Here is a 68,367-nt window from a genome sequence, read left to right on the forward strand (position 1 = left end):
AGTTAAAAAGATTTGTAAATTACTTCTATTTAAAAATCTTAATCCTCCCAGTACTTATCAGCTGCTGTATGCTCTGCAGAAAATGATATTGTTCTTTTCTGTCCGACCACAGTGCTCTCTGCTGACACCTCTGTCCATGTCAGGAACTGTCCATAGCAGGATAGGTTTGCTATGAGGATTTGCTCCTGTTCTGGACAGTTCCTGACATAAACAGAAGTGTCAGCAGAGAGCACTGTGGTCAGACAAAAAAGAAATTCAAGAAGAAAAGAACTTCCTCTGGAGCTTTTTTTTTTTTTTTTTTTTTACATTTTATGCTTATTTGTATTTGTTTTATAGTGCTAAGTCTCCTTGGACAATGTACGCTGCTCAAAAAAAGGGGTACCCCGGTGGAAAACTTTTTTTTTTTTATCAACTGGTGCCAGAAAGTTAAACAGATTTGTATATTATACAATGAAAAAAGGTAGCGTGCACTCACCGCGGGTAAACAGCTGCAGGCCCGAGGTCCGGGATCACCACGGCATAGACAGAGACGGTAAGGTGCGCTCAGAGGCTACGCCGGCTGTTTCGGACGTAGGAACATCCTTCTTCCGGCCTCAACGTTCACGTCATAGCGTTGCCCTTTTATGGAAATCTGTTGATAACGTGAGTAACCATAGAAACGTATAAACTATGGGTCAGTGTATGGATCAAAAAGAAGGTCCAAAAAGGCGAAGGTGAATCGAAGGTAAAAGAAGTAAACTCCATTGCCAAATAATAAAGAATAGAGCTATTAGTGGGAACTATACATAAATAGTGATAACTATAATAAAAGTATAGACCATAATAGCAGAGAGTAGATAGACCCGAAAAGTGAACAAAATAATGAATAAATAGTGTTGAGAAAAAATAATAAAAGAGTGTATATAATTGAATATCTTAATATTATAAGGTGCAAAAAGAGACTAGTACATTTAACTTAAGAAGGGGGACATGTCAAGCCGCTCATTCAGCCCAGCCGGGCCCTGAGCGCTACATCTGAGAATGTAACGTGTTTCACATTGAAGAAGGATATTCTCCCTATCTCCTCCTTGGTTAAGGACTGGATTTTTTTCTATTCCTCCGAAACGCAAAACATCTACATCGTTATTATGCATTTCGTGTAGATGTTTCGCTAAACGTGGGGGACCTGTTCCTCTGGAGACCGTGTATTTATGTTCGCGGAACCTAGCACAGAGTTTCTCTTGGTTTTGCCTATGTAGTATCTGTGACAAGGGCAGACTATGTAATAGACGACGAAGGTAGTTTTACATGTTATTAATTGTTTGACGGTAATAGAATAACCACCAAGGGTAAGGTGTTTAGCTCCTGTGTTAAATCTGCAAAATTTGCAGGACCCACAGCGATGATTGCCCACTGGGGAAAGATTCTGTAGCCAAGATTCGTTAAGGGATGAGGTATGTTGCTTAAGTTTGTCACCAATAGTATGGTTCTTCCGGTAGGTAATTAGAGGACATAGAGCTGTAACTTGTCTTAAGTCTTCATCAGTAGATAATATATGCCAATGGCGTCTGATGGTGGAATTTATGATATCGTTCATTTGAGTATTCTTAAATGAAAATGTAAACCTACGTTCTGTATCCTGGTTATTGTTTTTTTTTGGGTCTATTATATTGTATTAAATCATTTCTGTTCATTTTTTCAACTTTATTGAACGCTGTCTGAATGATATTGATAGGGTATCCGCGAGCTAGCAAATGCTTTTGTAGATCTTCTGCTTGCGCTAGATATGAAACATGCTCACTGTTTAGCCTTTTTAGACGCATGAATTGACTCAGGGGAATGGCACGCTTGGTGTGTGCAGGATGCGAACTCTTGAAATGAAGTAAGCTATTACGGGCTATTTCTTTCCTATAGCCCTCCGTGTGTAGGCCTTGCGGTGTTTTGATGATCCTAATGTCAAGGAAATCCAGATGACTCTGACAGAAGACAGATGTAAACCGCATGTTCATAGTGTTAGTATTCAAATAACTGACAAAACCATTAAAACGCTCTTCAGATCCTTCCCAAAGGAGTAACACGTCGTCTATGTAACGCTTGTATCCTTTAATATTACTGACATAGATGTTGTTAGTCGAGAATATATAATTATATTCAAATACTGCAAGAAAGATATTTGCGAAGGTAAAGGAGACCGATGTACCCATTGCAGTTCCTGTCCTTTGGCGGAACCACTGGTTCTCGTACTGGAAGTAATTATTCCCTAGGATGATGGTTATTGCTTCGGATATGAAGTTGATAAAAGTTGAGGATTTCCCTGCTTGTCTGAGGAAGAACCTGACAGCCTGTACACCCGCACAAATAGGGATGCGAGTGTACAGGCTCTCAACGTCTATACTGGTAAGATGGTAATGATTAGTCCAGGTGACATTCTGTAGATATTGAAGGACGGCGCCGGAGTCTTTTAAATATGAAGGAATGGAGGGTAGAAGGGGCCGTAATAACCACTCTATATATTTTGACAGATGCTCCATCGCGGAACCGATCCCCGCGACGATAGGTTGCCCGGGGGGATCGGTCCGCGACTTGTGGACCTTCGGCAAAATATACCATTTAGGTTTCTTAGGTGCGACGGGTATCAACCGTTCTGCAGTGGAGTGATTTAAGACCCCCATTTCAACGGCTCGACGAAGAAAAGATCGGAGCGTGTCCGATCCCTATTGGTGCGGGTGTACAGGCTGTCAGGTTCTTCCTCAGACAAGCAGGGAAATCCTTAACTTTTATCAACTTCATATCCGAAGCAATAACCATCATCCTAGAGAATAATTACTTCCAGTACGAGAACCAGTGGTTCCGCCAAAGGACGGGAACTGCAATGGGTACATCGGTCTCCTTTACCTTCGCAAATATCTTTCTTGCAGTATTTGAATATAATTATATATTCTCGACTAACAACATCTATGTCAGTAATATTAAAGGATACAAGTGTTACATAGACGACGTGTTACTCCTTTGGGAAGGATCTGAAGAGCGTTTTAATGGTTTTGTCAGTTATTTGAATACTAACACTATGAACATGCGGTTTACATCTGTCTTTTGTCAGAGTCATCTGGATTTCCTTGACATTAGGATCATCAAAACACCTCAAGGCCTACACACGGAGGGCTATAGGAAAGAAATAGCCCGTAATAGCTTACTTCATTTCAAGAGTTCGCATCCTGCACACACCAAGCGTGCCATTCCCCTGAGTCAATTCATGCATCTAAAAAGGCTAAACAGTGAGCATGTTTCCTATCTAGCGCAAGCAGAAGATCTACAAAAGCATTTGCTAGCTCGCGGATACCCTATCAATATCATTCAGACAGCGTTCAATAAAGTTGAAAAAATGAACAGAAATGATTTACTACAATATAATAGACCAAAAAAAAAAAACAATAACCAGGATACAGAACGTAGGTTTACATTTTCATTTAAGAATACTCAAATGAACGATATCATAAATTCCACCATCAGACGCCATTGGCATATATTATCTACTGATGAAGACTTAAGACAAGTTACAGCTCCATGTCCTCTAATTACCTAACGGAAGAACCATACTATTGGTGACAAACTTAAGCAACATACCTCATCCCTTAACGAATCTTGGCTACAGAATCTTTCCCCAGTGGGCAATCATCGCTGTGGGTCCTGCAAATTTTGCAGATTTAACACAAGAGCTAAACACCATACCCTTGGTGGTTATTCTATTACCGTCAAACAATTAATTACATGTAAAACTACCTTCGTCGTCTATTACATAGTCTGCCCTTGTCACAGATACTACATAGGCAAAACCAAGAGACAACTCTGTGCTAGGTTCCGCGAACATAAATACACGGTCTCCAGAGGAACAGGTCCCCCACGTTTAGCGAAACATCTACACGAAATGCATAATAACGATGTAGATGTTTTGCGTTTCGGAGGAATAGAACAAATTCCAGTCCTTAACCAAGGAGGAGATAGGGAGAATATCCTTCTTCAATGTGAAACACGTTACATTCTCAGATGTAGTGCTCAGGGCCCGGCTGGGCTGAATGAGCGGCTTGACATGTCCCCCTTCTTAAGTTAAATGTACTAGTCTCTTTTTGCACCTTATAATATTAAGATATTCAATTATATACACTCTTTTATTATTTTTCTCAACACTATTTATTAATTATTTTGCTCACTTTTCGGGTCTAACTACTCTCTGCTATTATGGTCTATACTTTTATTATAGTTATCACTATTTATGCATAGTTCCCACTAATAGCTCTATTCTTTATTATTTGGCAATGGAGTTTACTTCTTTTACCTTCGATTCACCTTCGCCTTTTTGGACCTTCTTTTTGATCCATACACTGACCCATAGTTTATACGTTTCTATGGTTACTCACGTTATCCACGGATTTCCATAAAAGGGCAACGCTATGACGTGTACGTTGAGGCCGGAAGAAGGACGTTCCTACGTCCGAAACAGGCGGTGTAGCCTCTGAGAGCCCTTACCGTCTCTGTCTATGCCGTGGTGATCCCGGACCTCGGGCCTGCAGCTGTTTACCCGCGGTGAGTGCACGCTACCTTTTTTCATTGTATTGTTTGATACTTTATCTAGTGTGTGCACCCCGCAGGTGCTGCGTTGTTACTTATCGGGTCCGGAGGCTGCCAGTGTACACCAGCGGTATTGTATATCTGCATGCTTAGCTGCACAGTGTGCTCTCTCCTCTTCCAGTGGCTTTAGATTTGTAAATTACTTCTATTAAAAAATCCAAATCCTTCCAGGACTTATTAGCTGCTAAATACTACAGAAGAAATTATTTTCTTTTTGGAACACAGAGGTCTCTGCTGACATCTCTGTCCATTTTATGAACTGACCAGACCAGCATATGTTTGCTATGGGGATTTTCTCCTACTCTGGACAGTTCTTAAAATGGACAGAGATGTCAGCAGAGCGCACTGTGCTCGTGATTCAGCAGAGAGCTCTGTGTTCCGAAAACAATTTCTTCTGTAGTGTTCAGCAGCTAGTAAGTCCTGGAAGGATTAAGATTTTTTAATAGAAGTAATTTACAAATCTGTTTCACTTTCTGGCACCAGTTGATAAAAAAATAAATAAAAATAAAGTTTTCCACCGGAGTACCCCTTTAACCCCTTAAGGACCCGGGCTTTTTCCGTTCTTTCATTTTCAATTTTTCCTCCTTAACTTTAAAAAATCATAACTCTTAAAAATTTTCACCTAAAATGATATATAATGGCTTATGTTTTGCATCACTAATTCTACTTTGTAATGACATTAGTCATTTTACCCAAAAATCTACGGTGAAAAGGGAAAAAAAATCAATGTGTGACAAAATTGATGAAAAAACACTATTTTGTAAGTTTTGGGGGCTTCTGTTTTTACGCAGTACATTTTTTGTCAAAAATGATACCTTATGTTTATTCTGTAGGTCCATACGGTTAAAATGATACCCTACTTGTATAGGTTTGAATTTGTATCACTTCCGAAAAAAATCATGAATACATGCAGGAAAATTTATACGTTTAAAATGGTCATCTTTTGACCCTTATAACTTTTTTATTTTTCTGTGTTCAGGGCGCTTTGAGGACTCATTTTTTGGGCCGTCATCTGAAGTTTTTAGCGGTACCATTTTTGTTCTGATTAGACTTTTTGATCACTTTTTATTCACTTTTTTGTGGTATAAAAAGTGATCAAAAATGCGCTATTTTGGACTTTGGAATTTTTTTGCGCGTACGCCATTGAACGAGCGGTTTAAAAAGCGGTATATTTTTATAATTCGGACATTTCCACACGCGGCGATACCACATATGTTTATTTTTATTATTATTTACATAATGTTTTTTTTATTTTTGGAAATGCCGGGTGATTCAAACTTTTATTAGGGGAAGGGATAATTGAAAGGGTTAATGATTTTTTTTACACTTTTCTTATGCAATATTATAGCTCCTATAGGGGGCTATAACATTGCATGTACTGATCTTTTACACTGATTGATCCATCTCCATAGGAATGGATCAATCAGTGTTTTCGGCGATTGAATGCTCAAGCCTGGATCTCAGGCTTGAAGCATTCATTCGGCGATCGGACAGCGCAGGAGAAGGTAAGAAGACTTCCTCCTGTGCTACAGCTGTTCGGGATGCCGCGATTATACCGCGGCGATCCCGAACAGCTCCCTGAGCTAACCGGCAACTTTCACTTTCGTTTTTAGCCACGCGGCTCAGCTTTGAGCGCACGGCTAAAGGGTTAATAGCGCGCGGCACAGCGATTCACTATGACGCCGGGCCCGCCGCGATATGATGCGGGGTCACCGTGTGACCCCGCGTTATATCGCAGGACCGGGACCCAGGACGTACCCATACGTCCTGGGTCCTTAAGAGGTTAAACAACACAATGTAACTCCAAGTGAATCACACTGTCCACTCAGGAAGCAACACTAATTGACAATCATTTTCACATGTTGTTGTGCAAATGGAACAGACAACAGGTGGAAATTATAGGCAATTAGCAAGACACCCCCAATAAAGGAGTGGTTCTGCAGGTGGTAACCACAGACCACTTCTCAGTTCCTATGCTTCTTGGCTGACGTTTTGGTCACTTTTGAATGCTGGCGGTGCTTTCACTCTAGTGGTAGCATGAGACGGAGTCTACAACCAACACAAGTGGCTCATGTAGTGCAGCTCATCCAGGATGACACATCAATGAGAGCTGTAGCAAGAAGGTTTGCTGTGTCTGTCAGCGTAGTGTCCAGAGCATGGAGGCACTACCAGGAGACAGGCCAGTACATCAGGAGACGTGGAGTAGGCTGTAGGAGGGCAACAACCCAGCGGCAGGACCGCTATCTCCACCTTTGTGCAAGGAGGAGCACTGCCAGAGCACTGCAAAATGACCACCAGCAGGCCACAAATGTGCATGTGTCCACTCAAACGGTCAGAAACAGACTCCGCACCGGCCGCACCGGGCGCAACATCTGGGGGGGGGCACACTCGCACTCGCAGCTCTCTGCCCCTGCCTGGCTCACTCACTCTCTCTGCAGTGCTGGCTGTGCGAATCCGATCCGAGCCGCCGGGTCGCCGCCCACTGTGGAGGCAGTGGCGGATCCAGGGGGGGGGGGCAACGGGGCAATTGCCCCCCCCCCCCCCCCCCCCCCCCCGAGATTGCTGCCCCTCTTCCTGAACTATCGCATGGTGGAGCGGGAGCTGTCCCGCTCCACCACCCCTTTCTCACGCCCGTCACCTTGCTATCACACGCCACGGCTGCTCCATTCCTGCAGTCAGTGAGAGCCAATCACGGCAGGCCGGCGCGATGATATCACATCATCGTGCTGGCGCCCGGAGATCACGTCCCCGCGGCTCTCACTGACTGCAGGAATGGAGCAGCTGCAGCGTGGGAGAAAGGTGACGGGCGTAAGAAAGGGGAGGGGGGAGCAAATTATAAGTGAGAGGGGCAAATGATGAGTAAGGGGCACATGTCAGGGGGGCATTATATGTGGGGGCACATGACAGGACCCCCCCTGTCATATGCCCCTCATATATAATACCCCATGTCCTGTGCCCCTCACAGAGAATGTCCCCCCTGACATGTGCCCTTCACATATAATTCCCCCTGTCCTGCCCCCTCAGGGGGCATTATATGTGAGGGGCACATGTCAGGGGGGCATTATATGTGAGGGGCACAGGACATGGGACATTATATGTGAGGGGCACAGTACAGGGGACATTATAAATCAGGGTCACATGTCAGGGGAGCATTATATGTGGGGGCACATGACAGGGGCCCATATAATGCACATATAATGCCCCCCTGACATTTGCCGCTTACTTATAATACCCAAAGTCATGTGCCTTGGATCATCTCCAGGGTATGGTTCCATTTTGATGTTTAGTTTTTGTTCTTGATATTTTTTGTTGTTTACGATGGTTGTGAGACGACATATAATAGCATGGCCCATGCTAGGTTACTACATTTGTAGATTTGTATTCATAGTCCTGCTGAAAATGTGGAGAATGTGTAATGCATGTTCGCACTCAATAAAGTGTTTGAAAATAAACTTGTATTTAGATGCATTTTACTTAATTACATCAGTATTTTCATAACAAACAATACATGTGCTTAGAGAGTAAGGGCTTCTTTAACTAATCTAGTGGAAGAGACTCGAGTGCTAAAATCCACGGGTTAGGGGGCGCAAATTACTTTCCTTGCCCTGGGTGCTGACAACCCACGCTACACCACTGCTCACAAGGGGTCTGAGGACCTCATCTTGGAAATGCCACCCCACACCATTACTGACCCACCACCAAACAGGTCATGCTGGAGGATGTGACAGGCAGCAGAACTTTCTCCACGGCATCTCCAGACTCTGTCATGTCTGTCACATGTGCTCAGTGTGAACCTGTTTTCATCTGTGAAGAGCACAGGGCGCCAGTGGCGAATTTGCCAATCTTGGTGTTCTCTGGCAAATTGCCAAACGTCCTGCATGATGTTGGGCTGTAAGCACAACCCCAACCTGAGGACGTCAGGCCCTCATGGTGTCTGTTTCTGACCGGTTGAGTGGACACATGCACATTTGAGGCCTGCTGGAGGTCATTTTGCAGGACTCTGTCAGTGCTCCTTCTGCTCCTCCTTGTACAAAGGCGGAGGTAGCTGGGTTGTTGCCCTCCTATGGCCTCCTCCATGTCTCCTGATGTACTGGTAGCACCTCCATGCTCTGGACACTACGCTGATGGACACAGCAAACCTTCTTGCCACAGCTCGTATTGATGTGCCATCCAGGATAAGCTGCACTACCTGAGCCACTTGTGTGGGTTGTAGACTCCGTCTCATACTACCACTAGAGTGAAAGCACCGCCAGCATTCAAAAGTGACCAAAACATCAGCCAGAAAGCAAAGGAACTGAGAAGTGTGGTCTGTGGTCACCACCTGCAGAGCCATTCCTTTATTGGGGGGTGTCTTGCTAATTCCCTATAATTTCCACCTGTTGTCTGTTCCATTTGCACAACATCATGTGAAATTGATTGTCAATCAGTGTTGCTTCCTGAGTGGACAGTGGGATTTCACAGAAGTGTGATTGACTTGCAGTTACATTGTGTTGTTTAAGGGTTCCCTTTATGTTTTTTGAGCAGTGTACATGGCCATTCTTAGGTTTGGCCTAGAAAGGAGCAGTGGAGCCATCTCTGTCATCAGATTGGGGCAGGCTGAGGTCATAACGATGAGCCACGTGGCTCTGGGATTGGTACACAAAGAGCACGTTGTAGGCCCACAAGTGCGGGCTTTAACTTCTCCAGAGCAGAACGCTTTAGATCTCGCTAGGACACACCCCCTGATAGGACACATGGACAGTCTCCGCCCCGCCCTTTATTAGCAGCGTTCTAGGCGCTGCTCGGTAATTACACGACGATTCCGGAGAACGCTCCGTGTAGATCTATATAAACACTGCGTCCTGACAGTCCACGCCCCCTTCTTCTCTGACGTAACATTGCAGGCCAGAGGCGACGTATAATACGGGGACCAATCAGAGCCGTTCTCTGCAGCCGAGCCTCCCTGATGCTGGCCAATGGCCGTGCACGGCTGCTGCTCGAGCCTTCCCTAGTCATGTGAGTGCTGAATGCCAGCATGGAAGACAGGAGCTGCGGCAGCGCCATGCGGGCCCGGGGGTAACACGGGGGACCGCGCTGTAGGACAGGTGAGACGCTCTCCCTTAGTCCTCGTTCACATGCACTGCGGCTGCGGACGGGACTTGGCTTCAGCTTTGTGTGTTTTGCAAAGTTTCCTTGTGTGTGCAAAGTTGACGTGTTGACATGTTGTGCGGGGCGTGCATGCATGTGCGCGTCCACGACCACCATACGTAAGTGTACATGAGGGCGTGTGCACTCGGGCAGTGTGTATGAGGGGCAGAGCTATGGCGCGCACATGTATTCCTAGTGCGGGTCAGTCACGGCACCGAGGCTGTCATGGCTTCTGCCTTGTGCTGACCTTCCTGTAGTGCTGGCCGCAGCTCCGGGCTGTCACACCCGAGCAGGAGGTGGGTGTGTCCCCACAGCTCGCACGCTACTCCTCGGAGACGGATCCAGCCTGATCACGGACCAAACTAGAACCCCAAGACCTGGAACAGCAACAGAAGTAGTTCCAATGGAAGGTGTGCAGAATATAGCTGACGATCCATCCGCATAGTAGTCACCAACTCCTTTCTTACACTTGGGCGAACCCCTCCGCCTCCTGTTAGATCCTTCTCTTCATTTTAAGACCAGGTTAACTTTTGCATACGATGATAAAGTTTAATTACCCCTGACCATTTCCATGATTTACACTTATAAATAATTCCATGTTTTGCAATTTAATTTTGAGCTGTCAGACATGTGAAATACACAGTAATATTTTAGTAGTGAAATGATTTATGGTTTATTGCAAGTGCATCAAAACAATCGTAGACAGGTGCATACATTCGGGCACCCTTGTCATTTTGTAGATTTGAATACCTGTAACTACCAAGCACTGATTCATTGCCACACACAATTGGTTTGGTGAGTTCATGAAGCCTTGAACTTCATAGACAGGTGCATCTAGTCATGAGAAAAGGGATTTAAAAGGGGTACTCTGGCCCTAAGACACCTTATCCCCTATCCCTTGGGACCCCCGCAATCTCGCATGCAGCACCCACCTGTGGGAGCTGCATGCAGTGCTGCAGCCTTCGAGTCTGCCGTGTTATGACTTCGGGGCCGGAGTATCGTGATGTCACGCCCCACCCCTGTAATGCAAGTCTATGGGAGGGGGTGTGACAATGTGATGGGATGCTCCTTTAAACTCACCTGAGACAAGTAACAGTTGTGGGCAATATAAAAATCACACATGAAAGCAAACAAAAAGAAGAGAAGTTCACTTAGTCTTTGCATTGTGTGTGCCACACTAAGTATGGACAACAGAAGGAGGAGAAGAGAACTGTCTGAGGACTTGTGAACCAAAATTGTGGAAAAATATCAACAATCTCAGGGTTACAAGTCCATCTCCAGAGATCTAGATTTGCCTTTGCCCACATTGCACAACATTCTCAAGAGGTTTGCAACCCATGGCACTGTAGCTAATCTCCCTAGTCGTGGACTGAAGAGGAAAATTTATGAAAGGTGTCAACGCAGGATAATCCGGATGGTGGATAAACATCCCCAAACAAGTTCCAAAGATAGTCAAGCTGTCCTGCAGGATCAGGGAGCATCAGTGTCAGTGCGAACTGTCAACATTTAAATGAAATGAAATGCTATGGCAGGAGACCCAGGAGGAACCCACTGCTAACATAGAGACATAAAAAAAGCAAGACTACATTTTGCCAAAATGAACTTGAGTAAGCCAAAATCATTCTGGGAAAACGTCTTGTGGACAGATGAGACCAAGATGGAGCTTTTTGGTAAAGCACATCATTCTACTGTTTACCGAAAATGGAATGATGCCTACAAAGAAAAGAACACAGTACCTACAGTGACATATGGTGGAGGTTCAATGATGTTTTGGGGTTGTTTTTCTGCCTCTGGCACTGGGTGCCTTAAATGTGTGAAAGGAATCATGAAATCTGAGGATTACCAGTGGATTTTGGGTCGCACTGTACAGTCCAGTGTCAGAAAGCTGGGTTTGCGCCAAGATCTTGGGTCTTCCAGCAGGTCAATGACCCCAAACATACCTCAAAAACCACCAAGAAATTGATGGCAACAAAGCGCTGGAGAGTTCTGAAGTGGCCAGCAATGAGTCCAGATCCAAATCCCATTGAACACCTGTGGAGAGATCTTAAAATTGCTGTTGGGAAAAGGCGCCCTTCCAATAAGAGAGACCTGGAGCAGTTTGCAAAGGAAGAGTGGTCCAACATTCCGGCTGAGAGGTGTAAGAAGCTTATTGATGGTTATAGGAAGGGACTGATTTCAGTTATTTTTCCAAAGAGTGTGCAACCAAATATGAAGTTAAGGGGGCCAATAATTTTGTCCAGCCCAATTTTGGAGTTCGGTGTGACATTATGTCCAATTTGTATATTTTTTATTTTATTTTATTTTTTGTTCCAATACACACAAAGGGAATACACATGTGTATAACAGAATGTGTTACTGCAATCCTTTTCTGTGAGAAATACTTCATTTTCTTGAAGACCACCGATGAAGGGATTGACAGGCGGTGATGATGAAGGGGGGGGGGATGATGTATTTCCCACCCTAGGCTTATAGTCGAGTCAAAACCATTTTATTTATTTATTTTTTTTGGGGGGGGGGGAAATATTAGGGGCCTCGGCTTATATTCGGTTCGGCTTATACTCAATTATATACAGTGAATGACAGAAATGAATAATTGTTTGACTTTTATATTTTCTTAATACCTGTTTTGTTGAGTCACATCTAGTCTGTTACCCTGGCTATGCCAATAATAGAACAGAGCTGTGTCATGTAGTATATAGCATACAGTAAGCAGCTGGTATGAATGAGGGCATGTTTGGACTCTAGTCACATGACAGAGTTACAAGAAACTTGCTTATGCCAAAATTGGCAGCCAGATCCAGTCTGTGCACGTATCCCTTGTACACACCATAGGCTGCACTAGAGAAATATCAGTTACCGGACTTGAATGTTTATTCCTTTTGCTGGGTTATGTTAAAGGGGTATTCCCTTATCATAACGTAATGACATAATATGAGACCCATACTGATCCTATAAAAGAAAGTATTTCTTCACAATCTTCCCTTTCACAGCAGATCCTGGTTACCCAAGGAATGAGGCCAGCTTTGGTTGTTGGGAGCACAGCTGGAGGCACACTGGTTGTGAAACCCTGATCTAGGTAGATACAGCATGTGTGCTCATAGCATCTGTATATCAGCTTATATTAGTAATTGCTACTCTTCTACCTGTTCACCGGTACTAACTGGTGTAAGGACTATTTTTACAAGACAGATTTTAGAATCCAGCAGAAAAATTCAACACTGCTGCACAGAATTTCTGCAGTGGAAACTCTGCTGTGGAAACCCAAATGCTGGACTCCACAGAAAGGATAGCTTGCAGCGGGATCTGCTCGGAAATGCATTGCCGTCTATGAAGACGGTGCATTTCCAAGCTGTACTGGCGACAACTGATGTTGGTGCCTGCCGCACATGAAATGTCTGCCTGGAACTGTTCTGAGCGGCCGTTCCACTGTGTGAAAGGGCCCTTAGTCTTACCCAGTTCCCAGATCTGAGTTCTAACTGTTTAAAAAGTAGTGGCCTGTGTTTTAGTAAGATGAAAATGCTCATAAGGTAATTCTTAGACAGCAGGGCAGTGATGAGGTTTTCTTCCCATCACCATTTATAGGATCGGTATTCCATCATAGAAGAGGGAAAAAGATTGTTTGTTTGGGTTGATGCTAATCACAAAAGCCCAAATCCTATACATACAGAAAACATGCACCCTAAGGGTACATTCCCACACAGCGTATTTGCTGCTGCATATTTTATTTTCTCTGAAGTCAATGGCTAGGAAAATACGCAGCAAAATACGCCATGTGGTAATGCACCCTAAAACTGTCTAGGTAGAGAATTGGATGCTCTTCACCTATTATCTGCACAGGGATTCTTCACCTTTTTGTTTCTTGGTCCACAAGACATATTTATATTTTCCTTTCGGTTGTGGATCTCTCCCCTATCACAGTTCTAATAATATTGCTACTTTTGGGATGAATATTTAAAGAAAAGTTGTGAAGGAGCTGAACATTCTTCACCAGGTGGGTCCCAGCAGCTAATGCCGTACATCACAATCAGGCTGATGTTCAGCATTAACAGAAGGAAAGGGGAGTGAATAAAACTTAAAAGGGGTATTCCGCTGCTCAGAGCCGGCGACGGGAGCTCGTGACGTCATAGCCCCTCGTGATATCATGCCCCCACCCCCTCAATGCAAGTCCATGGGAGGGGGTGTGGCAGATGTCATGCCCCCTACCATAGACTTGCATTGAGGAGGCGGGGCATGATGTCTCGAGCTCTCGGGACTAAGCATTCGGAACATTTTTGTTCGAAACGCTGAGCAGCAGAGTACCCCTTTTTAATATAGTGCTTTTAAAAAATACTAATACTACAAGTGAATGTGCCGTGGAATCATTGATGTGGGTTTCCCACCTATAAAGAGACTCTAAATGATATAGGACTCACTGTTAAATGCAAAAAACTGTGCCTGGTTACACCATATATCACTAGCTTTCCCATAAAGTAATCCCTAGTCTTGCCCTATGTCTGGCATTAACCCTTTTAGATGCTGTGATCAAGGTTTGTTGCGGCATCTAAAAGCATTAAAGGCAGTCCAGACATTCTGAGAGTTGTAGTTTTGCTATAGCTTGATGAACAAAGGTTGGAAAACACTGTCCTAAGTAATACTAGGGGGTGGGAGGAGGAAAGTATAATTTAAAAAAAAAAAAAAAAAACTGTTGCTCACCCAGCCCTGGTCCCGTAGGTCTGCCGCAGATTCCGTGCATTCTGGGTATCTTCTCTGTGCTCTGGCCAATCAGCTGGTTCCAGGACCTTTTTTGTAGCTCAGCCAATCAGTGGCTGCAGCGATGTCATGCCAGTGATTTGCTGAGCAGGAAGGTCCTGTAAGTCCCATAAGACAGTGGACTGCATGGAGGAGAACATGACATATGGGGGAGAGATGTGACATTGGGGGATGTAAAAAGGTGATGTGTAATGGGGATGCGGACATGAAATGGGGGGGGGGGGTGAACATAAAAATTGGTGTACAGAAATGAAGTGGGGAATGGACATGCAATGGGATAGACATGAAATGGGTGAATATTGGACTTGAGGAATTTTACCTTTTTTTTTTTTTTTTTTTTTTTTTTTTTTTTTTTTTAATATATGGCAATTGGAAGTGATGCTGTCATTTGACATGTCCTCTGCTGGTTGAATTTACAGCCTTGTAGCCTATCTCAGCTGTTGGATGGAGGAATAGCGAGCTGTATCCTCATCTCTATCAAATGGATCCAAATGACCTGCTGCCATAGTGTTTAGCTGTATTGGCTGAGTAGTATTAGCTTTATGGTACACTAGCAGTGCTGCAGCCAAATCAAATGTTAGAGACCTACCAGTAAAAAAATATGAAAGAGCAGCATTCTGTTTTGCATTGTATACGGTAGTTCTAAAAAAACTTTGCTACAAGTAGAAACTGGGGACACTAAAGAACTTTTTTTATTTTTATTGTGGTTTTGGAAATTCCTGTGGCTTTTACTGTTCGCTTTTTTTTTTTTTTTTTTTTTTCCCCCCTTTAGGAAGCAGTGTTAAGAAATATTTCTAACACAGCTTCTATGAATTATCACAACTTCTTAAAAAAATAAAAAAAAATAAAAATAAAAAAATATGCAGCAGCTTTTCCTTTTTTATTGTACTCCTGTTCACTTCAAATAGCAGTTGAAACACACAAAACAATGATAGATGTAGAAGTTCCCTTCTAGGCATTAAGGGGTCCATCATAAGGTGATTTTAGTATGTATCTGCCAGACAGTAATGGGCATGCTTAGAAATGATCTTGTCTTGGGGTTAAATGGCTATGTTGTGAGATTACCATAACTCCTTGGCTATCTTTTTGTAAACTAGGTACTTCCCGTTGCAGTTTGTTCTCTCAAACTACACATCCAATAGTTCCTGGTTTGTAAATGTGAGGTCACTTTCCTTCCTCCCACCCATGGAAGCACAAATGAGTTGCAATCCATTCAAAAGACCAGTGTTTTCTAAATAATTTATTTCCCACCCAGCAAGTGTTCCATCCATTGAAGCAGTACAAGCTCCCTTTGTACACCTGACTAGTGATGTCATGTCTCGACGCACTGCAACCTGGGAAAACCTGATACCTGAGTAATTTTGTATGCTTTTAAAAATAAATATTGGGGCGAAAATCACAGAAGTGCAAGACCACCATCACACACAGGTACAGACACTATATTATGAACTACACTAACTTTACAGCCCCTGTAGCATAGTCCAAAAAAAAATCCTGGAATACCCCATTTAAAGAGAATCTGACGTGATTGGTAGGTGTGATAACACATTTCCTCAGTATCATAAGGGTTAATTGGTTGTGGTTATTTGAGCACACATTTATGGAGCCACTTCCTGAGGTTCCAGGATGTTAGATATAATAACTCTTGACATGCTGCAGCCATGCAGGTGGACGATGATTCTTACATGTGATCCTTCAGAACTTTCAATTTCAGGGTTATTTCAGTTCAGGCAAATAATGTTCCTTATATGTGCATGATGCAACAAGTTTGCTCCTGTAGTTATGCAGCACATTGCTGAACATGGGGGAGATTTATCAAAACCTGTGTAGAGGAAGTGGTGCAGTTGCCCATAGCAACCAATCAGATGAATTTTCAGAGCCTTTTTTTTTTTTTTAAATGAAAGCAATCTGAGGGGAGGAGGAGAGGTAGTAGGGGAGGTTTGGTAAATAATGTGGGAGAGGAGAGGGGGTTTAGGGCAAAATATAATGACATGGGGGTATAATGACACGGGGCATAGGGGGGAGAGAGAATATGACACAGAAGTCATCAAAGGGGGTATAATGGCACGGGCATCAGAAGGGGGAATATAATTGCACAAGGGGGCCCTACTTGATCCCTACCTGATAAAGGAACATACTTACCTGAAGGAGGGGGGGGGGGGACTACTTAAAGGAATACTGTAGTGCAAAATAACTTATCCTCATAAGTGATAGATCACGGGGGTCTGACCACTGGGACCCCCCCCCTCCCCATCTCTTGTATGAGGCCCCAGCAATCAGCATGAAGGGAATGTTCCGTCCCCACATGACAGGGCGACTGAAATGCCCCCTCCATGTATCTCTACGGGATACATGTGGGGGGGTGGTGGAGGCCGCGTCGGCCGCCGTGTCATGCGTACAAGCCCCCTTCCTGCCGGGGCATCTTACAAGAGATCAGGGGGTGGGTTTCCCAGTGGTCGTGATAAGTTATTTTGCACTGCAGTATTCCTTTAATGGGGCGGACTTGCTTATCAGGAACCCTATCCATCTAATGGGGTGACATACTGGTCTGCCTATCAAGTTTTTATTAATAAAGACATGATTTACATACTAGTTTGGTTAAAATTATTTTGCACCATGACAAGTGGATCGTTATGAGGGACAAGTAGATTCTGCTCCGTTTTGGTCCCTTGGACATTTATTAAATTTTTATTTTTTTTTACAATTTCCACACCCCTGTATACTAACAAATTGAAGCAAACTGATGCAAAAGGATGTCATTAAGGCTAGGTTCAGACTACGGAATTTCCGGCAGAATTTTCGCTTTGAAATTTCCGGCAGAAATTCCACTTACTATAATGCATAGTGTAGTGAATGGTTTTCCGTTCACAAATTTACACTTTGGAATTTGTGAAGCGGAAAATCCGGATGAAAAATCCGCTAGAAAATTTCTGCCTGAAGAAAGGGGTTGCTCTTTCTTCAGGCTGAAATCCTAGCGGAACACATAGCAGTCTATAGGAGACTGCAGTGTCCGTGCGGTCCTAGCGCCGACTAATTCAGTCGGTGCAGGCGGAACTCTGAATCTCCGGGCGGAAATCTTCTGCCCGGAGATTCCGTAGTCTGAACCTAGCCTAAGTGGCATCCTGTTGCACCAGTTTTTAATCCGTTTATTTTCTATATTGTCTGGCTACTTCCTGGCTCCTCACACCTCTTCTGAGCTTGCTCAGAAGTAAAAACTGATCAATAATGGATTGGAAAAAATGTTGCAAATGGAGACATCAATTCGTTACCCATAGACTTCAATGTTAAACTTATATTCATTTCTATTCCCTTATTTTTGATGTGAGAAAAAATATTGCGTTCAATGTCGTGTTTTTGTTTTACCTGTCAAAAAAAAAAACTGAACAGGAAGCAAATAGGTGCTAACTGGTGATAAAGGATTGTAACAAAAAATGTAAATCTTATTGACATCAATGGGATTCTTTTACAGCAGTTTGCAAGGGATTGATAGTGTGCAATTATTAATGGGGGCAGACGGTAATGTAAACGAGCCCAAAGTCCAAATGCTGTCTGCAATTGTGGAGAACCTGTCACCAGTAGAGATGAGCGAACTTACAGTAAATTCGATTCGTCACGAACTTCTCGGCTCGGCAGTTGATGACTTATCCTGCATAAATTAGTTCAGATTTCAGGTGCTCCCGTGGGCTGGAAAAGGTGGATACAGTCCTAGGAGACTCTTTCCTAGGACTGTATCCACCTTTTCCAGCCCACTGGAGCACCTGAAAGCTGAACTAATTTATGCAGGATAAGTCATCAACTGCCGAGCCGAGAAGTTCGTGACGAATCGAATTTATTGTAAGTTTGCTTGTCTCTAGTCACCAGCATCATGTTATAGAGCATGAAGAGCTGAGCAGAATGTTATATATCATTGTGGGAGAAGATTGTTTAACTTTTTGTTTGAAATCTTTGTTCGTTGTATTAGGAGCCCAGTGGGCAGAAATGGGACCACCCATTGGACTCAAGAATAGAAGGATCAGAGCTATTAATAAATAAGTTAAAAGTCTTTTGCAAGAAATATATAATATATATCTCAATCTGCTTAGCTCTTCCTGCTCTATAAAATGTTGTTGGAAGACCAGACAACGTACAATTTGACAGGTTCCCTTCAAGGAAAACATGCAGCAGCCAAAGCTGATAGTGCCAGGTGTAACAGTGCTCTTCAGGCCCATATTCAATAACTAATTTCTGCAAGTATTCCACTTGCAGCAGGCTCCCATTAATTCCAGTGGTATTTTGCTACTCAGTTAACACCTATGGAAGTTCTGTATCTGAGCTTCTGTTGGAATAAATTGGAGAAGTCCTTACACTGTGCTGTAGTGAATGGGACAATTTAAATTAAAAAAAGACCGATATATGGAGGGTTATATTAAGCTAATACTTATAGATCACCATTTGGTGATCCAAAAATATCCCCTTTCCCATATATCAACATATATACAGTGTAAATCTTTGTTTCTGAGACACACAAGGTTAAAACATAGTGCTATCTATCCAATGCTACATTGTAATGACCTGATTCAATTTTTTTTTAACCACCTTAAGGACCACGGGCGTATGGGTACACCCTTGCTCGCTGGTACTTAAGGACCAAGGGTGTACCTGTACGCCCGTGGGAATTTCTGTCCCCACCGGGCGGGGACTGGACCAGGATGCCTGCTAAAATCATTCCAATGCCAACCGGGCGATCGCAGCAAATCGGCGGTGAATTCACACCGGCAATTTGCGGCGATTCTGGGTCATACGTGTCTCCGGTGACCCGGAAAATAAGGGGAATCATGGGTGTCTAAGACACCCCCGATCGCCCTGAAGGGATAGGAGTTAGGTGGCAGAGGTGCCACCCCTCCTATCCCTGCTATTGGTCAGTCAGAAGCGAGGGACCGATAGGGGGGGGAGGAGGGGTGTTTAAAATTTGGTTCCCCTGCTCTGCCCACCTACTGTAGTCCGGGCAGAGCAGGGGAACCGTCGGTGACTGTCGCGTGGGCGGCGACATGCGGCTGGCTCACTGGTGTAGACTACGGAAGCCGGTGAGTTGCCTACCAACATCTGGAGGGCTACAGTTTGGAGATCACTATGCAGTGGTCTCTAAACTGTGGCCCTCTAGATCTTGCAAAACTACAACTCCCAGCATGCCCAAACAGCTGTCTTGGCATGCTGGGAGTTATAGTTGCGTACCTCCAGCTGATGCATAACTACATCTCTTCGGCAATCAGTACATGCTGGGAGTTGTAGTTTTGCAACAGTTGGAGGCACACTGGTTGGGAAATACTGAGTTAGGTAACAGAACTTAACTGAAGGTTTTCCAACCAGTGTGCCTCCAGCTGTTGCAAAAGTACAACTCCCAGCATGCATGGTCTGTCAGTGCATGCTGGTAGTTGTTTTGCAACAGAGGGGTACATTCACACAGGCGGGTTTACAGTGAGTTTCCTGCTTAAAGTTTGAGCTGCGGCAAATTCTTAGCGAAACTCACCGTAACCCCCCGACCATGTGAATGTACCCAAAAAACACTACACTACACTTATCACATAATAACGGGTAAAACACTACATATATATCCCTCCCCCCAATAAAAATGAAAAACGTATCGTACGGCAGTGTTTCCAAAACACTGTTGTTGCAAAACAACAACTCCCAGCATTTCCGGACAGCCACTGACTGTCCAGGCATGCTGGGAGTTCAGCAACAGCTGGTGGCACCCTGTTCGGGAATCACTGGCGTAGAATATCCCTATATCCACCCCTATGCAATCCCTAATTTAGTCCTCAAATGCGCATTGCACTCTCTCACTTCGGAGCCCTGTCGTATTTCAAGTAAACAGTTAAGGGCCACATATGGGGTATTTCCGTACTCAGGAGGAATTGTACTACACATTTTGGGGGTCTTTTTCTCCTTTTACCCCTTATGAAAAGGAAAAGTTGGGGTCTACACTAGCCTGTTAGTGTAAAAAATGAAGACCCCCAAAATTTGTAACTCAATTTCTCCTGAGTATGGAAATACCCCATATGTGGGCGTAAAATGCTCTGCGGACGCACAACGAGGCTCAGGAGTGAGAGCGCACTATGTTCATTTGAGGCCTAAATTGGTGATTTGCAGAGGGGTGGCTGATTTTTTTTCACAAAAATGCTGGTCTTACCCTAAATTTTTCATTTTCACAAGAGAAAATAGGAAAAAAAAGCCCCCCAAAATTTGGAACCCCATTTCTTCTGAGTAAGAACATACCCCATATGTGGATGTAAAGTGCTCTGCAGGTGAACTACAATGCTCAGAAGAGAAGGAGCGTCATTGGGCTTTTGGAGAGAAAATGTGTCCGGAATTGAAGGCCACGTGTGTTTACAAAGCCCCCATAGTGCCAAAACAATGGATCCCCCCTCCCACATGTGACCCCATTTTGGAAACTACACCCCTCACATAATGTAATAAGGGGTGCAGTGAGCATTTACGCCCCACAGGTGTCTGACAGATTTTTGGAACAGTGGGTATTTACACGCCAGTGGGGTGTAAATGCTCACTGCGCCAGTTATTAAATTCTGTAAGGGGTGCAGTTTTCAAAATGGGGTCACGTGTGTGTGTGTGTGTGTGTGTGTGTGGGGGGGGGGGGGGGTCACTGTTCTGGCACCATGGGGGCTTTGTAAACGCACATGGCCCCCGACTTCCATTCCAAACAGATCCTCTCTCCAGAAGCTCAATGGCTCTCCTCCTCTTCTGAGCATTGTAGTTCGCCCGCAGAGCACTTGATGTCCACACATGGGCTATTTCCATACAAATTTTGGGGGGCATTTTCTCCTATTACCCCTTGTAAAAATTTAACATTTTGGGGAAAAACTGCATTTTAGTGACTTTTTTTTTATTTTTTTTCATTTATATATCAGACTTTAACAAAAAGTCGTCAAACACATGTGGGGTGTTAAGGCTCACTGTACCCCTTGTTACGTTCCTTGAGGGGTGTAGTTTACAAAATAGGCCATGTGGTGTGTTTTTTTTTTTTTTTTTTTTTCTGTTCTGGCACCATAGGGGCTTCTTTAACCCCTTAAGGACTCAGGGTTTTTCCGTTTTTGCACTTTCGTTTTTTCCTCCTTACCTTTTAAAAATCATAACCCTTTCAATTTTCCACCTAAAAATCCATATTATGGCTTATTTTTTGCGTCGCCAATTCTACTTTGCAGTGACATTAGTCATTTTACCCAAAAATGCACAGCGAAACGGAAAAAAAAATCATTGTGCGACAAAATCGAAAAAAAAACGCCATTTTGTAACTTTTGGGGGCTTTCGTTTCTACGCAGTGCATATTTCGGTAAAAATTACACCTTATCATTATTCTGTAGGTCCATACGGTTAAAATGATACCCTACTTATATAGGTTTGATTTTGTCGCACTTCTGGAAAAAATCATAACTACATGCAGGAAAATTTATACGTTTAAAAATGTCATCTTCTGACCCCTATAACTTTTTTATTTTTCCACGTATGGGGTGGTATGAGGACTCATTTTTTGCGCCGTGATCTGAAGTTTTTATCGGTATGATTTTTGTTTTGATCGGACTTTTTGATCACTTTTTATTCATTTTTTAATGATATAAAAAGTGACCAAAATACGCTTTTTTGGACTTTGGAATTTTTTTGCGCGTACGCCATTGACCGTACGGCTTAATTAATGATATATTTTTATAGTTCGGACATTTACGCACGCGGCGATACCACATATGTTTATTTTTTATTTTTTTTACACTGTTTTATTTTTTTATGGGAAAAGGGGGGTGATTCAAACTTTTATTAGGGAAGGGATTAAATGACCTTTATTAACACTTTTTTTTTTAACATTTTTTTTGCAGTGTTATAGGTCCCATAGGGACCTATAACACTGCACACACTGATCTCCTATGCTGATCACTGGCGTGCATTAACACGCCTGTGATCAGCATTATCGGCGCTTGACTGCTTCTGCCTGGATCTCAGGCACGGAGCAGTCATTTGTCGATCGGACACCGGGGAGGCAGGTAAGAGCCCTCCCGGTGTCCGATCAGCTGTTCGGGACGCCGCGATTTCACCGCGGCGGTCCCGAACAGCCGGGTCACTTTCACTTTCACTTTAGAAGCGGCGGTCAGCTTTGACCGCCGCTTCTAAAGGGTTAATACCGCACATCGCCGCGATCGGCGATGTGTGGTATTAGCCGCGGGTCCCGGCCGTTGATTAGCGCCGGGACCGACGCTTCATATCGCGGGAGCCGGCGCAGGACGTAAATATACGTCCTGCGTCGTTAAGGGGTTAAAGTTAGAAAAAATGCAAAATTTAAAAAAATATATTTTCATCACATTTTGGAATTTTTCCCCAAGAAATGATGCAGGTATAGACGAAAATTTACCACTGACATAAAGTAGAATATGTCCTGAAGAAACTTTCTCGGAATAAGAATGAAAAGTAAAAGCATCCCAGAGGTATTAATGCTTAAAGTGACAGTGGTCAGATGTGCAAAAAAAAACGCTCTGGTCCTTAAGGTGATTTGGTAAAGACTGTTGTGTTTTTTTTTTTTTTTTTTTTAAGTACTCACAGATACCAATTACCAATACTTTTATTTGGAAAGGGGTTACTTCACTATTATTATTATTATTATTATTATTATTATTGTTCTTCTTAAACATTTATTTTACAAATTACACATTTGTTTTCACAAATTTTTTTTTTTTCAAATCAACTGGTGCCAGAATGTTAAACAGATTTATAAATTACTTTCTTTAAAAAAATCTTAATCCTTCCAGTACTTATCAGCTGCTGTATGCTAGAGAGGAAGTTGTATTTCTTTCTGGAGTTCTTTTCTGTCTGACCACAGTGCTCTCTGCTGACACCTCTGTCCATATCAGGTACTTTCCAGAGCAGGAGAGGTTTGCTATGGGCATTTGCTTGTACACTGAACAGTTCCTGATACGGACATAGGTGTCAGACAGAAAAGAACTCCAGAAAGAAATACAACTTCCTGTGGAGCATACAGCAGCTAAGTACTGGAAGGATTAAGATTCTTAAATAGAAGTAATTTACAAATCTGTTTTACTTCCAGGCACCAGTTGAAACTTGTTTTCCACTGGAGTACCCCTTTAAGGGATAAGATACGGTAGTTTTCACTGGACAACCCCTTTTAAAGTATGGTCTTCTCATCCTTAATGGGATCTGTGTTTTGGTTGTAGCAACCCTTTATTGGACAGCTTTGATAGATGAGGGCTTACAGGGATGTGGAAATCCTATCGCCCGACGCCCGGGACAAGTGGTTTTGGGTGCCGGGCAGGTGAATTTTTCATAGATTTAGCCCTGTATCGGGCAAGCAGGGACAGACCGACTTCCCCTTATTTTTCTTTAATGCCGGTGTGAGGCGCAGGAGCGGCTGAAAGTCTGCACCTCACATCTGCGCTCAGGGTGTATGGAGAGGTCGGCGGTGTGAGATTTCCGAACCCATCTCACGTCACAGCGGCTCCCAGCTGATTTCAGTAGCTAGGGGCCGCTGCTCAGAGCCCCCCCAGCCGGTGTGAGGGGATCTCACCTCACCGCTCCTCCCCTCCGCTCTCCGAAGTTTGCCGAAGCTAGAGCGGGGAAGAGCGAGGGCAGAGCCCAAGGATCGTCTGCAGGAGATGACTAAGCCACGCCCCCTCTTCCCCCTCCTGGAGAATGGAGAGTGCAGCTCTGAATACAAGAAGACGGGGAGAATGAGGACGTACACAGCCCCTCCCCTGCTCTGTCTACACAGGACCTTGCTTATCACGGGGAGGTTTCAAGTTTTCACTGGGGGAGAACACAGAGCTGGGGGAGGGGAGAGGGTGTGTGTGTGTACGGACTGGACTGGACTGGACTGGGCTGGGGATTTCACCTCACACAGGCATGTATGTAATGTATGATTGGGGGGGGGGGGATCAGCGGTAGGTGTATGTATGATGTGTGCATATGTATGGTGTATCTGTCATGTGTATATATGATGTCTGTGTGATGTGTGTATGTAATGTATGATAAAGGGGGCAGCAGCCCGGTGTATGTATGATGTGTTTATGTAATGTATGATGTGGGGGGGAGCAGCAGGTGTATGTATGATGTGTGCATATGTATCGTGTGAGTGTGTGATGGGGGGGGCATTGGCGGGTGTATGTATGATGTGTACATATGTATGGTGTGTGTATGTAATGTATGATGTGGGGGGGGGGCAGCGGCGGGTTTATGTATGATGTGTCTATGTATTATGTATGTATATAATGTATGATATAGGGGGCAGTGGCCGGTGTATGTATGATATGTGTATGCATGTATGTTTTGTACAGGGGCGGACTGACAAGTGCTGCTGCCAGTTGTGCTATCCAATTTTTTATTTTTAGTGGCTTCTGGCCACCCGCACTAAATTGCACCCCCAGAATCCCGCCGCCTTCATGCTCGCCCGCCGACCAAGAGCCCCACAGATGCATGCAAACACGCCCGAACCAAAACTACAACTCCCAGCATGTTACAGCCTAACCTAGGCTGCATCAGGGCATGCTGGGTGTTGTAGTTACTAACTGCAATTCCGAGTATTCCTTGACACAGACTATGGCTCTGCAGCTGACACGAACCAAAACTACAACTCCCAGCATGTTACACAATAACCTTAACTATACTACTATACAGTGCAACATGCTGCAACACCCACAGAACCATAGACTGTATCAGGGCATGCTGGGTGTTGTAGGTATCTACTAACTAAATACAATTAGAGTAAATAAAATGCACCACACATGCTGGAGAAGCAGAACACCCCCCCCCCCCCCCCCCCAGTAACACAGCGTTGTTCAGTGTTTTCCAATCAAAAGACTCCATATATAAGTCCCTGAGAAGACTGAAAAATAGTGATTAAATGTTTTTAAAAGTGCATATATATGTGAATAAGCCCCTTTTCTAACAAATGTTCTCATAATAAATGGTTCCAATAAAAACTACAGATCACGGCACATAAGATTACCCTCATACATACCTGTATATAGAAAAATTGGAGTTGTGGTGGTCATATGGGGGGTGGGGGGGGAGCGCAATTTTCTGGGCTTGCCTCGGGTGTAAAAAGAGCTAGCTACTGCTCTCCCGCCACTAATAGCCTGGCATGCTGTGATCGCCGTGGCCGCTATTAAACAATTAGATCACCGCTGTTAAAGTTGACAGCAGTGTTTAAAGCAGTGATTCCCAACCGCGGTGCCGCGGCACGCGTGTGTGCTGTTCGGCACTGGCCGTGGTGCCGCGGGATTTTGCTGTGATATTTATTTTTTTTTATTTTGAAATATCCCGCCCCGGCCTGCGCGCTTATGACTGGCGGCGCAGGGGGAAGGGAAGCATGCTTCCCTGGGGCGGACTCCCGTGCCTGCCGTTGACCTGCAAGCTGTGCGGACCGGCGTGCTTAAGGTACAGTACCCTTTCTACCCCTCTGTTACCTCTTCTCAACCCTGTCCTACCCCCCCCCCCCCCTGTCGCCCGTGTCCGCCCCCCGCCCGTCACCCAGTCTGCCCCCCCTTGTCACCCATGTCCGCCCCCCCTGTTCACCCTCCTGTCATCCCTTTCACTTCTGTCCATCCCCTCCTGTCACCCATGTTCACCCCCTCCTGTCACCCATGTTCACCCTCCTATCATCCCTGTCACCCATGTTGATCACCCCTCGTCCACCCTCCTGTCACACCTTTCACCCCTGTCCACCCTCCTGTCACCCTCGTCCACCCCCGTCCTCCCTTTCACTCCCGTTCACCCCCTCCTGTCACCCATGTTCACCCCCTCCTGTCACCCATGTTCACCCTCCTATCATCCCTTTCACTCCTGTCACCCATGTTCATCACCCCTGTCCGTCACCCCTCGTCCACCCTCCTGTCACACCTTTCACCCCTGTCCACCCTCCTGTCACCCTCGTCCACCCCCGTCCTCCCTTTCACTCCCGTTCACCCCCTCCTGTCACCCATGTTCACCCCCTCCTGTCACCCATGTTCACCCTCCTATCATCCCTTTCACTCCTGTCACCCATGTTCATCACCCCTGTCCGTCACCCCTCGTCCACCCTCCTGTCACCCCTCGTCCACCCTCCTGTCACCCCTTTCACCCCTGTCCACCCTCGTCCACCCCCGTCCTCCCTTTCACTCCCGTCCACCCCCTCCTGTCACCCATGTTCACCCTCCCGTCATCCCCTTCACTCCCGTCCACCCCCTCCTGTCACCCATGTTCATCCCCTCTGTCACCCATGTCCGCTCCTCTACACCCCTCTGTCCGCTCCTCTACACTCCTGTCACCCATGTAAAAAAAAAATTCGGCGCCTAATAGATTTGTTTTGCAGGTTTAACGGTGAAGAATTGTGTGTGGAAGAAATCGTGATGATGGCCCGGACCAGATGGAGAAGAGAAGGCAACATTGCAAATTAGAGAAGACGTCATTGGTGAGATGCTGTATGAAGCAGCACTTTAAACTACATACCCACTGATAAATAGATATAGTGCATTGCATTTTTTACCATTTTCCCTTTTTTTATTTTATTTATTTTTTGCTCGTCAAGCTCGGTAGCGGTGCCCCGCAGAATTATTATTTTTTTTTTTTTCGAGGTGTGCCCCGACCCGAAAAAGGTTGGGAAACACTGGTCTAAAGGGATCTTATAACCATCCCTGGTGGTCTAGTGGGGTGAATTGTACTATTTTGGTTGAAATTATTTTATCTACCAGGACAAGTGGATTTTCTTGAGGGACAAGCAGATTGTGTTCCGCTTTAGTCCCTTGGACAAGTATTTTTAATTTTTATTTATTTATTTTTTGTATTTATTTATTTTTTTATTCCCACACCCCTGGCTTAACTATATGTGGATATTTGTGTTAAATTAAGAGCATATACTGTGTGGTCAGAAGGGTGAGACAAGTACATTTGTACCACAAAGTGGAGGAACATTTTCTTTTTTTATTTAACCCAAACAAACATGTTATTAGTAACATCCTGTAGGAAGACACATAGAGCAATAGAATAAGAGAGCTGGATGATTCCAACATGAAGTATTAAATGGCAATGGCTGCACTGTACTTGCTGTTAACACGATCCAGATCATGTGGTGTTAGAGAAGAAAATGTAACGGATACTGGACTTGTATGAGGCCCCCTGAAAAGAGTCTGTTACATACAACTGATATACATAACATATGTCTTCAGCCAACTACTGATGAATGCATATACTGTATGTGTATATAGTTGCGTTTATCAAGCTGTAAATTAGTATGAACAGCTGTCCTCCACATTTGATGTTTATTTCTATATAAGTACATGAAAGGAGTAGATGTGTAGTAGTACGTAAAATTAACACTTTTTGTGCAGGACAACTGTAAAAAAAAAAAAAAAAAAAAAAATATCCAATATTGGATTATAAAGGGGAAAAAAATCAGTGACAGAAAAAAGCGGTCTAGATGGGGTTGGCTGTCTTGGGAGGTTTCATTTCATAACTTGCCGCTTCCACTCTTAGGCTGTGTTCCCACAGCGAAACTATGCAATTCCTTTTTGCAAAGCTTGCAGTGGAATTTCTGCTGAAATTCAAAGCACGATCTACTTTAAAGGGGTACTCCGGTGCTTACACATCTTATCCCCTATCCAAAGGATAGGGGATAAGATGCCTGATCGAGGGAGTCCCGTAGCTGGGGACGCCCGCGATCATGCACGGGGCACCCCGTTTGTAATCAGTCCCCGGAGAGTGTTCGCTCCGGGTCTGATTACGGTTGACCGCAGATCCGGCGGCGTGTGACGCCACGCCTCCGTGTGATGCTATCACGCCCCCTCCCGTAGGCTTGCATTGAGGGGCGGAGCATGACGTCACGCGGGGGCGTGACGTCACACGCCGCCGGCCCTGCGGTTGACCTTAATCAGACCCGGAGCGAACCCGCTCCGGGGACTGATTACAAACTGGGTGCCACGTGCATGATTGCGGGAGTCCCTCCCGCGATCAGGCATGTTATCCCCTATCCTTTGGATAGGGGATGAGATGTGTAAGCACTGGAGTACCCCTTTAATGGAATTCTGCTGTGGAAAATTAAAGGCAGATCTTAAGATTATGCAGAATGATGAATTTCCACCATAGAAAATCCTCTGTGTGAACGGGACAGTGGAATATCATTGAAGTCAATGGGCAGTACATTTTGGCCGAATTTTCTGTGGAACCTACTTTGCGGATTTTCGCTATGCAAACATAGCCTTAGGCCTTGTTCACATCAATAGTTTCTACTGGACATAAATGTGGGGAAATCCTGTCAAAACAAACCTCCGACATATCCCAATGTATAGGTGCCCATAATCGAAATGGGAGGGCACTGTGAAAATAGTGGGTGCTCAGTTCAAGAACAATGACCCAGTGGTTTAAAGGGGTATTATACTGGCCTGTGAGTGCGCTGTGGGGCCACGTCCCCTCAATGCAAGTCTATGGGAGGGGGTGTGGTGGCAGTCACGCCTCCTCCCATAGACTTGCATTGAGGGGGCATGGCCTGAAGGCACAAGGGGGCTTGACCGACCCTCGCAGGACGGACACAGCGTTCGGAACTACAGAGTGGGCCATTTATATGGATACACCTTAATGAAATGTGAATGGTTGGTTGATATAAACTTCCTGTTTGTGGCACATTAGTATATGTGAGGGGGGGGGGACTTTTCAAGATGGGTGTTGACCATGGTGGCCATTTTGAAGTTGGCCACTTTGAATCCAACTTTTGTTTTTCCAATAGGAAGATTGTCATGTGACACATCAAACTTATTGGGAATTTCACAAGAAAAACAATGATGTGCTTGGTTTTAACGTAACTTTATTCTTTCATGAGTTATTTACAAGTTTCTGACCACTTATAAAATGTGTTCAATGTGCTGCCCATTGTGTTGGATTGTCAATGCAACCCTCTTCTCCCACTCTTTACACACTGATAGCAACACCGCAGGAGAAACGCTAGCACAGGCTTCCAGTATCCGTAGTTTCAGGTGCTGCAGAATGGGCAAAACAAAAATTTTAACAGGACCCTCAGTTTACGCAGAAAATTTTGTTCAGTGATGAGGCAAACTTTTATTTGAATGGTGAAGTTAACAAACAAAACCACCGCTATTGGTCTGACACTAACCCACATTGGATAGATCCCTCCAAGACTGTTGGAACACAAAAATTGATGGTACGGTGTGGTATATGGGGTACAAAGATAGTGGGGCCATTCTTCATCAATGGAAACCTCAAGGCCACTAGATATGTGAAATTGCTACATGATGATGTGTTTTCCTCTTTATGCACTGAAGCTGGCACGTTCCCTGAGTTTTTCCTGCAAGATGGTGCACCACCACATTATGGGTGTGAGGTCCGAGCATTCCTAGATGAACAGTTTCCTGGAAAGTGGATTGGTCGTCGTGGGCAAGTTGAATGGCCCCCAAGGTCTCCCGATCTGACCGCCTTAGACTTTCATCTTTGTGGTTATCTGAAGGCAATTGTCTATGCTGTGAAGATACAAGATGTGCAGCACCTGAAACTACGGATACTGGAAGCCTGTGCTAGCATTTCTCCTGCAGTGTTGCTATCAGTGTGTGAAGAGTGGGAGAAGAGGGTTGCATTGACAATCCAACACAATGGGCAGCACATTGAACACATTTTATAAGTGGTCAGAAACTTGTAAATAACTCATTAAAGAATAAAGTTACGTTAAAACCAAGCACATCATTGTTTTTCTTGTGAAATTCCCAATAAGATTGATGTGTCACATGACAATCTTTTTATTGAAAAAACAAAAGTTGGATTCAATATGGCCGTCATGGTCGCCACCCATCTTGAAAAGTTTCCCCCCCTCACATCTACTGATGTGCCAAAAACAGGAAGTTAATATCACCAACCATTCCCATTTTATTAAGGTGTATCCATATAAATGGCCCACCCTATAAATGTTCAGAATGCTGGCCAGTGGAGTACCCCTTTAAATTCCCTTGTACTAACTTGAGGCAAAAGATAGCACTCCTAGTATATACACTTAGCATAACTATTATTCACCTATATGTGGTAGCTACATTTAAACTTCACAGCTACCGCATATCTGTGAATAAACACTATACTGAGTAGATCTACCTGGAGCCATCTTTCTCAACTGCATAAGTGTTATATAGTGAGAAATTTTGCCCATGAAGCTCTCTTGCAAAAAAAAAAATTAAAAAAAATAAAGAAAAAAAATGTATGCTATGCTTTTTCACACTTTATATTTGTCCAAAAGAACATTACCCTGGCTCTTATTTGGGTTAATGGACCCCTATAGACACACGTAGCATATAAAGTGGGAGATTTTTCTGGTGTATCTGGTAATATTGGAGGATTTACAGTATCTGTTTTCTGTACTGGATTTTCCAATTATTGTACTATTAAGTTGTTTTACTAATTTATCTGTTTATCCAGTGTAATAGTGTCAATATTTAGTTTTGGCTATTTTATTCTTCACATGTGTTTTTGTCCTTTGACCTTTTTCTGCACACAAAACAAACGCCATTTCTAAACAATCTGTATCCCTTGAAACGTGTAATCTACCAATAAGAGTTCGCTTTGAAATAATCATGGCTGCTTTATGAAAGGATTGGTGTGCCCAGCAGAGGGTCACAATTTCTGCCTATGTCCTGCTAACTCCCTTATTTGTCTGTTTTACTAGATACTTGTATTCTTCATCAAACTACAATTCTGGAGCAGTGATAATACCCATTTTATAATTACATTTCTAGTAGGAATAACAGTAAAAAGAGTTTAAAAATAATGCTTCAGATTTATTTCATGTAGAATACAAGTGTTACTAAAACAGGTGAGCTCTTAGGTCCTATTCAAGCATGCGTCGATCCCTTTTATTTTAAGTTATGGTGTGTTGTTGTCAGTGTGTTTTGTAAGTACAACAGTAGCAATGACAGCTACTGACTTGGGGCCCAAAGGGCACATGCAGAGGTAATCAACACTACAACAAATTAACCCAGAGGGGTTAATAAAAAAGACCTCTATGTTGGATGTGTCACACTAATAATAAAACTTAACTTTTATTTAACCAAATATTATAAAGCATAAGTGAGGAATCAAATGTATTAAAAACACAATTCCACTGTAGTCATAAGTATGTGATTGTGCCTAGGTCCTTTATCGGTCAGCCCATACTGGTGAGTAAATCCACTTGGGCTCAAACTACTGTCTCAAGTTTATAAGTGGAGTATTAATCTTATAAATTCTGGGGAGACTGATTAGTACCTAGAATGAAGGTACATGATCTTTCTTCCATATAGCCACTTATATATGTGACATTTGATCAGTGTTTGATCATGCGGTGTGTATCAAAGTTGTTTCACTACTAAGCACCCCACACCTGCTGTGCACCGCAGGCGTGAGCTGTTCAGCCTGGACCTTGTTAAAGGGGTACTCCGGTGAAAACCTTTTTTCTTTTAAATCAACTGGTGGCAGAAAGTTAAACATATTTGTAAATTACTTCTATTAAAAAATCTTAATCCTTCCAGTACTTATTAGCTGCTGAATGCTACAGAGGAAATTCCTTTCTTTTTGGAACACTGATGACCTCACGAGCACAGTGTTCTCTGCCGACATCTCTGTCCATTTTAGCAACCATGCATAGCAGATGTATGCTAAGGGCAGCATGGTGGCTCAGTGGTTAGCACTGCTGCCTTGCAGTGCTGGGGACTTGGGTTCAAATCCCACTAAGGACAACAATAAATAAAGCATTATTATTATAATAACATCAGCAGAGAGAACTGAGCTCGTGATGTCATCAGAGAGCATTCCAAAAAGAAAATAATTTACTCTGTAGTATTCAGCAGCTAATAAGTACAGGAAGGATTAAGATTTTTTAATAGAAGTAATTTACAAATATGTTTAACTTTCTGCCACCAGTTGATTTAAAAGAAAAAAGGTTTTCACCAGAGTACCCCTTTAATTGGATGTTATTATACATAGACTGCAGTGGAGTTGCTGATTAAAATACAATACGGTCACACCCCGACATGTTTCACCACTTTTGTTGCTTTATCAAGGAGACAACTGACAGCAACAGTAGCAATGGCCACTGATTTAACATTAGAATACATTTTTTTTGTGATTCAGCATTTTTTTTTTTTAAATCTAATTACTTTTTATTTATTTTATTTTATAGGTAATTAAAAATCATCCCATTTAAAGACTTCTTTCGTGTTATTTTCTGCCAATCCCCCACCCCACCTTGACAAGGGGTGTGGAGGATAATCAACCTGGAAAATGGTTTCTTTAATCTGCAATGAACCACTCTCTGCCTCAGATCTTCTCTCTAATGCCACATCCCCATGTGGGCAAAACATGACTATACCACATCCCGGAAATGTGTCGATGCTCCCCTTTCTGCAGGATGATGCAAGCATTTCCTGTCCTTCTCTGGCAGAACAGATTGATAACAGTATTGTTTCTATACAGAAAAAAGATATAGATGAAGGTGGTCTTAAGGAAGTGGAAGGAATTATATTATCCCAATTGGTAAAAGCAGTGGATGAGCCAAAGGAAGCTACTCCAGTGGCCCAGTTAAAACTTCCAGATTTTTGTGCACAGATTTCTGGTGACTTCAGCCCTACCTTAGAAGAAATTGAGGAATTTTTAACAGAAAATATGGATCTTTTCCGTGAAGACTTGGTTGAAAAGCAGCCCGTTCCTGGAACGTGGGTTCAGAATTGCATAACAAGTGAGCAGATTTCTGAAACCAATACAGCTCAACCAACCGAGGATGTATCAACTCCACTAACTCCAGATACTTCATCCACTCCACCTTCCACGACAAGCAGTATTCCTGTCCTCCTTCAAATCCAACCTGTGCCTGGTGCTTCGTCTTTGGTGCAGAGCTCTACTGGTGGTGTCCGTCTTACCCAGCTACTAATCAGTGTACAGGGCCAAAGCCTGGCACTGGCTCCAGTCACAGGGCCCACTTCACCTGGGGACCAAAAGTATGTTAGAATTGCACCTCTGCCAATGGCTGTCCGGCCGTTGGCATTAGGAGGAGTATTTGTGAGTGAAGTGCCGCAAAAAATCCAGAAAGGTGCTCCAGCTATGATCAGAGTCCATAAGTGCAGTCACCCCGGCTGTAACAAGATGTACACCAAAAGCTCACATCTTAAAGCACATTTCCGGCGACACACGGGGGAGAAACCTTATGTTTGCACGTGGCCAGAGTGTGGATGGAGGTAAGAAAAATATTTTTTTTTTTAACATGGTTTTTATTGCAAATAATGTATATGGTTGCTAATTGTCAGAATTTTTTTGAGCATCCCAGGTTTAAGGCCCAATACAATGTTTAAGTGGCTGCACTAGGACCGCACGGACATTGCCATCACGATATACGGCAATGTGTGCAGCATGGATTCCGCCAGAACTTTCTTAAGGAAATTCTGCCTAGAAAATACAGAAAAACCCATTCACCTGCATTTTACGCTCAGGCCCTGGAATTTGTGACCTAAATTCCGATGGGTGGGAATCTTATTCCAATTTAAACACTGTCCACTAGAGAACTTGCAACAAGCTGGTTTGTTTGTTTGTTTGTGTGTGTGTGTTTTTTATTTATTTATTTATTTTTAATTTTTTAGCTTTTCTTGTCAATTTAACCAGGATGAGCAGAATCCTACCATTATTAGTCCAATGTCCAATTAGAGGTCGGGCTAGTTAATTAAACCTCTAGTGTACTCCTGGGGACTAAAATAAGCCAGGATAGAACTATGCACACACCTCACACCCTTGTCCTTGGAGCTATTCAAGAAATCCTTATTTTGAATAACTTGATACATAAGTTCAGGATGCATTTTAGCCCATCCACAAGCATTTATCATCTGACACAAGGTAAATGCCAGAATTACTTGTATATTCATGTCACAGTGACACGTCTGAAGTTTTTATTGGTGTGGATCTGGGTGCTGCAACCCTCAAGGATTGCTGAGGGTTGCAGTACCCAGATCTCCATGGATAAAATCATGTGACACATACAAGAAACATCGGCGCCTACTTAGCTTTACCTGATAAAGGCTTGTGGGCTATCTGCAATGTGTCCTGGACTTATCAAATTACATTAACAACAAGAAAAAAGATGGCTGGACTGACTTGTAAAATCTAGCACAAACAAAGCCAAACTTTAGGTAGTATATAGATAGAAGTAGCTAAAGATGCATCAAATTTACCAAGATTACAGATCAGATGTAAGACATCCCTTTTAGAGTGGGTTTAAGGTCTAACGGACATAAGGCTATTTTATACAGGCTGACTTGTGCCCGTTGACATGCACCAATCCAACGGATCTGCACTCTTCTAAACGGCCCTTACTAGCATCCATTGCATGCTGGGCTTCATGAATGATCTCTGGATTTAATCAAACCCTGGATTTAACCACTTCTGCCATGAAATATGAAAGAATTCTGTGGCACAACTATATGGTTACTGGAGATCCAGTGCTGCCAACCTCTGATACTTGCCAGCAATTTTTAACCGTAATGATCCAGTGGCTTATAGCAATTTCTGATGGCACATCCAGTGGTTGCTTTACAAAAAGTGTTTTTTCTTCTGTGTTCTTCAGATAAGTAGGAATCGTTATTTTTTCCCCCCCCTTAGGTTTGAATTACTAAACCTAAAATACCAGCACATACACAGATAATAGTATAAAAATGGCTGTGTAATGTTATTCATGTCCAGGTGATATAGTCAGATCCTATCAAATACATCAGAATGTAAAACTAGTTTAACTAGTATCAACAGGTATTTCTGGGATACACAGGCTTAGGCTATGTTCACACGATGGAACTTCTGGGCAGAAGTCCGCAGAAGAATTCCTCACAGACATTCTGCAGCAGCAGAGTCCCATTGATTTCAATGGGATTCTGCAACACTGTGCACACAGCGGAATTTCTGCAGCAGAAACATCTACCGTGGAAATTCCGAAGACATGTCTATTCTTTCTGTGGAGTCAGCGGGGAAATTCATTGCCGTCTATGAGACAGCGAATTTCCGAGTAGTCCTAGCGCAGTCCTGTGCCGGCGCTCTGCTGTCAAAGGCATTTCTGCACGGAAATATTCTGTGCGGACATTCGACCATGTGAACATAGGCTTAGATGCCTGAGGGATGCTTAGATAGGGGTTAAGGCAGGCTTTAAAAGACTGTGTATGGATCCTGTATGGCAACACACTCGGCACATGCCAATATGATACACGGTGTGTTATTGCAGGGTACTTCTGAGAGGTGCATGCCATATTATAGAGCTATTCTCTGGGGGGGGGGGGGGGAGATTAGTGCACCTCTCAGAAGTACCCTGCAATAACACACCGTGTATCATATTGGCATGTGCCGAGTGTGTTGCCATACAGGATCCATACACAGTCTTTAAATAATAAATATTATACACAGTCTTTAAATAAATAAATATTTATTTAATCCAAGTAAGGCTATGTGCCTTAGGTTTGTTGGGGAATAGGGATAAGAAAACATTTTGCAAATATGATAGAACTGATAAGAGACTTCAAGGATAACACCTAAACAATACACAAGGTGCCCATTCCCGGAAGCAGGCAATTAGAGATGAGCGAACTTACAGTAAATTTGATTCGTCACGAACTTCTCGGCTCGGCAGTTGATGACTTATCCTGCGTAAATTAGTTCAGCCTTCAGGTGCTCCGGTGGGCTGGAAAAGGTGGATACATTCCTAGGAAAGAGTCTCCCAGAACTGTATCCACCTTTTCCAGCCCATTGGAGCACCTGAAAGCTTAACTAATTTATGCAGGAAAAGTCATCAACTGCCGAGCCGAGAAGTTCGTGACGAATCAAATTTACTGTAAGTTTGCTCATCTCTACAGGCAATATCCAGTTTAGGTTTCTTTTCGGTAATACAGAAACAGAGATATAACCATTGTTTGAATTCAGCTTAGGCATGTCATGTCAAGAATGGCCCCAACCAGCACCTCCATGTATTTGCAGGCATGAATGCTTTAAGAAACTGTTCTGTTTGTTGTCATACAATAATTATTAGGAATGTTTGCTAAAGATAATAGTATATGGAACGTGCTACTTAAATCAGTCTGCTAGTTAGATAATAGCAACTATAAGGTAAAGATACATTTTTGAATGTCATTCTTGTCTAAAACGAAAAAACTATTGTTATTGATTATTCTTAATGCCATGTCTCTGAATAGACCAACCCTTATCCAGACCATATTTTCTGACAAATTTTAAGTCCACCACACATTATGCATAGTGGCCTTTTTTCTAAGTATATGTCAATACAGATGCTTGAGAGAGAGAGAGAGAGATATATAGAGATAGAGATAGATATATGCTTGACATACACACACACATACACACACACACACACACATACATACACACATACACATATACACACACACACACACACATACATACATATACACACACACATACACACACATATATACATATACACACACACATACACACACATATATACATATACACACACACACAGAGGCTTGACATATATACAGAGGCTTGACATATATATAGAGGCTTGACATATATATAGAGGCTTGACATATATATAGAGGCTTGACATATATATAGAGGCTTGACATATATACAGAGGCTTGACATATATACAGAGGCTTGACATATACTTTAACAAATTGTCTGCTAGTGACAAATCTTTGGAACAGAAATAGATTTGCATACCTGAGCAAGTTAGCCCCTACAGGACATTGGGTGTTTTCATTTTTGCACTTTAGTTTTTTCCACCTCACACTTCAATTTTCTACCTACAGACTCATATGTAGGCTTATTTTTTGCACCTTTGCACCACCAATTTTACATTGTAATGATACCAATAATTTCACCACAATATTTACAGCGACACCCCCCAAAAAAATATTTGTGGGGCAAAATAAAAAAAACATTTTGTAAATTTGTGGGCTTTCAGTTCTACACAGAACACTTTTCAGTAAAAAAAAAAAAGACACCTTCTCTTTATTTGTTAGGTCTATACGATTGAAATAATACACAACTTGTGTAGGTTTTATTTAGTTTTACTTCTTTAAAAAAACATTATAACTTTTTGTACAAAAATTAGCATGTTTAAAAATGTACAGGGCTATATGAGGGCTAATTTTTGAGCCGTACCATTTTTGTTTTGATGGGACTTTTTGATCGCTTTTTATACATTTACGCAAGCAGGATGCAACATTTATTTTTGTTTGACTTTTTTTTTTTTTTTATGGGAAAAGCTGGGTGATTCAAAATTTTTATTAGATAAGGGGGTTCAATCACATTTATTAACTTTTTTTTTTTAAACACAATTTTATAGGGTTCTATTACATGCAATCTTCACATTGTATACACTGTTCAATGCTATGCCATAGGATAGCATTGATAAGTGTTATGGGTGCTCTGTTGCTCCAGCCCGTCATGGCTGATGGAAGCTTCAGAGCAACAACCGGATGGCGAGTAGGCAGGTAAGGGCCCTCCTGCCGTCATCTCAGCTGATCGGGACACCGCAGTTCTACTGCGATGCTCCCGGATAGCTCTACTGAGCTTTTTTTATTTGAGATGGTGTAATCAACTTTGATCGCAGCATCTAATGGGTTAATGGTAGGCATCACCACAATCGGTGATGTCCTTAATTAGCCACGGGTCCTAGAGGCTGATGGCTGCTGGGACCACCCCACTATGACGCAGGCTCAGCTCCTGAGCCCATGCTATAGAATGGGACAAGGGCATACAGGTACGCCCTTTTTCCTTAAGTGGTTAAAAGAAGAGCTTCGGGATATCAAAACTTATCCCTTATTCTAAGGATAGGGGATAAGTGTCAGATCACGGGGGCCTGACTGCTGGGACTCCCGCAATCTCCTGTATGGGCCCCAGACTCTCCTCTTGAATGGGGCGTTTCAACCACTGCACAAAGTTGAGGCCAAAATGCCCCCCGAAATGCATTTCAATAGGCGAGACAAAGATTGCTGAGGAATCGAAAAACAGATAATTTATTTCAAAAACTGCTCCCCGTCTGTCTCCAGGTTGGGTGTGGTTTTGCAGCTCAGTTCCATTGAAGTGAATGGAGCAAAGTTGTAATACCACACCCATAGTGGAGACAGACAGGGAGTGGTTTTTGGAAGAAATTATATATTTTTTGATTCATGAATAACCCCTTTAGGTCATATCCCCACTCGGGTCCAGTGGGACCTGACAATCATAAGGATTTTGCTGTAGGCTGACTAGTTTATTAGAAAGTCCTCTACTGCAGAGTTTCCCAAATCCCCTTGAAGGTTTCCAATAGAGAATGAAATTAGGTGAAAGCTAATAAATCAGCTGTGCAACTTTTGTGAAATTCTCAAAGCATTGTTCAGATTGCTTTTGGATCCCTGGCCAAACTCTTCATGCTGACCTGTTTAGGAACAAGGAAGCAGGAAGTTTCCGCTGTTTAGCGTTTTTCCACATTTAAAACTTATCTATCCCAGTGTTTCCCAACTAGGGCTAACTTTTGCATAAGGTGTATGGGCACCTTTAGTGTTTTTTGTATGTCTGAGATGTGCACTGTGAAGTAGGCTGTGAATGTTGTCAGATGGCAGACTATTGATTGACCTGTGGTTTTTTTCCCCCCTGCTTTGTAGGTTTTCCCGTTCGGATGAGCTTTCAAGGCACAAGAGATCCCACTCTGGGGTGAAGCCATACCAATGTACTATATGTGACAAGAAGTTTGCCCGCAGTGACCATCTATCCAAACACATGAAGATTCATCGAGGACAGCGAGTTGGTGGATGTCGGACACCAAGAACCAGCACTTAACCTCCTTCCGTTTTGTTTGTTAAACCAGCTGGCCACAGTTAAAGAAGTTGCTGCTTTAAAAATATAACCTTAGTCTATGATGTGAAATTCAAGAAGGAACAGTAAGCAAACCAATGGGTGAAACTGGATTAACCCATGCTGAATCAGTTGGGCCTGTAAGGGTTTACATGACACTGATTTGCTAGACCCACAAACTGTGATGAGAACTTCCAGCCAAGTTACTGTGCAATGTTTTACTTGGCTCTTTTTGGTTATATGTCTCTTTTCTTGTCTCTATGGGTAGAGGCTTCTATAATGAATCCCTGTGAATATAGCCCTACCTCTTGTATGACTGTTACTTGTTTTTTGCCAAGTAGTCTGTTCATATACAATGCCATAAGCATCTGTAATTTTGTACAGATTTTACACATTTTAAAGGCTGTTACTTTTATGACACTGTTGTGTAAAAGCAGCTGTTTCTTTTTTATTGCCCATATTAAGATGGGCATTATGTTAATACGTACAGAAGAAAGTATATTAATACATGCAAAGTATGTCTGTGCACTTAAATTACAGTTTACTGTATACCATAACATACACTTGCCTGTGTTAAACCCATTATGCCTGCATCATACACACTGGAAACTGTTACAACATTGTTTTGTTTTAGAATTCAAGTAACACTAAAGTTTTTACTTTTTCCCCATGTGAAGGAGATGTCCTTACTGCTATAGCTTAATGCGGTTACTTATCTAGAATCTTAAAGAAGGGCTGACCTGGTTGTATAGCTTCTTTATCAATGCAATATGTTCTGCACATGATGTGGTGAGGACTATAAATCTGACCTTGTAAGAGAGAAGTCGTGATTTGTTGATTATGAAGAACTATAGTTCTTTGGCCATTACAGTTTTTCGGTAGGTACTTTGCATACTGTTCCAAGTCTATTGCGTGTATATAATATTCAAGCAGTACTATAACTACAAAAAAAGTCTAAAATCTGTATTCCATCCACTATGAAAACCAAACTTTTACAGAATGTTACAAATTTAACAATACAATGTTTTCTTTTTTTTTTTTTATACTGTGACACTGTTGAATGTGCATCTTCGGATAATTCTAGAAGACTTCTTCTCATTAACGATGATACCATAACTATAACAGCGGATAATGAGCGGTTTATGAAAACAAGTTACAAACAATCATCTATAGATCTGTAATTGTTACCTGGACCTCCACTATATGAAACATTAGGTTTTCATGTTTTGTCTTCCTTAAAGTATAATGTCTCTACTGATATGTATCTGTACAGTTCAGTTTTTTGGGATATATACGATTCTGTGTCACAGCTACATAGAGAAAACTGGACAATGGACTAAATATTGCAGTGGTGATGTGTACTCTGGGTGTCACTGCTGGTGTCCTGCATTTTGGTTGGGATTTACATCTCCTAGAAAATAATCAGTCTTCCAATGGGTGACTTATCGTACTGTCACAGAGCTCCTCATCTTAGGCTCCCTGAAGGAGTCATTCTCAGCATATTCTGTTTCAGTATCAAGTATTTTCTTAGGACCATGGAAGGAAAGTTCTATGTTTATGTAGCTGCAGTTAATACATGTAGGGAGTTAGAATATATCTACTTTATATGGCACTTCTGTTACGGGTACTTAATTTTCGGTCTGTTCTGCGAGCATGATGATCATGCAACCTGCAAGTTGACAATATATTTGTACTTTTGGCACTTATTCATTAACATATTGTTATTTTTTTCCAACATATTTTGAGATTGGGGATTTACCATTCGTGAAAAAATCACATTGTTCAGACTTTACTCTGAATGCCAAATTCATTACATTTTTTAACAGGCCCTACACACAAACCCATTCTTGATCAATATTAGCACTTGCTTGTTAAAGGACATCTGCAGCCAAAACAACTTATCCCCTATCCACAGGAAGTGTTTTTGCTCGTGGGGCGATCTCCCAAACGGGGCCCCTGCATTGCCGCGCTGTGCGTGGGCTAATGCACGAAGCATCTACCTCTCTTAGGTCGACGGTACGCCTTCTCCCCATACAGCTTTATGGGAGAGGTGGGGAGGCAGAAACGCTGCTTCCCCGCTACTCCCATAGGCATACATGGAGGGGGCGTGTTGGCTGCAACGTCATGCTGCGGCCAATGCGCCTCATGCACAGAGAGCCACGGCAGAGCTGTGGCCCCATGCAGGAGATCGCAGGGGTCCCATCGTTCAGATCCCCCCGTGATCAGACACTTATCCCCTATCCTGTGGATAGGGGATAAGCTGTTTTTGCCACATATTTCCTTTAATGATAGTGGGAAGAAAGCACTTAAAGGGGTTAAATCTAGGGTTCCTAGCCCAGCTGCAAATGTTATGTTTTAGAAGCCTGTGTATTGTGTGTGTATGAAATGTTCCCAAAAGACCCAGTAAAGACAGTGCTCTGTTTTAAATTTATAGAGGAGGTCCATCGTTGGGGAGCCACATCTAATAGCTAATGTGGAATTAAAATTTTGGATATACCACTTACTACTTTGGTAATTTATACTAACTTTTAAAAGGGTCTTCATTTTGGTTAATTCTACTGTTTTGCTAAAATGCAGGGGTATGGTATCCTTTTTAAGGTGTCATGGCTTCGAGGCAATACTGTATATCCCCCCCCCCCCCCATTATGGTTCCCTTAAAATTATTTTTTTTTTTTACATAGTTACAATAAATATTCCACTTGCGAAATAAAACTAGTTTTACCCTCCACAACAATTTTATCAAGTGGAATATTGTAACTATGTAAAAAAAAAAACTAATTTTAAGGGAACCATAATGGGGGATATACAGCATACAGAATTGCCTGGAAGTCATTTTCTTTGCGATTCTTCATATGCGAAATAAAAGCTAGTTTTACCCTCCTCAACAATTTTTATCATCTGAAGAATCACAAAGAAAATAGCTTTTTATACAATGTACTTAAAGGGGTACTCCTGCCCTAAGACATGTTATCACCTATCCAAAGGATAGGGGATAAGAGGTCTGACCGCGGGGGTCCCACCGCTGGGGAGTCCCGCAATCTTGCATCCGGCACCCACCTCTTTTTTGAGCTGCACACCGCGCTGCCGGGTGCTGACCACGGGGCTGGAATATCGTGACGTCACAACTCTGTTCCCATGTAGTGTCATGCCTCGCCCCCGCTATGCAAGTCTATGGGAGGGGGCGTGACGGCCGTCACGCCCCCTCCCAAAGACTTGCATAGCGGGGGCGGGGCCTAACATCACACTGGAGCAGAGTCGTGACGTCACGATACTCCGGCCCAGTGGTCAGCACCCGGCAGTTTGTGAGCTGGCAGCGCGGCGTGCAGCTCAAAGAGGTGGATGCCGAATGAAAGATTGCAGGGGTCCCCAGTGGCGGGACCCCTGCGGTTATACATCATATCCCCTATCCTTTGGATAGGGGATAACATGTTTTAGGGCCGGAGTACCATTTAAAGATTCAGGTACAATATGCATAAACCGGTAAAAATGGCCCGATGAATATCACACATGCAACATGCTATTTGCTGTATTGTTTTAAAGCCATGAAAGTAAAGGTTCCATTTTATCTGCAACACATTGTATAAAACGCTATTTTTATTTTCTTTGTTATAAAGCAATATAACCCAGTTGACTGGAAATTTTTCTTTAATCCCATATAACCCCTCTGAACTGAGTCTGCCTTTTTCCACGAACACCACTACTCTGTTCACTTGAATAAGGCTATGCTGCAAAACCAAACGTAGGCCATGGACAAAAGTACCACTGTTTTGTGAGTCCTAATCTCAAGCTCTTTAAAGGGTTTGTCCAAGACTGGGAAACATTTTTGCTTTTTTCTAAATACTGCACCATACCTGTCTACATGTTATGAACATGAGGTGTTTTTTTTTTCTTTTCTATTTGGTAGAGTTATTATACTAAATTGTACAGTAATCCGTTAATATGTCAAGTACTTGAAGGGGTAATGCAGCATTTTACATATTATCGAAGTGCCTGATTGTGGAGGGATCAGACGCGTGCGACCTCACAGGAGCGCCTGCATGGCACCTCAGCTTTCCTCATGCACGAAGCAGGGCCAACACGCCCCCTGTATTGGAGAGCCAGAGATACACAAGTACATTGCTTGTGTATCTCAGGCTCTCCCATAGAAATGCATAGAGGGGGTGTGTTGACCCCCACTCAAGGAGAGCCTGAGCGCCATGCACCAGCACGATCAGACACTTATTTCCTATCCTGGGGATACAAAGTAAAATGCTGGAATAACCTTTTAAAGGGGCTGGCCGCTTTACATTAATCTTAACAAATGTGATTTAAAACGGAATAAAGGCTACTTACTAATACATCCTTTTTTGAAAGTTTTGCATGGTTTGTCCAATTTCTATAACTACCCACTTTTTATCAGCTTTCTCCTTGGGCACATAATGAACATTAGGAATCTAGCCCATGTGCAGTGTGTTGCAGTAAAGGAGGGTGATGAACTTATCTGGTCACATGCCCCTTTTATCTGCAGCCATTTTCAGGACAGAAGTAATGTGCAGACACAATACTATGCTAACAAGGGTGGAGACAGAATAGCAACTTACTAATATATCTTTACATTTAGGTTTAGAACACATTTGTAAAGATTATATGTACAGCAGCCATTTAAGCTTTGACACTTGAGTATGATAAGGGGTAGGCGATATAATAAATAAATAAATATAATTTATGAAACACTGACTGAATATTCAAGTACCACCGTTGTGTGTTACATGGTCATTACTTTTCTACCATAGGTTGCTGTAAAATCAAGCTGTAACCTGTGGAAGCAAATGCTTTAGATTCTCATTTTTATGTTTTTCTCCAAAAATATCATCATGGTAGCACTGAGGTGAAAAGATAGTTTGAATGCTACCATGCCTTTTTCTCTCTACTCAGTTTGGTGAATATTTCACTCAAGCTTAAAGGGGTACTACCGTGGAAAAGTTTTTTCTTTAAACTAACTGGTGCCAGAAAGTTACAGATTTGTAAATCACTTCTATTAAAAAATCTTAATCCTTCCAGTACTTTTTAGGGGCTGTATACTAAAGAGAAATCCAAAAAAGAAATGCATCTCCTCTGATATCATGACCACAGTGCTCTCTGCTGACCAGTTTAGGAACTGTCCAGAGCAGAGGAAAATCCCCATAGCAAACATATGCTGCTATGGACAGCAGAGGTCAGCAGAGAGCACTGTGGTCAGGACATCACAGGAAATGCATTTCTTTTTTGGATTTCTCTTTAGTATACAGCCCCTAAAAAGTACTGGAAGGATTAAGATTTATTTTAAATAGAAGTGATTTACAAATCTGTTAAACTTTCTGGCACCAGTTGATTTAAAAAAAAATAATTTTTTCCACGGGAGTACCCCTTTAAGTCTGGCTGCCAGGGATTCACTGCCAAACAACTCTGTGAAAAGACTGTGATGTTAGGCAGTGCACCCCTAGTGACCAGACCTCACACCTTCCCAATATTCTGATCCTAAATTATGGGACATTTAGGCCCTTTTTATGTTCCATTAGGGAACACCTCCAAACACTACATAGAAAAAACTCTTAGGATGATGTCACGCACAAGAAGCCAGGCAAAAAGAAGTTTGTTCTTCCTTTTATATTTCCCATTCCTTTTGAATCCATTCCTGGCTTTGGCAAAAAAAAATCATCAAAAACTGAAGTGCTGTGAAAAAAAATAGCTGTGTATGTGAGACCACCTTTATGCAAATCTCTACAAGCCAAGTGTCTTTGAGGTCACATTTGCTGTGCAGTTTAAGGAAAACCGGACTTTTGGGGTATACATGCAAGACTATACTCCCTTTTTCTGCTCAAGGCTCTAGATTCACAAAAGGCTGACAGCGAAGGCAAGAGCAGCTAAGAGCCTTTATGCCACACCGTTATCTATCTCAAGCTGCAGTATTAATCCGATTTTTAGTTTTTCATAATACATTTATGTGGTGACACACTTTAAAAAAATGTTTTCTGTTTTTCATGTTTTAAAGTATTGTATAGTTATTTTTATATTCTGATCTTACAAGGCAATTTGTTCTAGAGGTTTAATAAACATGTTTTTTCCAGCTGTTGCCTTGGAGTAATACATGTCTCTACTTATCCTTTTTTTTATTTTGAGTTTTTTATTTGTGTACTCTTACTAAACAGTAGATGAGAGAGGTTGTCGCTCCATGACCCTTATCCATATGTCCAACAGCTCTCCCGATGACCATGCACACTCTACCCACTGTGCATGTGTTCATAATGAAGAGCGGGAAGAAAGCTTGACAGGTGGTAGCTGTTCTCTGATAATAAATGCCCCCCCTAATGTGTATTAAGGGATTTAGAGCTTTTTTTTTGCTTACAAAAGTCGCAAGTGCACCTAAGCAATTTTTTGTGCGACTTTTGGCTGTAAGCAAAAAAAAACTGCAAATGCACTTACAAAAGTGAATTTCAGTTTTCACTTTGCAGTGGTCAAAGATTTATCAAGTGCGAAAGTCTCACAAAAAGTCGCAACCCCTCCAAAACGCCGTAAATGTAAGCCAGCCCGGACCTGCTTTGGTGATCACGGCTCCAGCGGGAAATATGATATTACAACCCTATAATGGAGCCCAGGCTGGCATCCCTCTGCAGTCGCCGGGGCTCCATAATATATTATCCCCGCTACTCTTACAATGATGGGGACATTGCTTTACATCCCCCCCCCCCTTTTGTCTCCTACCCACCCACGCTGCACATCTCCCATCTGTCTGCTACCTGTTGCAAGACTTCCACTCCCAGCATGCCCATACAGTGAGGGCATGCTGGGAGTTGTAGTCTTGTAGCAGATAGCGGTAAGGGATGTGTGGGGGGCGGAATGTAAAGCAATGTCCCCATCATTGTAAGGGTAGCGGGATAATCTATGACGGAGCCCGGGCTCCTTTTAAAGAAAAACTGTCAGTAAACTCCCCCCACACCAACCAGGGGTACTGGTTGGTAGTGCGGAGGACACTGATCAATATTCTGCCTACCATGCCCGGATCTGCCCGCCATTTGCCCGTTATCTTTATTCTTCTGGATATGCAAATGAGCTGCTAACTGGCATGGGCGTGGTTACAAAGCTCCTTCTGGCACTCTGACGTCAGTGCCTCTCGTCCTCAGTGCCGCCCGGCTTATGAATATTCATTCCCTCTCTCTGCTCTGTACTGGACTCCACTGAGGAGGGAGGGGATGAATATTCAGAAGCTGGGCTGCGTTGATGTCAGAGTGCCAGAAGGAGCCTTGTAACCCCGCCTGTGCCAGTTAGCAGCTCATTTGCATATCCAGAAGAATGAAGATAATGGCGGGGCGGGGCGGATCCAGGCATGGTAGGCAGCATATTCAACAGCGTCCCCCGCACAACCAGCCTGTGTACCTCTGGTTAGTGCAGGGGGAGTTTACTGACAGTTTTCCTCTTTTTTTTTTTTTTTTTTTCCCCCTAACATACCACAGCGCTGCAGAGTTTTTCTGTCCACTCTTGTAATTTCACATTTTCCACTGGGTCCAGTGATTGGCCAGGACCGAGCAGCCAATCACTGGACTCGGCGGGAAATTTGATATTACAGTATGGGATAGAAAAACTCTACGGCTCCATTGTATGTTAAAGGGGTGCTCCCACCCTAGACATCTTATTATTCTTATTATTGAATGCGGCACCCACCTGTGTTCTCACCGGAACCGCTGGAGGGTCTGAGTCGCGACTCCGGAAACGGAAGTACGTGACATCAGGACTCCGCCCCCCGTGTGACGTTACGCCCGTCACCTTTCCTATACATGCTGCGACTTTCCTATGTATGCTGTGACTTTTTGATTTTTGCTCATCCCAACACACATTTATGAAATCTGCTCTTGTAGTAAAAATGTTTTTGTACTATTCAGTGGTCATGTATTTATCAAATGCGAAAGTTGCTGTTTATGAAGAAAAAAGTCGCATCTCAGTTTTAAAGTCGCATATGTACTCCAGGCCCAACCTGGCTTACAGAATGTGCATACGTCCGCAGAAAAGGAAATTAACACCCACTTTAACTAACACTCCCCGCTGCGCTACCTATATATATTCCCCCCCCCCCCTTGCTACGCTACCTATATATATATTGCCACCAGCAGTGCTTATGTGTCCCCCCAGCGAGCGCATACATATGTCCCTTGCAGCGCTATCTGTAAAGTATACTTTCAGCAGCGTATCATGCTGCTGGCCGGGGAAGGCAGCGCAATGCCTCCCGCTTCTCGGCCAGCAGATGCGCTGCTGATAGTATACTTCACAGCGCAGCGAGGGACATGGGGGACCAACACACGGTTTAGGACTGCTGATCGCAGCAGGTGTCTGGATAATGACCTTCTGCGATCTGCACCTAAGCCCATGGACTATAACTCCCATCATGGATGGAGTCTGTCCATGATGGGAGTTATAGTCCATGGGCTTAGGTGCAGATCGCAGCAGGTCATTATCCAGACACCTGCTGCGATCAGCATTTATTAACTGTAAAAGCCGGCGGAACATGCGGCTCCACTGCGCTCCCGGCGGGGAATACTGTATACGGTGTCATAATTCATAATCCCCACCGCCGGGACACGGGAGCTCTGATTCGTGAAAAGCTTTTCACCAATCAGAGCTCCCGGTGGCGGGGATTATGTATTATAACAGTGGATACAGGAGTTGGCGGGCAGCGCAGTGGAGCCATATGTACCACCGGCTTGTTAACTTAATATATGCAGATTGCAGCGGGTCTCTGGATAATGACCTGCTGTGATCTGCACCTAAGCCCATGGACTATAACTCCCATCATGGGCATATACTGTCCATGATGGGAGTAGTAGTCCTAAAATTCCCATCCCAAGAACAAAAACATCAATACACATTCCACCTCCCATACCCATCACAATACAACACAAACCCATTTAAACACACCATTTCACATATACAACAACGGCCCCTACTGGTCAAATACAATCACTACAACTCCATCACTTCTAAACCTGCCCGTATTACTTTGATCTACTGTTACCACAAGTCTATGAATAACTTCCCACATCTGTCAATCACAATAACTGAACGTTCTAATGCAACCACAAACGTTCTAATGTAACCACAAAGTACATTAATTACTTCCATCTCAACCATTATCTAGTTAACCTATTGACCTTTGCTGTCACTCAGAGTTAAAGATACACTCGCAACCCCATTCAAACACTGTGTTCCTCTGGTCTCCCATCCAAGACTTAGCCAGACCTAAAGCAGCTCAACTTCAAGCCAGCCAGCTCTGCCATAAATAGGTCTATTGGTTTCAATGGGGAAAATTTCTTAATGTTATAGATATACCCTGCTGAAGCCCTCAGCATTTATAGCTGAGGTCACTGGGACTGACGTCACAACCTAGCCCCCAGTGACCTCAGCTACCCACCAAAATTTGAAGCCCCACACTGTATAAATACTTGCAACTTACACTAAATAAATGGACCTGACGAAGAGAGGATTCCCCTCTAGAAACGCGTTGTCCTGCACCTGTGTAACTTATATTGCTCTTGTTACCACTGTACATTGAGAAATAAAAAGTTTACACAGCATCTCTGCCAAAGTCGCCTGTTTAAAGGGGTTCTCCGGTGCTTAGACATCTTATCCCCTATCCAAAGGATCGGCGATAAGATGCCTGATCGCGGGAGTCCCGCCGCTGGGGACCCCCCGGGATCTTGCACGTGGCACCCCGTTTGTAATCAGTCCCCGGAGCGTGTTCGCTCCGGGTCTGATTACCGATGACCACAAGGCCGGCAGCGTGTGACGTCACGCCTCCGCCCCCCCCGTGTGACATCACGCTCTGCCCCTCAATGCAAGCCTAAGGGAGGGGGCATGATAGCTGTCACGCCCCCTCCCACAGGCTTGCATTGCGTGACGTCACACGCCGCCGGCCTTGTGGTCGTCGGTAATCAGACCCGGAGCGAACACGCTACTGGTAATAAAGGGTTGATAAAGAAATTCAGCTATTAACATAAGGGAAAAATTCTGCTTTAAAAAATGCTTTTGTAAGAGGGTTTCCCGGGTTTTGCTTACGTTTGATTTATTTATCAAGGTCGTGTGACTATTTGATAAATAGGTCATACGTAAGCAAATGTAAGTTAAAAAAAATTGTCATGTAAAAGCCACACGTGTGAAAAGAATGATAAATCTCCTTCAATGAGGGGACGTGGACACTGCTTTACATATCCCCCCCCTTGTCTTCTGCCCGGTCCTCCCGCACATCTCATCTCCATCCGGCAGGAAATATGAAATTACAGTAATTTTCTTATCAGAGCAGAGTGAATTACAACCCACTTCCCTGGCTTGTATGACTATAACTCCCAGCATGCACTTACAGTAAGGGCATTCTGGGAGCTGTAGTTGTGCAGCATGGGCGGGTGACAAGCTTGTCAACTGCCACACAACTACAACTCCCAGCATGTCCTTACTGAAAGGGCATACTGGGAGTTGTAGTTGTGTGGCACGGGTGATGTGAGGGCAGGTGACAATAAATGTATTAACCTATTTTTCTTTTTCTTTTTTTTTTTTTTCTCATTTCAGATCCGTGTATCCTGTAGACTACTTTGGATTTGGTGGACCACGTCAATGACCAGCGTTTTTCTTTTCTTTTTTTTTGTTTAATGTTAATAAAATGGTTAATGAGGGCTGTGGGGGAGTGTTTTTTTTTGGAAAACAAATTTTTTTTAAACTTGTTTTTTTAATTTGATTTACTTGACAGGCTTAGTACTGGAAACTGTCTTATAGACGGCGTACATTACTAAGCCATGCTTAGCGTTAGCCACAAAAACAGCTAGCGCTAACCCCCAATTATAACCCTGGTACCCACCGCCATGGGGTGCCAGGAAAAGCTGGTACCAACAGGCCCGGAGCATCAAAAATGGCGCCCCTGGGCCTAGGCAGTAACAGGCTGGCATTATTTAGGCTGGGGAGGGCCAGTAACAATTGTCCTCACCAATCCAGGTAACGTCAGGCTGTTGCTGCTTGGATGGCATCTGACTGAGAATAAAATTAGGGGGAACCCAATGCATTTTTTTTTATTATTTAATTATTTATGCAAAAAAAACCACATAGGGTTCCCCCTATTTTTAATCTCAGCCAGATACCAACCAAGCAGCAACAGCCTGACGTTACCAGGGTGGGCGAGAGTCATTGTTACTGGCCCTCCCCGGCCTAAATAACGCCAGCCTGTTACTGCCTAGGCCCAGGAGTGCCATATTTGACACTCTGGGCCTGTTGGTATCGGCTCTTCCCGGCACCCCTGTGGCGGTGGGTACCGGGGTAATAATCGGGCGTTAGCGCTAGCTGTTTATGTGGCTAAAGCTAAGCCCGGCTTAGTTATGGACTCCGTCTATAAGAGAACTTCCACTACTAAGCCGTCAAGTAAATAAAAAAACAAAACACGTTTAAAAAAAAGTTAACCATTTTATTAACATTAAACCAAAAAAAGCTGGTCATCGTACTTCTCCGAATCTAAAGTGGTCCACAGGATACACAGATCCAACCCCCCCCCCCCCCCCCCCCCAATAACAAAGTAAAAATGCAGCCCCGGATGAATGGAGTAAGTTGCATTGCAACATTTAGGAGACCCATAGATGATGAATGAAGCGGTGGTCATGCATGCATGGCCTGCTCTGTTTATGCAGGGATACATTTTACTTCTAGGGATCAGATGGGGTCTCAGTGAGTGGGTGCTCCTGATCTGCAATTTATCCCCCTATCCAAATGGGAAAACCCCTTTTAGTTTTACATCCAGTAATGAAATAAGTGCAGTTGTAATATGCTTTCTCACATTTCATTTTAATGGTAGTTTTTTCTTTGTTTTTTTCATCAGAAAACTTCCATGGGCACCAGAATAGCCCACAGCTATGCCAATTAGAACTGTTTAGGAGAAATCTACATATCTCCAGACTTGGGGCTTACTTGGTGTTTTGGTGATGTTACATTAACAACATTATATCAGTCTGGAATATAATTGGAGTTGACCTATATAAGTTGAATGGAAAGGGATATTTGGCATTGTTTCATGCATATTATCTATTAATTCTAACTCTGAAATACAACATACCATTTAAATCGGCACTGTGGTAAGACAGAAAAGAACTACACAACTTTCTCTGTAGCATACAGCAGCTGATAAGTACTGGAAGGAATAATATGTTTAAATAGAAGTTATTTACAAATCTGTATCACTTTCTAGCACAAGTTAATTTTAAAACATCAATCCGGAGTACCCCTTTAAGTGATAGTCAATAGATAAAGAGTCTAAAGGGGAGAAAAGGAAGATGCCTGATGAAGCTGCTTTCCCGCAGCGAAACGTGTTGCATCATGGGAAATAAACTACCTCGATTTTATCTGATATCCATTCCTTTTGTATCCTGCGCCACGTGGAGCCGGCGTTCTCCTTGAAGCCAGACCGATTGAATAGATAAAGAGGACATGGGAGGGACTTTAAGGGGTACTCCAGTGGAAAAAAAAATTTTTAATCAACTGGTGCTAGAAATTTAAACTGATTTGTAAATGATTTCCATAAAAAATAGTAATCCTTCAAGCACTTATCAGCTGCTGTATGCTACAGAGGAAGACTTTTCTTTTTGAATTTCTGTATGACCACAGTGCTCTCTGCTGACACCTCTGTCCATGTCAGGAACTGTCCAGAGCAGGATAGGTTTGCTATGGGGATTTGCTCCTACACTGGACAATTCCTGACATGGAGAGAGGTGTCAGCAGGGAGCACTGTGGTCAGACAGAAAATACATGTAAAAATAAAATAACTTCCTCTGTAGTATACAGCAGCTGATAAGTACTGGAAGGATTAAGATTGTTTAGTAGAAGTAATTTACAAATCTGTTTAACTTTCTGGAACCAGTTGATTAAAAAAAATATGTTTTCCATCAGAGTACCCGTTTAACCCCTTAAGGACCGTTTTTTTTTTCCGTTTTTGCAATTTCGTTTTTTGCTCCTTGCCTTTAAAAAATCAGTTTTTTTATTTTATTATTTTTTTATTATTATATTATTATTTTTTTATTATTATTTTATTTATTTAAAAAAATTATTATATTATTATTTTATTAAACAAAATTTAAAAAATGCCCAAAAAACTACGGTGAAACGGAAAAAAAAATCATTGTGAGACAAAATTGAAAAAAAAAATGCAGTTTTGTAACTTTTGGGGGCTTCCGTTTCTACATAGTACATTTTTCGGTAAAAATGATACCTTATCTTTATTCTGTAGGTTCATACGATTAAAATGAAACCATACTTACGATTTTTTCCAGAAGTACGACAAAATCAAACCTATATAACTTCATGCAGGAAAATTAATACGTTTAAAATTGTCATCTTCTGACCCCTATAACTTTTTATTTTTCCGCGTATGGGTCGGTATGAGGGCTCATTTTTTGTGCCGTGATCTGCACTATTTTGGACTTTTTTGCGCGTACGCCATTGACCGTGCGGTTTAATTAACGATATATTTTTATAATTCAGACATTTCCGCATGCGGCGATACCACATATGTTTATTTTATTTTATTTACACTGTGTTTTTTTTTTATGGGAAAGGGGGGGGGATTCAAACTTTTAATAGGGGAGGTGTTAAATGATCTTTATTCACTTTAATTTTCACTTTTTTTTTGCAGTGTTATAGCTCCCATAGGGACCTATAACACTGCACACACTGATCTTTTACATTGATCAGTGGTTTCTCATAAGAAATCAGTGATCGATGATTCTGCCGCTTGACTGCTCATGCCTGGATCCCAGGCACTGAGCAGTCATTCGGCGATCGGACAGCATGGAGGCAGGTAGGGACCCTCCGGCTGTCTTGTAAGCTGTTCGGGATGCCGCGATTTTGCCGCGGCTATCCCGAACAGCTCCCTGAGCTAACTGGCATACTTTCACTTTCAGTTTAGACGCGGCGTTCAACTTTGAACGCCGCGTCTAAAGGGTTAATAGCACGCGGCACTGCGATCAATGCCGCGCGCTATTAGCCACAGGCCTGACCCGCTATGACACGGGGCAACGCCGTGGCCCCGCGTTATAGATCGGGAGCGGACACATGACGTTCCAGTACGTCATGTGTCCTTAAGGAGTTAACTAGGCTGTTGCTGCACTGGGGAACGCCCCCTAGGCACATGAGCCTCATTTGCATGATAACAAGAAAGCTTATATCCTGATACTGGAAAGGACTATGGAGATTTAAAAAAAAAAAAAAGCCCTATATAGCCATATGCTTAGTTACACCATTTTTTTTTTCTGTAAACAGGTCTGATTTAAATGTTCATTATTTATTTCATACTTGTTTGTACACCCCCATGTGTACTTTTTGTTCCCTTCTGTGGACATGCACTCCCAGTAGATCAGTTTTACAACCTGGATCTTCTTGAACATGACTGGGAATCAAAATAATATGAGGGAATGCCTTAACAAGTATGCAATTGAAATCTAGAAACACCTACATTTTTTAATGATTTAATTAAAACTGTTATTTGTGATTTAAAGAAAAACACAAGCCTTGGAATTGTTCAGCACAGGTGTATAAGGAAGAACATTTTTTTTTCTGCTTTACTACAAACCAAGTACATGTATTCTCAACAATGTTCAACACTCCAGTAGACATGGTGCATCATATAAATAATATGGAGAGGGTGGAATGGTTTTCTCCGAGATTGACCTTGTTTTCTTCTGAGCTTGTAGTGGCTATATGTAGATTGGTTATTAAATATAGTTACTCAATCATAGGTACAAGACTATAAAATCTTTCCTGTAGAGCTGCTGTCTGGATTGAGAAGTCTATTTTTATACTTTACGACTGAAGGAGTCCTATCTTGTCACACACATTCACTGCAACGCATAGAGAAGAGAAAAGATTGATTCTAAAAATAAATGGTTTAGCTTTACAAATACCATTTTCGTCTAGGAATGTGGTTTCATCTTAAGGCCTGGGATCAGTTACCCTCTAAACATGTCTCAAACAGCATGTTTATTCCAGTGGAGTGTTTATGGTGTGAAGTCTATCCTAGTGACTGCCATGGTACACATCTTATTCTATATACAGTATATTATTAAATTTCTGTTAAAACTGCGTCAATGTACGTACAGCAAAAATAATCCATAATTATATGTAGAAGGTCACATGTAAAAGGTGTGGTCTCAACAAGGGTCACATTTCTTGACTGCCTTAGCCACATATATTTGTTGGAAAAAATGAATCATGGACCGAAGTATTTATTGACCCCTTCCCCTGACATGTTTTTTGGTCCTTAAAGGGGTACTCTGTCCCTAGACAAGTTATTCCCTATCCAAGGGAGGGGAGGGATCACAGGGATCTCAGCTGCCAGACCCCCGCAATCACCAGGCAGGTAGCCAGTAATCTGCTCCGTGTCGGATGATGGGCGACCATCGCCATCATGCCCCCTCCATTCATGTCTATGGAAAGGGGCATGACTGCTAGTACACAGCCAACATGCCCCCTCTCATAGACATGAATGGAGGGGGCATGACGTGATCTCATAAACACATCAAGAACCCAGGGGGGGCCCTCCACTGGGAAAGGGGAGAGACACATGTCTAGGGACGGAGTACCACTTTAATATCCAAGCAATTTAGTTTTTTCCCTTTTCACCTTCTAAGTGTCGTAACTTTTTTTTATTTTTCTGTTAACAAAGCCAAATGAGGGCTTGTGGTTTTGCAAGACAAGCTGCACTTTTTAATATCAATTTAATATCAATTCCGATAGGGTTCAGGTTCATTTTAATTATTTAAATCTTTTTTTGCTGGTCAAATTGAAAAAATTTGATATGTCATTATTTTTTTTCCATTCTAAAGTTACACCATTCAATAATAATAACATTATAGCTTTATTTTGTGGTTCAGTATGATTAGTGATATCAAATTTATATTGTTTTTTTTACTACCTTACCAAAATAGATTTTTTTTTTTTTTAAATGTTGTGTCCCACATTACAAAATCCATAACATGCTGAGATATCTAGTAGCAGCAGCAAGAAGGGTAATTCCGCGACACTGGAAATCGACTACCGTGCCCTCATTAATAAAATGGTTTGAAGAATAACAGTTTGTTATGCGGGCTGAAGAGCAAATGGTGAAAACGCTTGGCAGTTCTGTGGCTTTCTGGAGAGTTTGGGGAGAGTGGGTAATGTTTGTTGACTCTCCATGATTTTTACGTCTTCTATAAGAGTACCATAGGAGTGGATTGGGGGGAGGGGGGAAGTTGCGGAGTGATTGGGATGGGCTCTTTTGTTATTTATATATATATGTGGTAGAGGGTGTGATGCAGGGCAGATGGAATTACCCTAGGGGCAGATGGCACAAACCCCTTGTATTCATGACACCAGGGCGTGGTTTATCCTCAATACCACCCGAAGGTATACCACTGGATCCTGGGCTAGGCACGGGGGCAATAATGACTCCGACGCCAAGTTACGTAACAACGGTAGCTTTACTGAGTTAGACAGGTGGAATAGTCTATACAGCTTAGCCAGGCCCACAGTGACTTCAGAGACCTTAGAGCTTGCTGGGACTTGCAGTGGACTGGGCCAATTTTGATGCAGGCCACGCTGACTGAAGAAAGGTTGACTTTGACTGAGACTGACTATACCCCGTTTGTAGCTTACAAGGCTCTGACTGGGACCTGGGGGGTAGTGGACTTTTAGACTTGTGGCTGCTTGACTGACTTGAGGCCTCCTCTGGACTCCAGACACGCTCTTAGGACTTGACTACACTGGACCTCAGCAAAGACTTAACTGGAATCAAGAGAGCGAGCTATCTCCTCCCAGGGCTCCTATGGGGGAGACTAGGAAGGGTCCCATAGGTCACCCTAAGGTCACATGGTCACTGACACCTCATTGGGTTACAATCATATGACACTGGTTCTTAAAGCTATAACACATTACAAGTATACACACACACACACACACACAAATGAATACAGAAGGGGAACAGGTCCAGGGGGCCCAGGGGACACTGCAGGGAGGCAGCCTGACAGGGTAGCTAGGGTACAGGGGTTAAATTCCTGTACTGGGCGACCACAAACTCCCCCTCTTAAAGGGGTACTCCGGTGGAAAACTTTTATTTATTTTTTAAATCAACTGGTGCCAGAAAGTTCAACAGATTTGTAAATCTGTTAAAAAATCTTAATCCTTCCAGTACTTATTAGCTGCTGAATACTACAGAGGAAATTATTTTCTTTTTGGAACACAGTGCTCACTGCTGACATCTCTGTCCATTTTAGGAACTGTCCAGAGCAGCATATGTTTGCTATGGGGATTTTCTCCTACTTTGGACAGTTCTTAAAATGGAAAGATATGTCAGCAGGGAGCACTGTGGTCATGATGTCAGCAGAGAGCTCTGTGTTCCAAAAAGAAAAGAATTTCTTCTGTAGTATTCAGCAGCTAATAAGTACTGGAAGGATTAAGATTTTTAATAGAAGTAACTTACAAATCTGTTTAACTTTCTGGCACCAGTCGATTAAAAAAAAAAAAGTTTTCCACTGGAGTACCCCTTTAAACACAGCCGTCCTCGGCATCCAGTCCTGGAGGGCGGACGACAGCAAGTGGCCACTGGGGCCTAATGATGACTGTTCCTGGGGCATTATTTCCGAATGTCCTTCACAGGTCTGAGTAAGGAATAACAAATAACTGGGGATGAGTCCCTGTGGCATTTGTTGACAGTGTCCTTACATGCTCCTTTGGTGATGGGATTATAAACATGTGTGATTTCTAAACCTTATAATTGCATATGTAACACATTTTACACACCTGATTGGGCTGCCAGAGGCTTTCTACCTGATGCCTTAGCTGCTGGGGCCCATTATCAGAAGCTACTTCTCCCCAGAACCCTATACATACTTTAGACATTATGTGACAAAAACGAACATGTAATAATTACACACTTCTAGGGGTTATAAGTAAGAGAATATCCGAATATCGTGCCTCAAAAAGAGAATTTTTTTTAAATGATACTATAAACTATACCCAATAATTTGTAAACCACCTATATTATAGACTCCAAAATGCAAATAATTACCCAAGAAAAAATGAAGCTACTCACATAAAATTTGTTTACAAAAGTGAGCAAGCTTTAGTAACACAAAATGTGACACAATAAAACATTTTAAAAGCGGGGAGGAATACAACAAATGAGAAAGACTGCAGCCTGGGACAAATAGGTATATGCATGTGCAGAGAAAATAATACTATATGGGAGTGTGAGTGGTACAAATAAATAGTAATGCCATATATCAGATAAAGGGCTATGCAGTCTATGTTGCACCTGAATAAATGAAGTGCAAGGCTCCAAGGTACCCTAATACCTATAGGGGGACATGTATCAAAAATTTTACCCCTGTTCTGTGTGTTTTTTTTTTGCGCAAAATTTTGCGCAAGCCCTTTTTTTTGCGCATTTTTTTGCACACGTTTTGGTAGAGCATGTCCTCCAGATGTGGCCAAATCGGGGTACCTTGGAGTGACATCTATAGTACGCATGGATTTATTAACTGCGTACTTTTCCTTTACACCAAAAATTTTGCCGCAAGAGCTGGTTTTTTTGCGCAAATATAAGCCATCTTGGCAAGATGCTCTAAATCATTGATTCTATTTTCCAAAGTGGAGGTATGAGGAGATTACTATATTTACCCGCAATTTATGAAGCTCATTGCGCTTGATTGATAAATTTAGCGTTTCTGCACATAATTTAGAATTCGGGAAAAGGGGTAAACTGCTTCTACCATACACAAATAATGATACATGTCCCCCATAGAGTGTATGGCAGCACAATGTGCTAGGTTTAGGAGAGCCAAAGCAAGGTGCAAAAGAGTAAATACAGTGCAACATAGAACTGCTAAAGTGCAATAGTAAACCTGAATAATGAAAAGTAAAACCAACCACACAGAAGTCAGAGAAGCACAAGTCCCAGGATGCCACCACTTTAGCAGCTCTATGGGTTCTATAGGGTTCTGTCTCCCAGATGGAGTCCAGTTTGTTAGTTCTTGGGAACTTCCATAGCCAAACTTTATCGCCCAATTGAAGTGGTTTGGCAGAGACGTGACGGTTGTAATCTTCTTGTTGCCTCAGTTGGGCCCATTTTATTACTGACAATTTCCTTGGCTATTTGGATCCTTCTCTGATGGTCAGAGACCCACTCAAGGAAGGCCTGTGGAGAGTTGTTGATCGGGGCCTGGAGCCCAAATGTCCAGTCTTTAGGCAGTTGCCCTTGTCTCCCCATCAACAAGTAGAAAGGGGAATACCCCGTAGAACAATGGACCGTGTTGTTATAGATCTCCAGTAATTCTGGTAGTAGTCAGGGCCACTCTTGTCTTGACACAGAGGCTGCTAGCAGCATGTGGATAAAGACTTGATTGATGCGTTCACAGAGCCCATTCCCTTGTGGGTGGTAGGCATCAGTCCAGAGTTTCTTGCCCTGACTGGTCATGGTATGCGTTGAGGACCATTGCCGAGTCTCTTTGGGGAACAAGAATCTGATGAAGTCAATCACCAGAGACCTGATCCAAAGAATTTCGGTACAACAGTCCTTTGTGCACAAACAGTGCCACAGATGTTTCAACTAGTAGTCACACTGGGCCCGGTGTAGACGGGTTGGCACCTTTTTTTCCGCCAAAAGGTAGTCCAACAGATCCCCCATGACTCAATTTTTATCTTGAAGAGTCTTCCAGGTGTATAGGTCTTCTTTAACCTTTTCGGACCTGGGTTCACCGTCCATGAGGGCGGTCACAACATTCTGGTTCACGAACCATTCATAAAATGTCTTCCCACATGTCTTCGACAAATGGTTCTTCGCCGAGACATCTGAGACACTACATTGGCATTGACATTCGACTTGCCGCTTCTGTACTTGATGGTGAAACTGTAATTGGCTAATCTTGAAGCTCAAAGCTGTTCGATAGCACCCAACTTGGCAGTGTTCAGGTGGGCCAATGGGTTGTTATCCATGTAGACAGTAAATGGCAAGGCAGCCAAATAGTCTTTGAACTTTTCAGTCCCAGCCCATGCCAGGGCGAGAAGTTCCAACTTGAATGAGCTGTAATTAGCATTGTTCTTCTCTGCTCCTCGCAGGTTATGACTGGCATAGGCAATTACTCACTCTTGTCCTTACTGGACTTGGAAGAGGACAGCTCTCAGACCTTCAAAACTGGTATAAGTATATAGCTGGAATGGCTGACTGTAGTCTGGATATGCCAACATGGGTGGTTCTGTCAGCAGAAGTTTAAGAGCTCTAACGCTGTCTCTTGCTCTTTGGCCCATTCAATTGATAGTCTTCCATTGTAGTTCTCCTTCGCCGTACCCCAAAGAAGAGCTGTGAGGGGTTCTGCAATTTGGGCCAAGTGTGGAATGAAGCGGTGGTAGTAGCCGGCAAATCCCAGGAAGCTCTTGACATCATTCACTGTGCGCGGGGTAGGCCAGTTCTTGAAAGCTTCCACCTTTTCAGGATTGGGCTGGACTCCCTCTGCGCTGACAACATGACCCAAGTAATGGACCTGAGGTTTAAGCAAGTGACACTTTGATGGTTTGATCTTCAGCAGTGCTTGATCAAGACTTGAAAGACGTCTGACAGGTGACTGAGGTGTTCCTGGTAGGACTTGAAATACACAATGACATCATCCATGTACAATAGGACACTTTGAAAATTCAGATGGCCCAGGCACCTTTCCATCAGATACTGGAATGTAGCACAGACATTGCATAGCCCAAATGGCATACTTTTAAACTCGAACAACCCCATGGGTGTCACAAAGGCGGTCTTCTCTCGATCCTCCACGGCAATGGGCACTTACCAAAATCCACTGGTTAAGTCCAGGGTGGAGAAGTAAGCGGCCAACCTGAGGGCCGTGAGCGACTCCTCGATCCTTGGCAAAGGGTAAGCATCTTTTTGTGTGACATTGTTCAGTTTCCTGTAGTCGACACAGAAGTGGATGGTTCCGTCTTCCTTCTTGACCAGGACAAGTGGCGCCACCCAGGGACTCTGACTTTCTTGGATCATGTCCGCCTTCTTCATGTCAGCTAGCATCTTCTTGACAGTCTGGTACATGCCTGGCGCAACTGAGCAGTGCCTTTTCTTGATAGGCGGGCTGTTGCCTGTGAGGATACGGTGCTGGATCATCGAAGTCTTCCCGGAGTCTGTGGGGTGTTTACTGAAAGCTTTGTGATACCTTTGGCAACATTGATGACTCCATTGACCTAGTCTTTTGGGGGTAGTGTCATCCCCAACTTGGAGCTGTGCCCACCATGGCACTGGGGGCTTAACACTGGATCCCTACAAAAATTGTGCTGCATACTGTCGGGTCACCAGGTGTTCTTTCACAATGTCTTTTGGCTCTAAGAGGTACAACTGAGCCCCTGGAGTGTATTTGGGTAAGACAGTAGCAGAATCATACAGGTTCACTAAGTGCACTGGGACTCTTCCGTTGGTGACAGTGACGAGACTTCTTGCAGCTCGGACAAGAGGATGATTTTCTAACTGCATAGGTTCCAGCAGGGCCTGATAGTCCCTTTTCTTGACTCTGGGACATGTACAACACCAGATGATGGTCTCCGTGTTGGGTTGTAGGGTCACCGACCTGATGCCTTGAATTCGTACTTGGCAGATTTCACCTTGCTTTTTGGCAAACTTCTGCTCCGACTCTAGAACTTTCAAGTGGTGTTGCGCAGCCCGCTGGCCTGAAGGGGACATATGGGGAAGAGAGGCATACAAGGCATCTCAGTGAAACAGTTTTTCCTAATGTTCATCCCAAATATAAATTCAGCAGACCCCTTAGCTGTCACGTTAGTTACAATCACTCCCAACTGAATAGTTGGTTCCCAGTATTTATGTCTGGGGACTGGTTGCCCATTACCTGCTACTACCCTGAAATTAACATTATCTTGCTCACTTTATAAACTAGCATCCCAATGCTGTTAGAAAACACGTTTAGATATGGTAGACACTTGTGACCCTGCATCTATCAACGCCTCTAAAAAGGTACACCTTCTACAATGACTTTTACAAAAGGGCAGGAGGCGACATAAAGTGAGAGTCCTGATTTAGGTCATTCGGGGGTTGGACCTGGTGACTGTTTTCCTGAGGGCCGGTCCTCGACCTCAGGTTGAATCCGTTTAAATCCCAGCACTGCATTTTCCAATGGCAGCAGGTGCAGAAAGGTCTCTGAGTCCCCGAATATCTATTAGGTGGAGGATTATGGTAATTAGGATTGTGGGGAGCAGGGGCAGGTTTCCTAGGCAGGCAGGGGAGGCTCAAGGTCAAGTGGAGCAGGCCGGGTGGTAAGCTCCTTAACAGCCTTGGTCAATTGCTCAATGTCCTGCTTAACGCTCTGTAGATCTAAGGCTGCAGTGACTGGCCAAGTGGGTTGCACTGGGGTGGGGACAGGCGACAGTGATGGGATAGGCCAGGCTACCGCCCCTAGTGGCTCTTGAACAGGTGCAAGGGGAGTAGAAACTTACTCTAATTCAGTCCCGGACCCAATCACTTGGATAGCCAGTCTTTTAAAAGCAGGGAATGACATGTTAAGGTTTTGGACTGCTAACATTCTTAATTGGGCCTTGTCCCACTTGTTGATGGGCTCCATCAATGAATCTGTCCATCAACACCTTGTTGCCCTGTTCGGGAGTTATACCATCTAATTTTTGGACAGTCTCTAGGGCATTCTGTAGGGCTACAGCATTCGCTCTCAAGGTCTCACCTGGCTTTTGCCACCTTTCATACAGCCGGAGACATACCTGGTACAGTCCTTCAAATATCTGCTCCACCGTCGCCTTCTCAGATGCGGACTTCCTCTAGTGCTGGTCCCTGGAGTTCCTGTTAGCAATTGTACCTGTTGGTTAGGAGGGAAATAGTAAAAGACAAACAAACTCTGGATCCTCTCTTTGAAATTCCTCAGGGTAAAGGGGTCTCCACTGTAGGTAGGAAGGACAGGGTTCCTCATGAATACCGGGGCAGATGCTCGAACACCTGGACTGTTAAGGTTGACTACAGGCAAGGGGGGCAGAACACTGGCTACTGGGGCAGGTGATGACCTTGCTGCTGGAGATGAGGAGATCTGTGGTGCTGGGTTCTGACATTCTGTTGATTTTTGAGTGCGCTGTCGCATTAAGAGAAATAAGGTCCGTTCCCCTTTAAGATGCTTGCTGAAGCACTTCAGCGGCATTGACTTGACCAATGGGGGTACTGTAATGGATACTCCCCCTCTATTTTGCATGCACCTGGTTATGGATAGTCTTGCGATGAGACTTGCGGGCAGTAACGTGGTAATGCTGACGGCTACGAGCACCAGAGACTTGATACTGACAATCATTGGTGTTTTCAGAGTTTGCACTGCAGCGGGTGCTTGACAGATGACAGCAGAGACGAGCGCAGCAGCCGGAGCCTCCAACATGGCTTCGCCCAGGGAACTTCCGGTTTTGGTCCAGTCGGCAAAATCTTCCCCTGTGCCACACAGGGAGGCTCTTTGGTTCCTCCTCGCTGTACTGAAGAGGCATCACTGCTGGAGACTGATGGGGCGGAGCTGCGGCCGCTCGCATGCGTGGGAAACACTGGACCAAGTTAACCCTTTCTGGTACAGGCTCTCTACAGTTCACAATGGCAACTAACAGTCTTTTCTTCAGCTCACCCTGTATTTCACAAGCGCCTCTTGACATAAACTTTTCACAAACAAAGTCCCGTACACTTTCTGGCACAATTTTTGCTATGTGTTTTACTCTGCAATGCTGGACACAGTTCAGACTGAGGGAGTACTTTAGGCATAAGGCGCACACTCATATCCTGTTCGTGACGCAAATAGTTGTGGTAGAGGGTGTGATGCAGGGCAGATGGAATTACCCTAGGGGCAGATGACAATAACCCCTTGTATTCATGACGCCTGGGCGTGGCTTATCCTCAATACCACCCGAAGGTATACCGCTGCATCCTGGGCTAGGCACGGGGGCAATAATGACTCTGATGCCAAGTTACTGAACAAAGGTAGCTTTACTGAGTTAGACAGGTGGAATAGTCTATACAGCTTAGCCAGGCCCGCGGAGGTAACCAGTGACTTCAGAGACCTTAGGGCTTGCTGGGACTTGCAATGGACTGGGACAATTTTGATGCAGGCCTCGCTGACTGAAGACAGTTTGACTTTGACTGAGACTGACTATACCCCGTTTGTAGCTTACAAGGCTCTGACTGGGACCTGGGGGTAGTGGAATTTTAAACTTGTGGCTGCTTGACTGACTTGAGGCCTCCTCTGGACTCCAGACAAGCTCTTAGGACTTGACTGCACTGGACTTCAGCAAAGACTTAAGGGTAGCTCCCACAATCCTTTTTTTTTCTGTCCCTGCCTATTGCCCATCTATCCCTAACCCCCTCACTGCCTTTAATTTTTATTTTACTATCTTAAAAAGGCCATTTTGTCTGCCTGGTAGTGTGCTCACTACCAGGCAGACTTCCCCAGCAGGTACTACATCACTGATGCCTGTTAGGGGGGGGGGGGGGGGGGGGGGCCCTCTTCCGCCTTTAGTTCACCTATACAGGGTGCCTCCAGCTGTTTCACCACTACAACTCCTAGCTTGCCCTGACATCTATTGGCTGTCAGGGCATGCTGGGAGTTGTAGTAGTGAAACAACTGGAGGCACCCTGTGGTGAAAACAATATACATCTTTGTTTCGGCCACAACCCCCTACCCCGAACCCCACCGCGCAACCTGCTCTATCAAGCTACAATACCACCCCACCCCCCGAAAATAACTTACTGAAGTTACCCCGAACCCCACCGCAGGTCCCCGCCCCCACCCCCGAAAAAAACTTACTGAATTGCGGGACAGTGCTGAGGCAGCAGCCGGGAGGCGGGGTGGGATGCCAGCTCCGCCTCCCGGCTGCTGCCTCAATGCTGCCCCCAATCCCGAAAATAAGTTACTGAAGTACCCCGAACCCCACGGTGGGTACGTGGGTACCTGGCCCCCCCTCCCCGAAAACAACTTACTGAATTGTGGTGTGAGGGGAGATTTCACAGTGGGACAGTGCAGAGGCAGCAGCCGGGAGGCGGAACCGGCATCCTCTGTGCCCACAGCGCTCACTCCCGCCTGTCTCATTGACAGGCAGGGAGCGAGCGCAGGCTGATTGGCTGACTGAATTAGGACCGATGACGGCCGGGCAAATTCAGTCGTGACGTCACGGCAGGCTGCAGCCGGCCACTCGGAGGGAGACCCCTAGTGGCCAATTTCAAAAATAAAATAAACTGTTTTAATTAATAAATAAATAAATCATTAAAGTATATTAGAGATAAGTAGTTGTACTACATAAGTACTACAACATATATATAAAAATTTTTTTTTAAAAAGGTTGGTGACAGTGCCCATTTAACTGGAATCAAGAGAGCTAGCTAGCTACTCCCAGGGCTCCTATGGGGGAGGCTAGGAGGGGTCCCATAGGTCACCCTAAGATCACATGGTCACTGACACCTCACTGGGTTACAGTCAGTCACATAACACTGGTTCTTAAAGCTATAACACATTACAAGTATAATACACTGGATAACATATATATGCAGGTGAATACAGAAGGGGAACAGGTGCAGGGGGCCCAGGGGACACTGCAGGGAGGCTGCCTGACAGGGCAGGTAGGGTACAGGGGTACAACCCCTGTACTGGGCCACCATATACAGTCATGGCACCCCTGTTGGCACCCCTGAAATGTTTCAATAAAATGTATTTCTCACAGAAAAGGATTGCAGCAACACATGTTTTGCTATACACATGTTTCTTCCCTTTGTGTATACTGGAACTAAACCAAAAAAGAGAGGAAAAAAGCAAATTGGACATAATGTCACCCCAAACTCAAAAATGGTCTGGACAAAATTATTGGCACCCATAACTTAATATTTGGTTGCACACCCTTTGGAAAAAATAACTGAAATCATTCGCTTCCTATAACCATCAATAAGCTTCTTACACCTCTCAGCTGGAATGTTGGACCACTCTTCCTTTGTAAAGTGCTCCAGGTCTCTTTTATTGGAAGGGTGCCTTTTCCCAACAGCAATTTTAAGATCTCTCCACAGGTGTTCAATGGGATTTAGATCTGGACTCATTGCTGGCCACTTCAGAACTCTCCAGTGCTTTGTTGCCAACCATTTCTGGGAGCTTTTTGATGTATGTTTGGGGTCATTGCCTTGCTGAAAGACCCAAGATCTTGGACGCAAACCCAGCTTTGTGACACTGGGCTGTACAGTGCGACCCAAAATCTTGGGTGATGTTGATAATCCTCAGATTTCATGATGCCTTGCACACATTCAAAGCACCCAGTGCCAGAGGTAGCAATACAACCCCAAAACATCATTGGACCTCCACCATATTTCACTGTAGGTACTGTGTTCTTTTCTTTGTAGGTATTATTACATTTTCGGTATACAGTAGAATGATGTGCTTTACCAAAAAGCTCTATGTTGGTCTCATCTGTCCACAAGATGTCTTCCCAGAAGGATTTTGGCTTACTCAAGTTCATTTTGGCAAAATGTAGTCTTGCTTTTTTATGTCTCTGTGTCAGCAGTGGTGTCCTCCTGGGTCTCCTGTCATAGCGTTTCATTTAAATGTCGATCGTTAGTTCGCGCTGACACTGATGCTTCCTGAGCCTGCAGACCAGCTTGAATATCTTTGGAACTTGTTTGGGGCTGCTTATCCACCATCCGGCCTATCCTGTGTTGACACCTTTCATAAATTTTTCTCTTCCGTCCATGCCCAGGGAGATTAGCTACAGTGCCATGGGTAGCAAACTTCTTGATAATGTTGCGCACTGTGGACAAAGGCAAATCTAGATCTCTGGAGATGGACTTATAACCTTGAGATTGTTGAATTTTTCCACAATTTTGCTTCTCAAGTCCTCAGACAGTTCTCTTCTCCTTTTTTCTGTTTTCTATGCTTAGTGTGGCACACACAGACACACAATGCAAAGATGAAGGGAACTTCTCTCCTTTCCTCTTTTTTGGTTTAGTTCCAATACACACAAAAGGGAATAAACATGTGTTACTGCAAAACATGTTACTGCAATCCTTTTCTGTGAGAAATACTTAATTTTCTTGAAAAATTTCAGGGCTGCCAACATTTACCTCCATGTATATACATATATATATATATATATATATATATATATATATATATTTATATAATATATATGTTTTTTTGTAATGCTGTGGTCATGCATTTCAGGGTGTGTAGTTGGGAGATGAAATTTAGTATGTGTTAGGCTAGGTTCACATGGCCGTTTGCATGTGAACCAACCTGTTAAGAGTCGATCGGACCCTGAAACGGGTTGGATGCAAATGGCTACTGCCGGGTCCCGATGGCCCCCATTCACTTGCATGGGGTCCATCAGGATTATTTCACTACTTTTAAAAAATATATAACTTTGTACAAAAAATTGTAAAATCTGCCTAAAATTGTCCTCATCTGACCCCTGCAACTTTTGTATTTTTCCCTATACAGGGACGTATTAGGGATAATTTTTTACGCAGTGATCTGTAGTTTTTATCGGTACCATTTTTGTTTTGATGACTTTTTGATCGCTCTTTTTTATTTTTTATAAATATCTATATTATGGTATATGGTATATGAAATACTCAAATTTGAACACCTACACTATTGACTGTGTGAACAATTAATGTTATTGTTAATGTTATCAAAAATGGGAAAAAGGAGGTGATTCAAACTTTTATTAGGGAAGGGGTTAATTATCATTTTTCAACATTTTATTTTGACCTTTTTTACACTATTTTTAGTCCCCATAGGAGACTACTACATGCAATCCTTTGATTGCATACACTGTTCTCTGCTATGCCATAGCACAGCATTGATCGGTGTTATCCCCAATTAGCCAGCGGTCCCGGCTGGTCCATCCCGCTATGATGTGTGTATCTCTTGAGCACGCATCATAGAACAGGAGAGGGTGTAGGGCGTACATTTAAGCCCAGCCTCCTTAAGGCGTTATCTTGTGGTATAAATAATAAAATAATTGTATTATTATGTTTATTACAAATATGTCTATTTTATTTTATTTATGTTTATGTATAAGAAGTGATATAAAAGAAAAATATTTTATCTTTTTTTATGAGGGGGGCGGTGGGGGTTATTACATTTTTTGTACTTTTTTTAGGTTCTGACAGCACGACCAGGTACACAGACACTCATGGCAAGCCTGGGGCATTCAAAAGACCTGCCATGGAAACCAGGATCGCCGGGGCCAGTGATTGCTGGGCTAATGCACTGTTCTCATGATGCAGTCATGATTAGACTGCAGCACGTGAAGGGTTAAACTACCTGTTTTCTATGCTCCTGGTATTTACAGTGAGTGCCTGGCTATCATTCTGACAGCTGAGCTCCCAGCATCCCTGCACGGAAGAGCTGCTAAAGCTTATTCTAGCACCGCCATCAAAACACGGTGGACTAGAATAAGTATTCCTTAAAGGGATTCTCCACTGAAAACATCTTATCCCCGATCTCCACTGCGGCACTCCTGTCATTCGGTGCATGGAGCAAACTCCACTCCGTACCCAATGACTGGCGATACCAGCCATGCCCCCCTATTCACATCTATGGGAGGCTATGTACTAGCTGTCACACCCCCTCCCATAAACATGAATGGAGGGGGCATGGCTGCAAGCTTCTGTATTCTAAACACCGCCGCTGCTGTCCCAGATATCGCCGCTGCTACCGCTGCCACCCCGCAATCTAACATCTTATCTCCTGTCCTTTGGATCGGAGATAAGATGTTTAAAGCAGAGTACCCCTTTAATGACAGTCATTAAATGGTTAATAATAAAAAGTAACTGGTTAACGTTTAGGCTATAGTCACAAAGTATTCCCATTGACCTCAAAAGGAAAATTGCCTGGTAATTCCTAATAAAATTTTACGGCAGTAATTTTATGGCCATACAGTTAAGTGCAAGGTCCTTTTTTTCATCCGTTTATTGCTCAAAAACATAAAAATGTTTTTACTTTTTTGCATGTTTCATCTCCATATGGCTGG

General features: G+C 43.3%; 1 protein-coding gene across 2 annotated transcripts; it reads left to right on the plus strand.

Moving 5' to 3' along the window:
• Positions 1-9,528: 9,528 nt before the first annotated feature.
• Positions 9,529-42,463, plus strand: LOC130356460 (Krueppel-like factor 15). 2 transcript variants are annotated; one of them, XM_056558047.1, is made up of 3 exons: positions 9,529-9,689; positions 32,657-33,707; positions 39,132-42,462. In XM_056558047.1, the coding sequence occupies exons 2-3, from the start codon at positions 32,758-32,760 to the stop codon at positions 39,304-39,306; spliced, it is 1,125 nt and encodes a 374-aa protein (XP_056414022.1). In that variant the 5' UTR covers positions 9,529-9,689; positions 32,657-32,757; the 3' UTR covers positions 39,307-42,462. The 2 variants fall into 2 exon arrangements, with proteins under 2 accessions (XP_056414022.1, XP_056414024.1); XM_056558049.1 differs by lacking the exon at positions 9,529-9,689 and adding an exon at positions 9,896-10,142 and having other exon boundaries at positions 39,132-42,463.
• Positions 42,464-68,367: the final 25,904 nt, after the last annotated feature.

This window comes from Hyla sarda, chromosome 2 (assembly GCF_029499605.1).
Source record: "Hyla sarda isolate aHylSar1 chromosome 2, aHylSar1.hap1, whole genome shotgun sequence".
NCBI classification, from domain to species: domain Eukaryota; kingdom Metazoa; phylum Chordata; class Amphibia; order Anura; family Hylidae; genus Hyla; species Hyla sarda.

Bases quoted from the DNA above. Each gene is read 5' to 3' on its own strand.
- LOC130356460 (XM_056558047.1), top strand. From the start codon at position 32,758: ATGGTTTCTTTAATCTGCAATGAACCACTCTCTGCCTCAGATCTTCTC. The intron at 33,708-39,131 runs GTAAGAAAAATA...CCTGCTTTGTAG, and splicing joins TGGCCAGAGTGTGGATGGAG to GTTTTCCCGTTCGGATGAGC.